This window comes from Triticum aestivum, chromosome 7D (assembly GCF_018294505.1).
Source record: "Triticum aestivum cultivar Chinese Spring chromosome 7D, IWGSC CS RefSeq v2.1, whole genome shotgun sequence".
Taxonomy (NCBI): domain Eukaryota; kingdom Viridiplantae; phylum Streptophyta; class Magnoliopsida; order Poales; family Poaceae; genus Triticum; species Triticum aestivum.
Genome location: NC_057814.1, coordinates 117,772,701 through 117,844,789, shown reverse-complemented (window position 1 = coordinate 117,844,789; position 72,089 = coordinate 117,772,701).

Genomic DNA, 72,089 nt, shown 5'->3' with positions numbered 1-72,089 from the left:
GTGAGTCACACTGTCTTGTACTACAAATTTTATTTTTTCTTACTAGCTAGCTAGATGTTAATAATTAAGTGTATAGGGTTTAGGGTAGTTGATTAGTGTTATGCACATGCCTGCTTAATTAAGACATGCAAATGTGTGCACATGTAGTTACCACTGGATCTTGTTAGCCATTAAAGTTGAAGAAGGAACAGTTGAATTACTAGACTCACTGCTTAAAAAAGAAAGTGACTTCACCATCTTGAAGGGGATAGTCGACAGGTAATTTCAATCATTATTAACTATATCTCGGCCTTGTTAGTTCGTCATTTCCTGATATCAACTATTTAATAACCCCTTTATTCATTTTCTTTGCCGGTGGGCAGGGCTTGGGCAAAGTTCATCAAGGTGACTCCAGGCAAATGGCGACAAAAGCTGTATTGGTTTCGACCCAAGGTAAGTAATTAAGTAGTACTATAGCTAGCTACCATCTCTTTAATTCCGGTTTCAATACCATTAATTAATTATCATGCTTGATTAATTATTATCTGATGAAATTCCATTCCCGTAAAGGCCCTGAAGCAGGCGCCGGGGACTGATCTGTGTGCATACTACGTTTGCGAGAACATTCGCATGATGGCGTCCGAAAGGAGCAAATCAGATAGACAGGAATGGGTACGTTTGCCAGAACACTATTCACAAATTTTACATGATTATCGATATCTAGTCACACAACTAATACACATGCATATTGATCTCCTTCTTAACAGTTCAAAAAAGTGCGGGACCAGCTCCTACCAACGGAGTGCATAAAAGCAATTCAAGAGGAAATATCGGGATTTTTGCTCGACCAGGTCGTGGGTCCCAAAGGAGAATACTATTACCCGCTACCGCCCCCATGAACCAGTCCCAATTGTCATCGTGCTCCGAAGGCACCAAGGCAACATGTAGGATAAATTTTATATATACCTAATTGTATATATATATATATATACATGTGTATGTGTGAATAATGGTGGTTGTGAGACATTCGATGATATATATATGCATAACATGTACAATATGCATAATGGTGGTTCTACGAGAAATTCTATTTTTATATATGCATATTGTTAAATACCAGCAAACGAAAAAGAATTAAATGGAAAACACAAAATTAAAGCAAAAATAAATAATAAAACAAAAAAACCCCAAACATTTTAGTACCGGTTGGTGTTACCAACTGGTACTAAAGGGCTCCCCGCCCTCGGCGCTGGCTCGTGCCACGTGGTGGCCCTTTAGCGGCGGTTCGTGCAGAACCGGTACTAAAGGGGGGGACCTTTAGTCCCGGTTACAGAACCGGCAGTAAAGGGCCTTCCGAACCTGTGCTATAGCCCGGTTCTGCACTAGTGTCACTTCTTTCGAGAGAAACTCCTTCTCTAGAAAGGATGCATTCTTAGCAACAAAGATCTTGCCTTCGGATCTGTGATAGAAGGTGTACCCAATAGTTTCTTTTGGGTATCCTATGAAGTCGCATTTCTCTGATTTGGGTTCGAGCTTATCAGGTTGAAGCTTTTTCACATAATCATAGCCCCAAACTTTTAAGAAACGACAGCTTAGGTTTCTTGCTAAACCACAGTTCATATGGTGTCGTCTCAATGGATTTAGATGATGCCCTATTTAACATGAATGCAGCTGTCTCTAATGCATAACCCCAAAACAATAATGGTAAATCGGTAAGAGACATCATAGATCGCACCATCTCTACCTAATATTAAAGGGAGGACTATTTCTCCAATTATTTTGGTTTACCGTGGGACCCAGATTATTTTTGTCCATTGTTGTTTTTGTTCGTCCCGATTTTTCCAGAAAAATCGCATAACGCACGGAGCCGAGCCGCAATGGGCCGGCCCATTAGCATATGCTGTGCCAACAGGTGATGCCAGTGAAAATAGTCGAAGTGAAAAAATAAAGCGCCACGAGGGATTGAACCAGGAGCTCACGCTGGACACACCAGAATGCTAGCCACTGGACTAAACAAGACATTGTGTTGAAATCACTGCGCGACATATTAAATTAGCAAACAGCTGTGGCAGGTACTAAGAGCAAAGAAAAATATATTTTTTGGAAAAAGTAAATATATTTTAGAAGGCGGATATTTTTGCAAATCTCTAAACAATATTTTTAGCTCGAACATTCAAAAAGAACAATTTTCCCCCTTTTATTTTTTCCTGAAACCTAAACATTTTCTAAAACGCCTTTTGTTCCCCCGCGAAGGAAAAACACCTTTCGTTCCCCGCGAAGGAAAAACGTCTCACGTGTCTCGCTTGGCCTCTGCCTGCGTTGTGGCCCAGTGAATCTTGCCCAAGGCAGGCTAGGCGATCAATGTTTGTGTCTAGGCGAAGGCTGTTTTGTTTTTTAAATAGTCTCAGCTTGGTTTCTTACAAATAATCCTTCCAGTTGATATACTTTTTGAGTTTTTAGGTATGAAGGACTTGGGAATCAATAAGCCAAAGGTAAGGAGCGATGTGACAAAAAAATAAAAGAGGGAAGTTTAGTTGAGATAACTGCATGTCAAACGACATGAGACTTGACAAAGGAATGAAATAACTCGGAGAGAGAAAGAAATAAAAAGGAATCTTCCATCGCGTCTTCATGTACGACTAGCCTCGCTTGGCAAGTGACACCCGTCATAATGCATGAGAGAACTCCAACTAAGGTTTCACAGTCTATTAAACACAAACTACTCAATTTATATGGTAACACAGACATATATTAGGGTACTGCTTTTCCCTATTATATTGGCCGGGTATAAAAACATCTTTGTTCAACGTTCTTGATATCGCTAGACACGAAGGGGACTAAACAATCCAGCTATTGGACCTGGCCAACCTTGGTTAGTGACAACTGGTACCACGACCGCCGGCGACGAGGACAATAAAGAGGATAAGGGAAAGCATGGGTCTGATGTCATATTGAAATGGAGGATGTGTACCTGAAGGTGAGGTATTAGTCATGTTTATTATGTTAGGGGCATAAGGGTGCAGACTTTCGCCATGTTCAGTGGGTAAGGCATGTGGGGGCTGTTTTCTCCCGTTGCAACGAACGGGCATATTTGCTAGTATCCAATAAAGTACAGTTACGATGTTCGACACACCATTACGCTGTGGTGTTCTAGGTGGCGTGAGTTGTGAAACTATTCCACATTGTTTCAAATGAAGACCAAACTCATAACTCAAATATTCATCTCCACGATCAGATCGTAGAAACTTTATTTTCTTGTTACGATGATTTTCCACTTCACTCTGAAATTCTTTGAACTTTTTCAAATGTTTCAGACTTATGTTTCATTAAGTAGATACACCCATATCTGCTCAAATCATCTGTGAAGGTCAGAAAATAATTATACCCACCGCGAGCCTCAACACTCATTGGACCGCATATATCAGTATGTATTATTTCCAATAAATCAGTTGCTCGCTCCATTGTTCCGGAGAACAGAGTTTTAGTCATCATGTGATTCATAATCATGTGATTCCAAAAGTTCATCAGCATGGAGTTTCTTCATGCGCTTTACACCAATATGACCTAAACGGCAGTGCCACAAATAAGTTGCACTATCTTTATCAACTTTGCATCTTTTGGCTTAAATATTATGAATATGTGTATCACTATGATCGAGATTCAATAAAAACCATTTATATTGAGTGTATGACCATAGAAGGTTTTATTCATGTAAATAGAACAACAATTATTCTTTGACTTAAATGAATAACTGTATTGCAATAAACATGATCCAATCATATTCTTGCTCAACGGAAACACCAAATAACATTTATTTTAGGTTCAACACTAATCCCGAAGGTAAAGGGAGTGTGTGATGGTGATCTCATCAACCTTGGAATCACTTCCAACACACATCATCACCTCGCCCTTAACTAGTGTAGCGCCCCGGACACACCTGTTGGTGGTCGATACTCCTGGCGGGATCTAGACTAGCCCCACATATCAATACTAGCCTTTTCTGCGCACTTTGTCATCACTCGTGCGCACCCGGGAGCAACTTCCTGGTTGGTCACCCATCCTGAAACTTCTCCTAGCTGAGCATGCTTAACTTTGGAGTTCTTTCCGAATGGGCTCCCGGAAAAGAAGGAATTCCTTATTGATATGAGTAGTCTATGATCCCTAATAAGCCAGGCTATCACATACACCCCCACTTAGAGGAACCGATGTCTTTGTCGGGCCACAGGAACGTTCCCTCTTGCCACATACTTCTGTGCATCCAGTCCGGTACATGTACCATGCCGTGTGCCACGACGGGTCACAAATGTCATGAACAACATGACCGCGCACCTGTCCGCAAACATCCATGTAACTGCGAGGGTCGGCTCTGATACCAACTTGTAACGCCCCGGACACACCCGCCGGTGGTCGTTACTCCTGGCGGGATCTAGACTAGCCCCACAGATCAATACCAGTCTTTTTTGTGCACTTTGTCCTCACTCGTGCGCACCCGGGAGAAACTTCCCGATCGGTCACCCATCCTAAAACTTCTCCAAGCTAAGCACGCTTAACTTTGAAGTTCTTTCCGAATGGGCTCCCGGAAAACCAGGAATTCCTTATTGATACGAGTAGTCTATCATCCCTAATAAACCAGGCTATCACAACTAGTCTCTGTTTATTTTGCAACTCCTATTTCGAGTTACTAATCATAGCAACTGAAATGGTATCAAATACCCTTACTATGAACACTAGTAAAGTACACATCAATAACATGTATATCAAATATACTTTTGTTCACTTTGCCATTCTTCTTATCCGCCAATTATTTGGGGTAGTTCCGCTTCCAGTAATTAATCCCTTGTAGTAGAAGCACTCAGTATCAGGCTTAAGTCTAGCTTTGGGTTTCTTCACGGGAGTGACAACTTGCTTGTCATTCTTATTGAAGTTACCTTTCTATCCCTTTGCCCTTTTCGTGAAACTAGTGGTCTTGTTAACCATCAACACTTGATGCTCTTTCTTGATTTCTACCTTCACCGATTTCAGCATCGCGAAGAGCTCGGGAATTACTTTCGTCATCCCTTGCATATTATAGTTCATCTCGAAGTTCTAGTAACTTGGTGATAGTCACTAGAGAACTTTGTAAATTACTATCTTATCTGGAAGATTAACTCCCATTTGATTCAAGCAATTGTAGTACCCAGATAATCTGATCACATGCTCATTGGTTGAGCTATTCTCCTCCATCTTGTAGGCAAAGTACTGTCAGAGGACTCATACCTGTCGACCCGGGCATGAATATGAAATACCAATTTCAACTCTTGGAACATCTTATATTCTCCGTGGCATTCAAAACATTTTTGAAGTCCCTGTTCTAAGCCGTAAAACATGGTGCACTAAACTATCAAGTAGTCATCATATCGAGCTTTGTCAAACGTTCATAACGTCTGCATCTGCTCCTGCAATAGGTTTGTCCCCTAGCGGTGCATCAAGGACATAATTCTTCTATGCAGCAATGAGGATAATCCTCAGATCACGAACCAAGTCCGCATCATTGCTACTATCATCTTTCAACTTATTTTCTCCAGGAACATATCAAAAATAAACAGGGAACTATATCGCGAGCTATTGATCTACAACATAGTTTGCTAATACTATCAAGACTAAGTTCATGATAAATTAAAGTTCAATTAATCATATTACTTCAGAACTCCCACTTAGATAGACATCCCTCTAATCATCTAAGTGATCACGTGATCCAAATCAACTAAACCATGTCCGATCATCACGTGAGATGGAGTAGTTTTCAATGGTGAACATATCTATGTTGATCATATCTACTATATGATTCACGTTCGACCTTTCGGCCTGAGTGTTCCGAGGCCATACACTACTGGAATCTGGCATTTTGTCGTCTGCCAGCTGACGGAAAAGAGGCTCTTTGCCGTCCGCTTCCACAAAGTGGACGGCAAAGAAAGTGCAGATGGCAAAAAGGCTATTTGCCGTCAGCTGCTTCTTTGTCGTCAGCCAGCTGACGGCAAAGAGCTAGACGGCAGACGACGAAGAGCCAGGTGGGCCCCATAGGGAACGGTGTGCCTAGGTTAGATTCTCCCGTCTGCTAGCGGACGGCAAAGAGGAGACTACTTTGTCGTCTGCTAGCAGACGACAATGTTACTCCTTTGCCGTCCGCTTGCGGACAACAAAGAGGAGACGTGGGCCAGCCCTAATGGTCGCCCTCTTTGCCGTCTGCTAGCAGACGGCAAAGAAGGCCCACTTAACGGGCCGAGCCATCTCCCCTCTCTCTCTTTCTATCCCTCCCTCCCGCGCGCCCGCCTCTCTCCTCTGTCGCCGCTGTCGCCGCCGCCGGCCAGTTCCCTCGGACCCAGCCCCCGCCGCCGGCCCGCCCCGCCGCCGTCTAGCCCTTCTCCCCCGCGAACAGGAGCCCCGCCGCGCCACGTCGCCCCGCCGCGCCCCGTCGCCGGAGAGGCCTGCGCCGGGCCGCCCCGGTGCCGGACCCCTCCCCGAGGCCCCTGCGCCGCCCCGCCCTGCTGTCGTCCTCCTCCCCGCCGCCCCGCCCCAGCGGCGGACCTCGCCGGAGCAAGAGGTAATTTTTTTTCTGTGTTTTTCCTATTTTTGTTCTCTATTTCCTGTTTTGTTTTAGGTTAGTGCCAGGTTTAATTAGGTGTAGTTCTGAGTTTTTAGGTTTAGGTTAGTGCTAGGTTTAGGTGCAGTTTTGAGTTTTTACGTTTAGGTTAGTGCTAGGTTTAGGTGTCGTTTTTTCCTGTTTTGTTTTAGGTTAGTGCTAGGTTTAAGAAGAGGAAAAAGGAGGAGAAGAAGAAGAAGAAGAAGAAGAAAAGGAAAAAAGAGAAAGAAGAAGAAGAAGAAGACACCCCGACACTACATCCACGTCCCACAAGTGACACCGATCTCCGGCGTCCAAAAGCAACTGTTCTCTGCGTCGATGGCGGTCGAACACATTGTGAATTCGCCAAGGTGTTCGGCCGTCATCGGCCACCAAAACTATTGTTGTGGGACGCCGGGCGCCGGCTTCACTTGTGGGACGTGGATCTAGTGTTCAACGCCGACCGCCTCATGTAACTTGCACCGATGGTAGTTGCTATTTATTTTACCTAGAAACGAGCGGGTTAGGGGGTTCCTCGGTGTCGATGGTACCCTAAATAGCAAGTATTGTCAGTGCAAGGTACATGTGGCCGTCGGTGTCGAATACTACATCCACGTCCCACAAGTGACACAGGGGTCCTGCGTCCAGCAGAAACAGTTCTCGGCGTCGATGGCGGTCGAACACCATGGCAAATTTGTCTGGCAGCCTCAGAGATGACGATTGAAAGCTAAGTGTTGAAACTTGAAACACCCAAACTAACTCAAGTCGGTTTGGTTGTTTGAAATTTCTAAACTTGGCTTTAATCCTCATCGCAGAGGCTGCCAGACAAATTCGCCAAGGTGTTCGACCGTCATCGGCCAACAGAACTATTGTTGCGGGACGCCGGGCGCCGGCTTTACTTGTGGGATGTGGATCTAGTGTTCAACGCCGACCGCCTCATGTAACTTGGCCCGATGGTAGTTGCTATTTAGTTTACCCGGGGATGAGCGGGTTAGGGGGTTCCTCGGTGTCGAGGGTACCCTGAACAGCAAGTATCGTCAGTGCGAGGTACATGTGGCTGTCGGTGTTGAACACTTGCCATGTTACTCATCTTTCGATTTAAATGTGCAGTTATTTCGTCGCTGCGAGGGTCCAGTGTTCGACGAGCTCCGCCCCTGCGTTCGTTGGTGAGCACAAATGACATCTCCTCCTCCCCCCTTCATTTGCTCTATTCCGGTCTTCATGCCGATGAAACTTACTAGCTATAGGTGTCAATCATCAGTATGCGTAACCACTATGCGTCTCCAGTTCGAAAGGGTTACATCTATAAATATGCATGCATTTGCATATTTATAATCGTGATTCTTTCGAATTGTCCAACGTTATCCATGGACAACCCGAGTATGTGTAGATTGGGTTCTTTTTCCCATATGCTCTGCTCCGGATCCGATGCAGAATTTCATCAGTGCCTCCCTGTTGTTCTCCGGGTACACATCCTCTCAGCTTATTGCCGAGACGTGTATCAGGAGGATAGCGGGGAGGTGCTGCCGAAATTTTGCGTCGGATCTGGAGCAGAGCATGGGAAAATGAACCCAATCTACACATACTCGGGTGGGATTAGGACCTATCTTTACCTATTAGCGTGTAGGTTGCATGGACGTAATAAACTGACAAACTCCATTAACTAATGGATATGGTTTGCTTAATTATGTATATATTTCTTGTGTCTCCAGTAGGAAGTCAATATGAGTGATCGTGCGTGCATGTACACCGGTTACACTAGTCAGAAAGTTTGGACCGAGGAATGGTTAACAAAAACCAAGGGGTTTGTTAGAGCCGCATTTGCAAATGGCCAGGAATCAAGCTGGTGCCCCTGTGCCCGGTGCGACAACTATAAAATGAGGGACGAGCTTGAAATGAGTAAAGACCTGCAGAAGTTTGGTTTTACGCCTGGTTACACGGTCTGGACATTACATGGTGAGTGTGCCCAACGTGCCAGAGCCGAGGTGGTTTGTCATCGCAACGACGAGCATGGTACCGGGACCGCATACATGGTGCAAGACTTTGACGATGCTCGGGACTCGGACGAGGAGATGGAGGAATCTGCAAAGGCCTTCACTGAAATGTTGGAGTCCTCAAAACGTCCTCTCCACGAGCACACTGAGCTTTGTCAGCTGGATGCCATCTGACAAATAATGGCTTTGAAGGCTCAATTCAACTTGGGCAGAGAATGCTACGACGTGATGATGACAGTATTCGGACGATTTCTACCCAAAGGCCATGAGCTACCTCCAAACCTGTACTAGTCAGACAAAATCCTCCGTGCTCTTAAGATGCCCTATGAGAAGATACATGCCTGTGAGAAAGGATGTGTCTTATTTAGGCTTCAGTATGAGGACTTGAACTATTGTCCCATTTGCAAGACTTCCAGGTATGTTGTGGTAGACAACGGTATGGGTGAGAAGACGCAGACCAAAATACCCGTTAATGTTCTTCCGTATATGCCAATCGTACCAAGACTTCAACGTCTTTTCATGGTCGAAGAGATGGCCAGACAGATGACATTTCACAAAACGGGCAAGAGAACCGAACTAGATGCAAATGGGAATGTGATGATGCTGCACACATCGGATGGTGAAGCGTGGAAGCGCTTCGATGCATTACATAAGGAAAGAACGGCAGATCCAAGGCATCCTCGAGTCGCCGTCAGCACGGATGGGTTCAATGTGTTTGGTCAGACGGCAGCCCAATACAGTTGTTGGCCCGTGTTTGTCATTCCACTCAATCTCCCCCCGGGCTGATTATGCAAAGAAAGAACATTTTCCCGATGTTGATGATTCCAGGGCCCAACTATCCGGGGAAGAATATGAATGTGTACATGCAGCCGCTTAAGGACGAATTGGAAGAAGCTTGGGATAATGGGTTCAAGACATACGACGCCTTTAGCAAAGAGAACTTCATAATGCGTGCCTGGTACATGTACTCGACGCATGACTTGCCGGCGTTGATACGTCTCCAACGTATCTATAATTTTTGATTGTTCCATGCTACGTTATATTCTGTTTTGGACATTAATGGGCTTTATTATACACTTATATATTATTTTTGGGACTAACCTATTAACCGGAGGCCCAGCCCAGAATTGCTTTTTTTGCCTATTTCAGAGTTTGGCAGAAAAAGAATATCAAACGCTGTCCAAACGGAATGAAACCTTCGGGAACGTGATTTTCGGAACGAACGTGATCTAGAGGACTTGGACCCTACGTCAAGAAAGCTACCAGGAAGGCACGAGGTAGGGGCGCGCCCTCCACCCTCGTGGGCCCCATGTTGCTCCACCGACGTACTTCTTCCTCCTATATATACCTACGTACCCCCAACCTACCAGATACGGAGCCAAAAACCTAATTCCACCACCGCAACTTTCTGTACCCATGAGATCCCATCTTGGGGCCTTTTCCGGAGCTCCGCCGGAGGGGGCATCGATCACGGAGGGCTTCTACATCAACACCATAGCCACTCCGATGATGTGTGAGTAGTTTACCTCAGACCTTTGGGTCCATAGTTATTAGCTAGATGGCTTCTTCTCTCTTTTTTGGATCTCAATACAATGTTCTCCCCCTCTCTCGTGGAGATCTATTCGATGTAATGTTCTTTTGCGGTGTGTTTGTTGAGACCGATGAATTGTTGGTTTATGATCAAGTTTATCTATGAACAATATTTGAATCTTCTCTGAATTCTTTTATGTATGATTGGCTTTGCAAGTCTCTTCAAATTATCAGTGTGGTTTGGCTTACTAGATTGATCTTTCTTGCAATGGGAGAAGTGCTTAGCTTTGGGTTCAATCTTGCGGTGTCCTTTCCCAGTGACAGTAGGGGTAGGAAGGCACGTATTGTATTGTTGCCATCAAGGATAACAAGATGGGGTTTATATCATATTGCATGAGTTTATCCCTCTACATCATGTCATCTTACTTAAAGTGTTAGTCTGTTCTTTTGAACTTAATACTCTAGATGCATGCTGGATAGCGGTCGATGTGTGGCGTAATAGTAGTAGATGCAGGCAGGAGTTAGTCTACTTGTCGCGGACATGATGCCTAGATACATGATCATACCTAGATATTCTCATAACTATGCTCAATTCTGTCAATTGCTCAACAGTAATTTGTTTACCCACCGTAATACTTATGCTCTTGAGAGAAGCCACTAGTGAAACCTATGGCCCCCAGGTCTATTTTCCATCATATTTAATCTCCCGACAACAAGTTATTTCTGGCGCCGTTTTTATTTTGCTTTCTTTACTTTGCATCTTTATCATAAAAATACCAAAAATATTATCTTATCATATCTATCAGATCTCACTCTCGTAAGTGACTGTGAAGGGATTGACAACCCCTTTATTGCGTTGGTTGCGAGGATTTATTTGCTTGTGTAGGTGCGAGGGACTCGTGCGTGGCCTCCTACTGGATTGATACCTTGGTTCTCAAAAACTGAGGGAAATACTTACGCTGCTTTACTGCATCACCCTTTCCTCTTCAAGGGAAAACCAACGCAGTGCTCAAGAGGTAGCAAGAAGGATTTTTGGCGCCGTTGCCGGGGAGTCTGCGCAAAAGTCAACATACCAAGTACCCATCACAAGCCCTTATCTCCCGCATTACATTATTTGCCATTTGCCTCTCGTTTTCCTCTCCCCCACTTCACCCTTGCCGTTTTATTCGCCCTCTCTTTTCCGTTCACCTCTTTTTCGCTTGCTTCTTGTTTGCTCGTGTGTTGGATTGCTTGTTTGTCACGACGGCTCAAGATGATACCAAATTGTGTGACTTTACCAATACCAACAACAATGATTTCCTTAGCACTCCGATTGCTCCTCTTACAGATAGTGAATCTTGTGAAATTCATGCTGCTTTGTTGAATCTTTTCATGAAAGATCAATTCGCCGGCCTTCCTAGTGAAGATGCCGCTACCCATCTAAATAGCTTCGTTGATTTGTGTGATATGCAAAAGAAGAATGATGTGGACAGTGATATTGTTAAATTGAAGCTATTTTGTTTTTCGCTTAGAGGTCGTGCTAAAGCTTGGTTTTCGTCTTTGCCTAAAAATAGTATTGACTCTTGGAATTAGTGCAAAGATGCTTTTATCTCTAAGTATTTTCCTCCCGCTACGATCATCTCTCTTAGAAACGATATTATGAATTTTAAGCAACTTGATCATGAACATGTTGCACAAGCTTGGGAGAGGATGAAATTAATGATACGTCATTGCCCTACACATGGTTTGAATTTGTGGATGATTATAAAAAAATTTTATGCCGGATTGAATTTTGCTTCTAGAAATCTTTTAGATTCGGCCGCGGGAGGCACTTTTATGGAAATCACTTTAGGAGAAGCTACTAAACTCCTAGATAAAATTATGGCTAATTATTCTCAATGGCACACTGAAAGATCCACTAATAAAAAAGTGCATGCTATAGAAGAAATTAATGTTTTATGTGGAAAGATGGATGAACTTATGAAATTATTTGCTAATAAAAGTGTTTCTTCTGATCCTAATGATATGCCTTTGTCTACTTTGATTGAGAATAATAATGAATCTATGGATGTGAATTTTGTTGGTAGGAATAATTTTGGTAACAATGCGTATAGAGGAAACTTTAATCCTAGGCCATATCCTAGTAATTCCACTAATAATTATGGTAATTCCTACAACAATTCTTATGGAAATTTTAATAAGATACCTTCTGAATTTGAGACTAGTGTTAAGGAGTTTATGAATTCGCAAAAGAATTTCAAAGTTTTGCTTGAAGAAAAATTGCTTAAAGTTGATGAATTGGCCAGGAACGTTGATATAATTTCTCTTGATGTTGATTCTTTGAAACTTAGATCTATTCCACCTAAGCATGATATCAATGAGTCTCTCAAGGCCATGAGAATTTCCATTGATGAGTGCAAAGAAAGAACCGCTAGGGTGCGTGATAAGAAAGATTGTTTTGTGAAAGCGTGTTCTTCTAGTTTCTATGAAAATAAAGACGAAGATCTAAAAGTTATTGATGTGTCCCCTATTAAATCTTTGTTTTGCAATATGAATCTTGATAATTATGGGACTGAATATGATCCACCTTTACCTAGAAGGCATTCAAATTTTTTGGAGTTTTTAGATATCTTGATGCAAAAATTGGTAAAAGTGGGATTGAAGAGATCAAAACTCTAGATATTAATGAACCCACTATCTTGGATTTCAAGGAATTTAATTATGATAATTGCTCTTTGATAGATTGTATTTCCTTTTTGCAATCCGTGCTAAAATCTCCACATGCTTATAGTCAACATAAAGCTTTTACTAAACATATCATTGATGCTTTGATGCAATCTTATGAAGAAAAACTTGTGTTGGAAGTTTCTATCCCTAGAAAACTTTATGATGAGTGGGAACCTACTATTAAAATTAAAATTAAAGATCATGAATGCTATGCTTTGTGTGATTTGGGTGCTAGTGTTTCCACGATCCCAAAGACTTTGTGTGATTTGCTAGGTTTCCGTGATTTTGATGATTGCTCTTTAAACTTGCACCTTGCGGATTCCACCATTAAGAAACCTATGGGAAGAATTAACGATGTTCTTATTGTTGCAAATAGGAATTATGTGCCCATAGATTTTATTGTTCTTGATATAGATTGCAATCCTTCATGTCCTATTATTCTTGGTAGACCTTTCCTTAGAACGATTGGTGCAATTATTGATATGAAGGAAGGAAATATTAGATTCCAATTTCCATTAAGGAAAGGCATGGAACACTTCCCTAGAAAGAAGATAAAAACCTTATGAATCTATTATGAGAGCCACTTATGGATTGCCTACCAAATATGGCAATACCAAGATCTATCCTTGCTATTATGCCTAGCTAGGGGCGCTAAACGATAGCGCTTGTTGGGAGGCAACCCAATTTTATTTTTAGTTTTTTTTTGCTTTTTGCTTCTTTTTAGGACTAAATATTTGATCTAGCCTCTGGTTAGATGTGTTTTTATGTTTTAGTTAGTGTTTTTGCCAAGTTTAACCTATAGGATCTTCTTGGATGATAGCTATTTGATCTTGCTGAAAATTCCAGAAACTTTCTGTTCACCAAAATATTGTTAAAAATCACCAGAACGTGATAAAATATTTATTCCAATTGCTTCTGATCAATAAACAAATTGTCTAGGTCTTCCTATTTTTTCTGAATTTTTGGAGTTCCAGAAGTTTGCGTTAGTTACATATTATTACAGACTGTTCTGTTTTTGACAGATTCTGTTTTTCGTGTGTTGTTTGCTTATTTTGATGAATCTATGGCTAGTAAAATAGTTTATAAACCATAGAGAAGTTGGAATACAGTAGATTTAACACCAATATAAATAAATAATTAGTTCATTACAGTACCTTTAAGTGGTGTTTTGTTTTCTTTCGCTAACGGAGCTCACGAGATTTTCTGCTGAGTTTTGTGTTGTGAAGTTTTCAAGTTTTGGGTAAAAGATTTGATGGATTATGGAACAAGGATTGGAAAGAGCGTAAGCATGGCGATGCCCATGGCACCCCAAGATAATCTAAGGACACCTAAAGGCCAAATCTTGGGGATGCCCCGGAAGGCATCCCCTCTTTCGTCTACTTCCATCGGTAACTTTACTTGGAGCTATATTTTTATTCACCACATGATATGTGTTTTGCATGGAGCGTCTTGTATTATTTGAGTCTTTGTTTGTTAGTATGCCACAATCATCCTTGCCGTACACACCTTTTGAGAGAGACACACATGATTCGGAAATTGTTAGAATACTCCACTACTAGGAAAAGGCCTGCTAGTGGCGCACCTGTTTTGCCTACTAATGGCGCACTACAGGTGCGCCACTAGCAGCACGCCATTAGATTTTATTACTAATGGCGCACCATGTAGTGCGCCATTAGTAGACCATACGGTGCGCCATTAGAATGCCTCCCAGGGGGCCATATTTAACCATGTCTTTGGCTTACTAATGGCACACTTGTTGCTGATGCGCCACTAGTGTGCATTTTGCAGTGCGCCACTAAAGTTCTGGGTGGTGCGCCACTAGTGTGCATATTAGGGATTTTTTTCTTTTCTGATATTTGCACAGGTTACAAAACATATTACTGCATAGAATATAGACAGCACAACATATAAACAACAAAGTAATCGAATACAATAGAAGATTAGTCTCCGAATACAATTCATCATATTAGTCTCCGATTTCAAAAGACCGAACAAAGTTAGAACATTACAAGTCTCGAAACCGCGAGTAGCGAGTTTGTCTTCACATTACAAGTCGATATCGATCATCTAAACTACCATCACATAGAAGAGAGCTGCGGTCATCACGATTAGCATCATCGCGATGAAACTGGTCTTCATCCGGTTCCTCCTCCGCTCCCTCCTCTCTCCCGCTAGATAGCGCGCGTATCTAGCTTCCGCTTCCGCCCTAGTGGTGTACCCTTTGTAACTGTTACCGCTGAAATGGTGAACCTGTCTCCGACACTCCTCCCAGTCGTCGTAGACTCCGGGAACCTTACCCTTGTACACGACATACGATGGCATCTCTATGCACTAGCCAAACAAAACGTTAGTAGCAATTCACAGACAATACATAAGCAATATATAAGTATGCAACAAAAGGATCGGAAGAGAAAAGAAACACATTAATAGCACGATTCATGGTCCTACTAATAAATAGCATCGATTACATATAAGTTGAACGACTGTCCAAACCAAAGAGACATACAAGTTCATTAAAGTTTAATATTACAACATGAGCCAATCGACATTTCAGAACTACATAGCATCACTACTTTCGACTCGACTCAGGGACCGGAGCGTGGATGAAGCCACCGTCTTTCGTGATGGTCATGAAATCGCGGGCGTTGTCAACCTGCATTTGTAGCGTTGTTTCTATCTCACTATTGGACGGTTGATGTTTGAGATAGAACTGCCCCGAGGTATGAAGGACATCTTGATGGATGATTTTCGCAAACTCCGACTGGATGCGAAAGAATTCTTGTCTGATGTCGACGTCCTGGATTGCCGACAAGCGTGCGGCCCAATCTTTGAGATTATTTGGTAGCAGAAGGTGATTATGGTCCCGTACAATCGCCCGCATGTGATGGAGGGCGTAGTAGGCATCCCTCTGACCGCCAGGCGGCTGCTTGACGCAGGGGAACGTCTTATTGTGGCTGAATATGTGCTTGCCGTACCTACGAACTGGCCTGCTGAAGGTGCCTCCAGATCTGGCGTAGCCGAGGAGAACATCATCAAGAACTTTCTTGATATTTGTGTAGTCTTTCTTCGACTGACGGTCCGGGTTGAAATACGTAGCCATGGAATATTTCGGGCTTAAGAGGATGAGTGTGCAATGTGTGTCACTGCACAAAACACGGAATGTTAGAAAAAAAAGAATGATCAAAATCTAAGAAATCATATGTTACGGGGCGGTGAGGGGATGACTTACTCGGTAAAGTAAGGCACGAGGAAGTTATCCTTATCTGGATTTTCCAGAATGACGCCTTCGAGGTATGAACTCGCGACTTGCCGGTCCCCAGCGCTGCCCAAGATCTTGGCACGCATTTAGAAGGGGTCGACTATCACGATGTCCGGAGTCTTGTCTCTAATGATCCGCATCTCCATACTCAGCGAAAATAGCCGAACGAAGGTGTAGTGCAGCGGATGAAGGTTAAACATAGCGAAGATGTCATCAAACCGCAGGATGATCGTACCCCCGATGGTGCTATCCACAAAGCCCTTTCCCTCTGGCACCTTGGCCATGAAAACCGGGTATGCCACATCATTCCCGGAGAGACGCCGCTTCTCCAAAGAAAGAACACTGTCATGCAGACTCCGCATAGCACCGGTTGCAGCATTGAGCAGATTAGTCTGTAGCATCGGCCTACCCGCCACATGCACCCTCCTCAAGATATCCTTAGGTGAAGGTGGCCCGTCCTGAGCACGGATCGTACTCGGTGGCGGCTGGCTCACATCGCCCTTGTTATTCTTTCGTTTCCGTCCCTTCTTCCTCATCTCCTGTAATGGGATCGAGTTCTGCTCAGAGACCACCTTCTTGAGTGTGTTGGGGCTGATAATATTCCGCACCTCAGCTATCTGAGGCTCGGTGAAGGCGGCAGCTGGAGGCGTCTCCTGAGAACTGAATGCCAGACGACACCTGTTGCAATTGGGTTTCTCCGCGGTACCAGCTAGATCGCGGTCGTCTTTTTCAGGGTTGGGTTCTTGAGAAGGAGGCCCGAAGAATTCGTAACCGTACCCATGTTCGGCAAAGTACTTATCGACGTTGGTAAATGTACCGTCATCGTTGTCGTCGTCGTCCGGATCCTGTGCCATATGCATGTCCGGATCCTGTGCCATAGGGATGTCCGGCATGTACGGTAGCGTTGCGGCAGTCTTGCCATGGCTTGGCGCCGGCATGACTGGCGGTGTTGTCTGTGGGGTTGTGTCCCCCGCCCCCAAACGAATCTGGCTCTTCGGCCAAAGCAGGGGCCAGCTTACGCAGGCGCTGAGGGTCATCACATCATCTTCGTTGGCCCCAGCGGGTTGAATCGGAGGTAACAACTCGTCGCAGCCTGGCAGCACCCGAACCGGTTCAACCCTATACACGATGGGTGGCATCGGATTACCGTGGAACACGGGGTTGCCCGGTTGAACGATTCTGCCCTTGGCGACATCAATCAACTCGCTGCCCATGAAGTGTAGGAGAGTGCATGGAACGTTGGTGGTGCCTTGCGAAAACATGTAGGGCGTTAGGGATGTCCAGTCAAAGGCAAGGAGATGAAGTCATCAGCCGAGAGGCTTAGTTACCGTGATGGCGTCGAGCTCGGCTAATGTCGTGGCACCGCCAACGGCGGGCGTGCAACTGACGGAGGGGCCGCTTGCTGTCGAGGTGCCGGCCGGCGTACACCCGGGTGCATTAAGCTCCAATGCCCGTGCCGGCGCCGGAGACACCAATATCGCCTCCGCCGGAGACACCAATGGCACCGCCTGCGCGTTGTGCGAGTTGCTGGCCCTGAAGCTGGGAACCGGGGGCGGCCCCTGTTGGCCGCCCGCAATCCACGCCTGCAGCCCCTGAATCAAGCTAGGCACAATGGCGGTGAGCGTCGTTCCCAGTTGTTGTTGCACTTGCTCTTGGACAATCTCCAGAATCCGCGCCACTTGTGCCTTGAGTTCTTGAACCTCGCGCGACTGGCTTTCCGAGCTGGTCTTTTTCTCCTTTCGCCCACCAGCGTTATAGTATGACGACCATTTTGTGGACAAGCCTTTGGTGGCCACACGACCAGCTGACGACGGCTTACTGAGCTTATCCTTGTTTTTCATTATGTTCAATGCCCTATTTAGAGTGCTGTCCCAAGCTAGGGAGCTCTGAGACGACCCCGCGCTACTGCTTTCAGTCTCCTACGGAAGGAATGTGAACCATTTAGAAATTTGGCTTCATTAATTAGAATGCAACCATATGGAGCTAATTACGCGGGGGTGTATTCCTTACCAGAACACGCTCAAGCGCCTTGGTCTTCGAATCCGTGGTAAGCTCCTTTGTTACCGGGTCCTCCTTGTACCGGGCCCTGACAAAGCTCCTGGTCTGCTTCTCACGGTATTTCTCGAAGCGGGCGGTAGGCCTTGCTCGGCACGCTCCGCGTCGTCCTTGTCCCATATAGGTTCAGCCACTCTGTAACCGCTGGGACCGAGTTTGTGGACCCGTAAGTTCAAGTCCCGCATCTCTTTCCCCCACTGACTTGATTCCTCGGATGCGCCGCTCTCGCACTTGATCTTGAACTCCTTGTAGTCATCTTCGCTGATCGAAGGATTTTTTGCCTTGATCTTCTCATAACTATCACCTTTGTTAATCATTCTCTTCACCGCGCTTCTCCAAGTAGACAGGCCCGTGCTCATCTTCGTGAGGGCGGCACTGTTCACTTTATTCCCTGAGAGGCGTGTGTTTGCAAAGTCAGCGGGGAACTTGTATCGTTCGTGCAGCTTCGTGAAGAGGAGGTTGCGCAAATTCCCTCGGTCCTTATGCCTTAGGTTCTCAGTGTTGATCGAGACGGTGCTCCGGAGAATGCACCCGAGGTGAACCGAGTACCCCTTGATTGTTCTCGCAGTTCACTTCAGTAAATTCCTCCTTCACGGTGCCGAGCACGTTCGGGCGCCGGTCCTTCCGTTGCCTCTTCGGTTGGCTGCCATCTGTGCATGCGCTGCCATCATCAGTGGTGTCATCCCCGACGCCACTAGGGGTTGTGTAGTTAGGATCGGTGTCTTTCGCGGCATCCTCATAGCAGTGAGGTTCTTCCTCCATCTCCTGGGATAGCTCCCAGAATGCCTTGCCGCCCGAACCACCGGCCTCATCATTGTGGGCCATGTTTCGCTCTAAATAGGAAAAAAGTTTGGTCAAAAAGTTGGTTATTGTCAAGGAACAAGATCATGGTCTCCTCATTTAGGGTTTGTCGACACCGAGGCATCCTAAAAGCTAAGCTTTTGTCATTTAGGGTTTGTCGACGCCGAGGCACCCTAAAAGCCTAAGCTTTCATCATTTAGGTTTTTATCGACACCGAGGCACCCTAAAAGCCAAGGTTTTATAATTTAGGGTTTTTCGACACTGAGGCACCCTAAATGCTAAGTTAAGTTTTCATCATTTAGGGTTTATCGATGCCGAGGCACCCTAGGTTGACTGATATATATGGGTATCTTCTAATAATATACCCTATCAAGAAAAGGGAAGGAGAATTCTAAGTTGGGCCTAATCACTTGGCTCTATTGCCACCTATGGTTTAATGCAGCAAGAATAAAGGGGCAGTTGATCCTACTTAATTAAGTACTAGATACCCCGGCCCATGCATTAGTCGCAACTACCCCATATGTCCTATTTTTAGCAAAGTCATGCTAAAATTCACGAAAAATTTCAGCATGACCTTTGCTGAAAATAGGACATATGGAGTACCCGAATTTCCCGGAACGGAAGTTAATCGACATTCCGACAAACTCAAGGGCCTCTCGGGGTACCTGCAAAATCATCACGACACGATGGTCGGAGACAAAACCCAGCAAACTAGCACCACAATGTGCCTCTACTTTCATATGGATGAAAAGGCCACAGACCATATGGTCCTCTGCTTTCATATGGACAAAAAGCAGCTCAACTTATGTGAGCTTCCATTCCATATCTAATAGCAGCAAGTTGACCTATTATATATCCCACATTGTAGCACCTACATACTGGAGCAATGTAACTGAAAAACAATATCCCTAGAATGAACAAACAAACAGATTACACTCCATGGGCATTAGCTATACACGAACTAAATCAAAAAGGAATCGGCAAGATCCCAAAGAATCAACTTGATCTTTTGAAAAAAAATAACAGTATGCAAATCCCACTAATCAACAAGAATACTTTTTTCTTTCTAGAGAAGAGGGTTATCTTTATTACTGGAACGGATGAGCATGGTAAAAAAAATAGCACTTCAGCAGATCCTAGTGGTAGAAACCCCAAGGAGCACTGTTATACCATTGCCAAATTCAAACAAGATACCATATGTGATGGTACATGTTACAGCAGGAGACATCACCATTTTACCATTTTATAACAAATTTAATAAACCTAGAACTATTTTTTCTATTCCAACTCAGTTCATTGGCAGGCCAATGAAGCGATGGAATGAGTAAAAATCAGCCTGGCCTATTATACATCCCACATTGACAGTAGCACATAAGACTGGAGCAATGTAGTAGTCGACAAAAACATCCCCGTAGAATGAATAATATATCACAATCTGGGCATTAGCTAGGCAAGAACTAAATTTGAAAGGCACCAACAAGATCCCAGAGAATCAACATAAAACTTTTCAAAAAGAATAACAGGTTCTAAATTCTACTAACCAACAAGACACCTTTTCGATAAGTTGAACTGTCCAAAACATGAACAGAAATCTGCAGTGCATCTACTGTCCAAAACAAAACAAATCTGGATTAGTAACTTGTATGGATGCATCACTTCATGTAGCATGGAATGGTTAGTGGAGAAGGCTATATGGCCACACACATGTTTGTTTGTCACTAATTTTGACAGCACCAACTAAGATCGCCCGCCTACAGCAGCTAACGGACGCATTCATTTTGTTTTTCTTTTTTTGCAGGAAAGCCTAACGACCACATATTGGTGTCCACTGTGACAGGTCAATGTTTGTCAAGTGGCGACATATATACAATAACTGATCGAATCCCTGCAATCAGTTTCACCAGTATGACATGCACATGAGCAGATGCACTCTAGATAGGACTTGTCTGAAGAAAGGTTTCAGTTTTCTCACGTCTACTATTGCAGCGGAGCAACCAATTTGGACATCAAATTCATAGGAAGGAAATGAAACAGAGGGGGAGAGAGAGGAAGAGAGGGGAATGATACCATTGACGAGGTAAATGGCGCCGGCACTAGGGTTGCAACAGCGGGAGCACGGCGTCCCGGGAAGAGGCACGCTGTGGTCTGCGCGTGAGGTGACCATGTTAGGGATACTGAAGTAGACGGCGGGCAAATCGAAACGAATGGAGAAGAGGTTGGTGAGCGCGCCTGGGCAGGGCCAGGGCGCGGCCAGGGGCCGAGGGGAGCACGGCCACGGGGGGCGGCAACCAGGAGCTGGGGCGGGGTGGTGCGACAGTCTACGGCGACGAAATCGAAGGGGGGAAGGGGAACTGGTGCAGCTCACCGAGAGGAAGACGATGGCGAGCTCGTGCGGGGCCGGGGTTGACGAGGTGACGCGGATCGACGGTGAGGCCGCGGTGGCCGGAGGTGGAAGAAGACCTCGATCCGCGGCGAGCTCCTGGACTCCTTGGTGGGGTGCGGGGACGAGGGTGGTCGCGGGGACGATGCAGTGACGGCGACGACCTAGTCGGGTGAAGCAGCGCGAGGGGAGGGGAAGTGGGAAGGTGCGAGGGCGGCGGCGGCGGCGGTTTGCACAGGGCGCGGGGGCGGCGGTGGCGCAGTACGGGTCGGGTCGGGGCGGGGCAGTGGGCGGGCAAGAGATAGAAAGGGGACTGGGGATTTTAGTGGGGGAAGGGTTAGCAATGGCGCACCCCCGAGTGGTGCGCCATTAGAAAATTTTTTGATAGCAGTGGCGCATCTACACGCGGTGCGCCATTAGAAATATTTTTTTTGTATAGCAATGGCGCATCCCAGAGAGGTGCGCCATTAGTAAACTTTTTTTTGAATAGCAATGGCACACCCCAGAGAGGTGCGCCATTAGTAATCTTTTTTTGTATAGCAATGGCGCTCGGGGGGAGGGAGGGGAACCGAGCGAGGAGATAGGGAAGGGTGCGGGGGGTCGTCGGCGGCGGTGGAGCGGGGAGGGTGCGGGGGGTCGGCGGTGGCGGTGGAGCGGGGGAGGGTACGGGGGGTCGTCGGCGGCGGTGGAGCGGGGGAGGGTGCGGGGGGGGGGGGGGCGGGGGCTCGGCGGCGGTGGAGCGGGCTGGGGAGGGTGCGGGGGGTCGGCGGAGGCGGTGGAGCGGGGGAGGGTGGGGGGGTGCTCGGCGGCGAGGGGGATCTCGCGAGGGGGATAGCGATCGAGATGGAGGGGGATCAAGATCGAGTGTTCTCATGAATATTCAATATTTTTTCATATTGAATATGAAAAAATATCATCAAATTTGGAAAAATATTCATGAATTCAAAAAGTGCCCATGAAATTAAAAAATATTCATGAGTTCAAAAAATATTAACAAATTCAATACTTTTTGTGAGTTACAAATTCAATACCGTAATAAACATAAATAAATATTCATGAGGACACTAGAACAGAAGAAATATCATTTCAATATGTTGAAATACAATCGAGAAATGAAGGCTACAATTTAAATACAATCGATCTTAGCTAGCTATCCGTTCACAATGTTCTTGCCCTTATTTTTCGTAAATGGAGTTCTTCTCTTGAACGGACGTCCTTTAGCTAGGGTGGTCCTGCTTCTTCTTGTGGTGTATGCTGGTACTTCATTGTCCTCGTCATGTTCCTTCTTCGGGTCGCCGTACTTGTCGAAGTCTTGCTCATTGGCGACTCCATCCATTCCGATGATCTTCCTTTTGCCTCTCCTCACGACAACACGACTGGGCTTTGACGGGTCGGTAATGAAGAAGCATTTGTCAACTTGGGAAGCTAGTACCCATGGCTCATTTTTCGCGGTGACGTTTGCGCCCGCGGTCTTGGATTTGGCTTCGGGTATAACAATGGTGGTGAAATACCGGTCTTCTTTTAGGATGCTCTTGGCCCATCTGACACGGAACATCGGGACCTTCTCTCCAGCGTAGCTCAGCTCCCAGATCTTCTCGATCCTTCTGTAGTATCTGTCCTTGTCGTTACCGGTGTAGGATTCCATCGTTACCCCGGAGTTCTGATAACCATCGCTCTTCATGTCCTTTCCCTCGGTGTAGAATGTGTAGCCGTTGATATCGTACGCCTCATACGTCATCAGGTTGTGCTCGGCGCCCTGTGAAAAGGCGAATATGAGTTGTTCTTCCGCGGAAGAATCCTCATGTAAAGGGTACGACAGAAGCTTCTGCTTGAACCAACGCGTGAAACATGAGTTGTGCTCTTTGATTATATATCCGTCCTTCCTCTGTTGGCCTCGGCCATTGTACGTCTCTTCAATAAAGGTTTTGTGCTCTACCACCCAAGGATCGACCACGTCTATGTGTTGTAGCGTGACTAGGTTTCCTCTTTCAAAGTCGGCGAGTCGGCCCTCGAAGTCAACATGCATTTTGCGGCGACCCTCACGGTGACCCCATCCAGCGAGCCTGCCGAGGTGCCTGTTGACGGGCAGACCAATGGGGTTCTCGATGCCTAGATAATTCGTGCAGTAGGAGATGCACTCTTCGGTCAGAAAGCCCCTGGCTATGCTTCCCTCTAGACGTGACATGTTGCGAACGTATCCTTTGATGACACCATTCATCCTTTCGAACGGCATCATGATGTGCAGGAACGTCGGGCCGAGTTGGATGATATCCTCCATGATATGGACCAGCAGATGCACCATAACATCGAAGAATGCGGGCGGGAAGTACATCTCAAGCTCGCATAGTATCACCATGATCTCTTCCTGTAGCCTTCTGAGTTGCCTCACGCCAACCGACTTCCGAGAGATGACGTCGAAAAAGTTGCATAGGCCAAATAGCGTTTCACGGACGTGCGCGTCCATGATCCCACGGATTGCAACTGGAAGTATCTGCGTCATCAGCACGTGACAGTCGTGAGACTTCATCAGGCTGAACTTCTGCTTCGCTGAGTCTAGGTATCTGCTTATCTTCCCCGCGTAACCGTAAGGAAGTTTTACTCCTACGAGGCAGGTGAAAAACTGATCGATCTACTCCTGACTTACAGTGAAGCACGCGGGAGGGAAGTCATATCCGGTCTTCATGGCCTTTTTGCCTTTGCGATGACTTTCCGTGTCCTGCTTCGCCTCATCATCATCATTAGCGTGAAGCTCCTCCCTAATGCCCATTGATTTCAAGCCCGCCCTTGCTTTCGGCCCATCTTTGGTCCTCTCTGGCATGTTGAGCAGGGTACCAAGCAGACTCTCGCACACGTTCTTCGTGATATGCATGACCTCAAGGCTGTGAGGTGAGGAGGTGATATGCATGACCCCTTACTTACCTATCAAAAAAAGGTAATTTAACCACTTAATTTGGATGAATCTATGGTGCAAATGAGGTGAGGAGGAGGAGGCAGCCGAGACAAGCTTGGAGGAGGAGGTGGAGAGAATGAAGTGGGGAAAGTGAGTGTGTAGGTGGCTGTCCAAAATATCTAGCTGGTACCAGGTTACTAATGGCAGACCACCAACAAATTCGCCATTAGTAACCCTGGTTACTAATGGTGCACCAGCTGGCGGTGCGCCATTAGTAGTTTTGCAAAAAAAAAACAAAAAATGATAGTAGTGGCGCACGGGGTGACAGGACTAGTAATGGCGCACTGTGCCCTGGTGCGCCATTAGTATTTTTGGAAAAAAGAAAAAAATTGGTTAGTAGTGGCGCACGGGGTGACCGGTGCGCCATTACTTGTTAAAACTAGTAATGGCGCACTGTGCCCTGGTGCGCCATTACTAGTTTTGGAAAAAAAGGAAAAATTGTTAGTAGTGACGCACCATGGCTGTGGTGCGCCATTAGTGCCTATAACACTAATGGCGCACCAACACACGGTGCGCCATTGCTATATAGTAGTGGCGCACCGCATGTCTGGTGCGCCATGAGTGTCCATATTATCTATAGCCCTTTTCCTAGTAGTGCTCTATGTGCTTCACTTATATCTTTTGAGTTATATAGGTTTTGCTCTACTGCTTCACTTATATCTTTTAGAGCACGGTGGTGGATTTGTTTTATAGAAACTATTGTTCTCTCATGCTTCACTTAGATTATTTTGAGAGTCCTACAAAACAACATGGTAATCTGCTTTAATTATGATAGGCATTCAAGATTAGTAAAAATTTCTTATGAGTGTGTTGAATACTATGAGAAGTTAGATGCTTGATAATTTTTTTGAGATATGGAGATTATGATATTAGAGTCATGCTAGTTGAGTAGTTGTGAATTTGACAAATACTTGTGTTAAAGTTTGTGATTCCCGTAGCATGCACGTATGGTGAACCGTGATGTTATGAAGTCGAAGCATGATTTATTTATTGATTGTCTTCCTTATGAGTGGCGGTCGGGGATGAGCGATGGTCTTTTCCTACCAATCTATCCCCCTAGGAGCATGCACGTAATACTTTGCTTTGATAACTTGTAGATTTTTGCAATAAGTATATGAGTTCTTTATGAATAATGTTGAGTCCATGGATTATACACACTTTTCTTCCTTCCACCATTGCTAGCCTCTCTAATACAGCGCACTTTTCGCCGGTATCATACACCCACCATATACCTTACTCAAAACAGCCACCATACCTACCTATCATGGCATTTCCATAGCCATTCCGAGATATATTGCCATGCAACTTACCACCATTTCGTTTACTATGACACACTCCATTATTGTCATATTGCTTCGCATGATCATGTAGTTGACATCGTATTTGTGGCAAAGCCACCATTCATAATTCTTTCATACATGTCACTCTTGATTCATTGCATATCCCGGTACACTGCCGGAGGCATTCACATAGAGTCATATTTTGTTCTAAGTATTGAGTTGTAATTGTTAAGTTGTAAGTAAATAAAAATGTGATGCTCATCATTTTTTAGAGCATTGTCCCAAGTGAGGAAAGGATGTGTAACATCCCAAATTTTCAATTTGGTATGCTATACATAGATCATCATTGCATATCATATTTTATTTCATTTTTGAAAAATCCTCGATAAATCCTAAGCAACTTAAGGACCCTCAGAGAGAGTTGGGGATTTTCTCAAATTTTCATATTTGATTTTCATCAAATAATAAAACGAGGATTTTGGTTTTAATTATTTTCTCTCCAGAAAAATATTTCATTAAACAAAATATATGAGAGGAGAAAATATGACTTCTCCAAAACAATTAAAATACTGGAGGAAAAATGTTAAAATCATTTATTGGATTTTATTCGGATTTTATTTGCAATTTTTATTGCATTAAAAATATTGCATGTTTTCAACTTATTTATTTTGTGTTAAAAAAATGTTCACCCTATTCTAGATTTTCTAACTAGACGGGGAAAATTTATTTCATATATTTCTGACTTCTATTTATTTTTGTACGAATTTTTCCGCGGAACGTATTTAAAAAAAACGCGCGCGCCCGCCGGGCCGAGCCCAGCCGCGCCAGGCCGCCGGCCCACCCCGCGCGCTCTCCTTCCTCCGCACGGGAGCGCCGCCGCGCCGTGTCCTCCATGGACACGGGAGTCCGAGCCGCCGCCGGAGCTTGCCCCCTCCTCCAAGCCGAGCTCCCCCCCTTTATATACCCGCGCCCCCCCTCTTCTCTCTCTCACCCCGCCGCCGCCTGCCTTGCCCACCGCCGCCGCCCGCACGGGAGCCGCCGCCGCCGCCGTTGCCGCCGCCCCCTCGCCGCCCCTCGCCCTCCCCGAGCTCCCCGCCGCCCTCGCCACCCCGCCGGAGCCCCCCCGACGAGGTACTGCCTCGCCTCGATGCCGTTCGGTTTGCCGGTTTTGTTAAAAAAAACCTTCGTTTAAAAAAAAACCCTATATCGGTTTTTTTTCGGATTTTATTATTTTGCGAGCGTTCACCGAACCGTTCGTTTTAACGAACGCGTTCGTCGGTTTTTCTCTGTTAACGAACGTCCGTTCTTTAACCGTTCGTCCGTTCTTCTTTTTCGTCGGAGTTTTCCGCTATTTTTCTCAGATTCGATTTCTGATCGAATTTTCGTTTCTGTTTAACTTCTCGCTCGTTTATCGGAATCGGGCGATTCAAGCGCCTAGAGTTTCGTCTCGAAATTCTCTTTCCGTTTAACCTACTCAAACAAGTTTTTGCTACAGTAAAATTTGACCTAGATCCAGATTAGTAAACGAAGCTTGTTTCTTTCGCACTTTGACTTTCGTTGCTTCTTTCGAGTTGATTCTTTTTGCAAACCGGAGTTCTTAAGTTGAACTTTCTGGTTGGATCTTTCATTCGAGTTTTACCTGTGCATTAGATGAGTACTGATTGTATGCTTGTTTGTTTGCGATAGAGTACCCGGAGTGTGCCGCTTGTTACTTCGAATCGCTAGGTTTTGCGGATCATCAGCAAGGCAAGTAACACTTTGATCATACTTTCCATACCCAGTTTTTATTGCATTAGATCTATTCCTCAAACACTTGCATGATTAGGATCTAATTAAATTGTGGGTATTGGGAAGTAGTTGAGGTAGTACCTATTACCTGTTTTATTTATCAAACCCTTGGGAGTTACTTCTACGTTTGCTATTATATTGCCATGCTATGCTCGTAGACGTGGATTGGGTTTGAGAGATTTCCATGACAGATGTGAGATTGTTAATTAATGGTTTACTTAAGGTGGCAACTAAAACTCACATCTGGGTGGATTGAGGTACCTGGGTATTCCAGGATTGCCTGTTTTTCTTTAGGACCGCCACCCAGGTTCAAAGGGATCATGAGATTATTCATGCTAGAAACTTCCGTGTGCAGCCGCAAGCTATTATGGGCTCTAGCATAGTTGACTAAGTTGTGTGAACTCTTACAGTGGTAGACTAGCAGATGTAGGGGAAAGTAGGTGTAACTGTCTACCCATACGTAAGGTGCAAACACTTCTGAAAGACTGTGTCTCGGTCATCCGTTACTCAAACACCATGTAGTGCGAGTAATCCAACGGAGGAGATCGAGTCTTGTGGGGAAAAGTGCACAAACCTCTGCAGAGTGTACAAACTAATCATGGTTAGCCGTGTCCCCGGTTATGGACAACTTGAGTATCTAGTATTTGGATTATCATGTGAATCTCAACACCATGTTACTTCTAATTAATGTTGTTGGGTTATTGATGACATTTAATTGGGATTGAGATGCTGTCAACCATCTCAATGTTTCACAACCACCATGATAGTTAAATAAAATTTATTCCTTTGAAGTAGGATAAAATTGGCTTTTCACAAAACTGTAACCATAGAGCTTTCCACCAGCCATATATGCATGTAGTATAGCATTATTATTGTTCATTATTCTCTATGTGTTACATTGCTAGCATATTCTATGTGCTGACCCGTTTTCGGGCTGCAACGTTTCATGTTGCAGACTTTTCAGACGACGAGTAAGGTGCCTTAGGTCGTGGTCTTATACTCAGTGATGCCGCTGGAGTTGATGGACTCACTTATCTTCCAAGTCTTCCGCTGTTATCGTTATTAGATGGCCTTAAGCCATGTTTATCATACTTATTCTCTTTGGAGATATTCGATGTAATAAGTGTGTGATTGCTACTCTGTTATAAATCCTCCATTTGTACTGTGCGTGTCAGCATTACTGATCCAGGGATGACACTGGTGCACAGCAGCACAGACTATTTGAGGTCTGGTCGCTACAAAGTTGGTATCAGAGCACACGCTGACTGTAGGACACGACCACTAAGCTTAAGCCCTAGAAAGCTTCTCTCTTCTCATTTCTGACCCCTCTCCACTTTCTACTCCTTTAGGAATGGCGAATGCAAGGAGCAAGTTCATGCAACCAGATGAAGACACGCCGTTTGGTCGACACTTGAAGGAAGTCACCAAGTACTTGAACATAGGAATACCAAGCATCACCGGAACCTACAACGCCACATTTCCTGAAGAGGAGAGCTGGAAGATTCAAGTTCACATTCCAGGAAGGACGTTTGTGCCAGTTACTGAACCCATAAGATTGGTTTTCGAAGCACCAACTTGGAGTTTAGGGAAGAGCATGGCCGCACACATCGCCATGGGACGCATTGGAGAAGTCTATCACCAGGAGCTTAAGGATACAATTTATCAAATTTGTGGACGCCGAGACGCGCAATGGGAGATGATCAGAACCAAGAAGGATGGATCAATTGCAGCTTTCATCCAGGAGCAAAACCAACATATTCGTCGCCAGGAGAACCAGATGTGCACGGATAAGGAAGAACTGAAGAAGGCATTAACCAAGATCAAGGAGCGCCAAGAAGAACTCAAAGCTACACGCGAAGATTATTTGGAGGAAATCAACGCACTAGTAGGGAAGAATGACGACCTGGAGAAAAAGATTGGAGTATTCATGGGAAATCCAGTGCCCAAAGCAGAAGCCGACGAATGCACTTGTCCGGATAACTACATCATCATCGACGACACCGACTCGGAACCAAGTGAAGATGACTGGGTTGACGAAGCCGGAGCAGACATCATGGAGTCTTCAACGGATTAGAATTTTATTAGACCACCATATCAGTAGTAGTTTTCCCCCATTTAATAGTATAGTTCAAGCACTTTGTAACGCTAGTTAGATCGATTGTTTTGCCTTGTTTGAATTGATTGAGTGATATTGATTGTATCTGTCTCATGAGCATATGGGTAGTGTTTTCTCTCTAGACCTCATTCTATTCTTAACTCTCATCTTTTCTAAACCTATCAGATGCCTTCGAGACGCGACACCGGATTTGTTTTCCCGCCAGAGATCACCCAGTTGATTCAGCAACAGAATGCCCTGATGCAAGTGTTAGTGCGGAACCAAGGCAACAACAACAACAACCCACCGCCACCACCACCTGTTGATCACTTAGCCCGTTTCTTAAGGCTAAACCCGCCGGTGTTTTCCAGTAGCACCGAGCCGATTGTTGCAGATGATTGGCTCCGCAAAGTTGGAAGGGAGTTGACCACTGCAGGATGCACAGATGCGGAAAGAGTGCGTTTTGCCGCACATCAGCTAGATGGACCCGCAGCATCATGGTGGGAGAATTATACAGCCACGCACCCTATTGACACTGTCACATGGGACCAGTTTCAGCAAGCTTTCCGTACAGCTCATGTCTCAGCAGGAGCTATGGCTATGAATAAGCGTGAGTTTCGCAACCTACGCCAAGGAGGACGCACCGTAGGCCAGTATGTTGAGGATTTCAGTAAGTTAGCACGTTATGCACCAGATGACGTTGCTACAGATGCAGCCAAGCAGGAGAAGTTTTTGGAAGGACTGAATGATGAACTGAGTATGCAGTTGATGGTAGCAACTTTCAACAACTACCAGGAGCTGGTAGATAGAGCTCTCATGATTGAAGGAAAGCAACAGCAGATTGAAAACCGTAAGAGGAAGTATGGACAAGGGAAGTATAATTCCGGAGTTCAGCAGATGCCACGATTTACCCCGAAGCCGGGAGGACAGTTTCAGCATACCCATGGAGGAGGTAGTTGGCACAACCATAATGGCTCTAAAAATGGTAATGGGAATGGAGGAAGCAACGGACAGAACCGCACCAACCCATCTACCCCAGCCAAGAGGGACCTGAGCCAAGTCACTTGCTTTAAGTGCCAGAAGAATGGACATTATGCCAATGAATGTCCTGAAGCCCAAAATGGAAATGGCAATGGAAGCTCTGGGAAGAGGCTGAACCCGTTCAACAAAGGACATGTGAACCACGTGAGCGTGGAGGAGGTTGAAGCTCAGCCTGATGCAGTAATAGGTAAGTTTTTGGTTAAGTCATTTACTGCAACCGTTCTTTTCGATACTGGTGCATCGCATTCATACATATCAAGGGGATTTGTGAATAAGTTTAAGCTGTCCACCAAAGTTCTCAGAACCCCTATGTTAGTAACCTCGCCAGGAGCCGAGTATATGGCAACCCAAGGATGTTTTCAGATACCATTGGCCATTGGTAGGCATGTTTTCCCCTCAGACCTCATTGTTTTGGAATCGCAAGGTTTGGATGTGATTTTGGGAATGGATTGGCTATCCTTGTATGGAGGAAACATCGATTGTGCCAGCAAGACGATTTTGCTTACCACCCCAGAAGGAAAAAGGACCAAGTATGTATCCCGGCATATGCCGAAGAGGACTCAAGCAAATTCCTTATCAGGATTTGTATAGGAGGAAGTACAAGTGGTGAAGGATTATCCGGATGTATTTCCAGAAGAGTTGCCAGGCATGCCACCAGATAGAGACATTGAGTTCTTGATTGAACTTTTTCCAGGCACAGGGCCAATATCTAAGAGACCGTACAGGATGCCCGCAAAAGATTTGGAGGAAATTAAGAAGCAGATCAAGGAGTTACTGGATAAAGGCTATATTCGCCCAAGTTCGTCACCTTGGGGATCACCAGTACTTCTAGTGGAAAAGAAAGATGGATCGCTGAGGATGGTTGTTGATTACCGAGGATTGAATGAAGTAACCATCAAAAACAATTACCCACTGCCGATGATCAATGATTTGTTTGACCGCCTACAAGGAGCTAAAGTATTTTCCAAGATCGATCTACGATCAGGATACCATCAGTTAAAGATTCGAGAGCAGGATATACCCAAGACGGCATTTACCACCAGATATGGATTGTATGAGTATACCGTTATGTCATTTGGTCTGACTAACGCACCTGCCTATTTCATGAACCTGATGAACAAAGTGTTTATGGAATTTTTGGATATGTTCGTCGTGGTGTTCATTGATGATATTTTAATCTTTTCCAAGGATGAGGAAGAGCATGAGGAGCATTTACGATTGGTACTTGAGAAGCTCAGAGAACATCAGTTGTATGCCAAGTTCAGCAAATGTGAATTTTGGCTGAAGGAAGTTGGATTCCTTGGACATGTTATTTCTGGAGAAGGAATAGCAGTGGACCCTGCCAAGGTTGACACGGTGACAAGTTGGGAATCACCCACGACAGTTGGAGAAATCCGGAGTTTTCTTGGACTTGCAGGATACTACCGGAGATTCATCGAGAATTTCTCGAAGATTGCTAAGCCCATGACTGAGCTATTGAAGAAGGACACCAAGTTCAATTGGACTAAGGAATGTGAAGCTAGTTTCCAAGAGTTGAAGGAACGATTGGTTACATCACCAGTGTTGATTCTACCAGATCAACGCAAGGATTATGAAGTTTATTGCGACGCTTCTCGTCGAGGACTTGGTGCAGTGCTTATGCAGGAAGGAAGAGTTGTGTCATATGCTTCACGACAACTTAAACCCCATGAGAAGAATTATGCTACGCATGACTTGAAGTTAGCAGCCGTGGTGCATGCATTGAAGACATGGAGACATTTTCTCATCGGAAACCATTGTGAGGTGTATACGGATCACGAGAGTTTGAAGTATATTTTCACGCAGAAGGAGTTAAATCTCAGACAGAGGAGATGGTTGGAGCTCATTAAGGATTATGATATGAGATTGCATTATCACCCTGGAAAGGCTAACGTAGTAGCAGACGCGTTGAGCCGCAAGAGTCATGTCAACACCCTCATGACAGGAGAGTTACCTCAGGAGTTAGCCGAGGACCTTCGTGAGCTATGTTTGGAGATAGTCCCCAGAGGCTATTTAGCGACACTGGAGATTCAGTCTACCTTGATGGAAAGGATCAGAGAAGCTCAGAAGACAGACAAGGAGATTGAAGAGATAAAGGAGAAGATGAGCAAAGGTAAAGCCAAGGGATTTCGTGAGGATGAGCATGATACCTTATGGTTTGAGGACCGCGTATATGTGCCAAATGATCCGGAGATCAGGAAGTTGATTTTGCAAGAAGCCCATGATTCACCGTACTCGATTCACTCAGGGAACACCAAGATGTATTTGGATTTGAAGAATACTTTCTGGTGGACCGGAATGAAGAAGGATATTGCAGAATATGTAGCAGTTTGTGATGTATGTCAGAGAGTGAAGGCAGAGCATCAGAAGCCAGCAGGATTGCTACAACCATTGCCGATACCCGAATGGAAGTGGGATAAGATAGGCATGGATTTTATCACAGGATTACCCAGGACTCGTTCAGGCTATGACTCAATATGGGTTGTAGTCGACCGTTTGACGAAAGTGGCTCATTTCATTCCAGTGAAGACCACTTACACCAGTGCTAAGTTGGCAAAGATATACATGACCAGGATCGTATGTTTGCATGGAGTTCCGAGGACCATTGTATCAGACGGAGGAACCCAATTTACCTCGAAGTTTTGGAAGCAGTTACATGAAACATTGGGAACCAGGCTGGAATTTAGTACAGCTTTTCACCCACAGACAGATGGACAGATCGAGAGAGTCAACCAGATTTTGGAGGACATGTTGAGAGCTTGTGCACTAGATTATGGATCTAGTTGGGACGACAACCTGCCATATGCGGAGTTTTCGTATAACAACAGTTATCAAACCAGTTTGAAGATGAACCCTTTCGAAGCCTTGTACGGAAGGAGGTGTAGAACACCGTTGTTATGGGACGAAGTTGGAGACCGTCAGTTGTTTGGACCAGATCTGATTGAGGAGTCTGAACAGAAAGTGAGGTTGATTCGCGATAGGCTCAAGGTAGCCCAGTCCAGGCAGAAGAGTTATGCTGTTTCTAAACGAAAAGAGACAGTTTACGAAGTCGGAGACCGAGTGTATCTTCGAGTATCACCACTTCGAGGAGTGAAGCGCTTTGGAGTTAAGGGAAAGTTAGCGCCCCGTCTTATCGGACCATACAGAGTTGTGGAACGTATGGGAGAGGTTGCCTACAAGCTGGAATTGCCCGAAGGATTGTCTGGAGTTCATGATGTATTTCACGTTTCTCAGTTGAAGAAGTGCCACGCAGAGATGGCTGAGATACCACTGAGAGATACTGTGCCACTGGAAGCAATTCAGCTGGAAAGTGATTTGACCTATGAGGAGAAACCAGTTAAGATTCTTGAGTATGCCAGCCGAGTTACCCGCAGTAAGATTATCAAGTTTTGCAAAGTCCAGTGGAGCCACCACACGGAGGATGAAGCCACCTGGGAGCGAGAGGAAGATCTACGGAAGGACCACTCTCACCTGTTTTCTAGCCAACCCGAATCTCGAGGGCGAGATTCATCTTAAGGGGGGTAGGTTTGTAACATCCCAAATTTTTAATTTGGTATGTTTTACATAGATCATCATTGCATATCATATTTTATTTCATTTTTGACAAATCCTCGATAAATCCTAAGCAACTCAAGGACCCTCGGAGAGAGTTGGGGATTTTCTCAAATTTTCATATTTGATTTTCATCAAATAATAAAACGAGGATTTTGGTTTTAATTATTTTCTCTCCGAAAAAATATTTCATTAAACAAAATATATGAGAGGAGAAAATATGACTTCTCCAAAACAATTAAAATACTGGAGGAAAAATGTTAAAATCATTTCTTGGATTTTATTTGCAATTTTTATTGCATTAAAAATATTGCATGTTTTCAAATTATTTATTTTGTGTTAAAAAAATGTTCACCCTATTCTAGATTTTCTAACCAGACGGGGAAAATTTATTTTATACTTTTCTGACCTTTATTTATTTTTCTACAAATTTTTCCGCGGAACGTATTTAAAAAAAAAGAACGCGCGCGCCCGCCGGGCCGAGCCCAGCCGCGCCAGGCCGCCGGCCCACCCCGCGCCCTCTCCTTCCTCCGCACGGGAGCGCCGCTGCGCCGTGTCCTCCATGGACACGGGAGTCCGAGCCGCCGCCGGAGCTTGCCCCCTCCTCCAAGCCGAGCTCCCCCCTTTATATACCCGCGCCCCCCTCTTCTCTCTCTCACCCCGCCGCCGCCTGCCTTGCCCGCCGCCGCCGCCGTTGCCGCCGCCCCCTCACCCTCCCCGAGCACCCCGCCGCCCTCGCCGCCCCGCCGGAGCCGCCCCGACGAGGTACTGCCTCGCCTCGATGCCGTTCGGTTTGCCGGTTTTGTTAAAAAAACCCTTCGTTTTAAAAAAAAAACCCTAGATCGGTTTTTTTTCGGTTTTATTATTTTGCGAGCGTTCACCGAACCGTTCGTCGGTTTTTCTCTGTTAACGAACGTCCGTTCTTTAACCTTTCGTCCGTTTTTCTTTTTCGTCGGAGTTTTCCGCTATTTTTCTCAGATTCGATTTCTGATCGAATCTTCGTTTCTGTTTAACTTCTCGCTCGTTTATCGGAATCAGGCGATTCAAGCGCCTAGAGTTTCGTCTCGAAATTCTCTTTCCGTTTAACCTACTCAAACAAGTTTTTGCTACAGTAAAATTTGACCTAGATCCAGATTAGTAAACGAAGCTTGTTTCTTTCGCACTTTGACTTTCGTTGCTTCTTTCGAGTTGATTCTTTTTGCAAACCGGAGTTCTTAAGTTGAACTTTCTGGTTGGATATTTCATTCGAGTTTTACCTGTGCATTAGATGAGTACTGATTGTATGCTTGTTTGTTTGCGATAGAGTACCCGGAGTGTGCCGCTTGTTACTTCGAATCGCTAGGTTTTGCGGATCATCAACAAGGCAAGTAACACTTTGATCATACTTTTCCATACCCAGTTTTTATTGCATTAGATCTATTCCTCAAACACTTGCATGATTAGGATCTAATTAAATTGTGGGTATTGGGAAGTAGTTGAGGTAGTACCTATTACCTGTTTTATTTATCAAACCCTTGGGAGTTACTTCTACGTTTGCTATTATATTGCCATGCTATGCTCGTAGACGTGGATTGGGTTTGAGAGATTTCCATGACAGATGTGAGATTGTTAATTAATGGTTTACTTAAGGTGGCAACTAAAACTCACATCTGGGTGGATTGAGGTACCTGGGTATTCCAGGATTGCCTGTTTTTCTTTTGGACAGCCAACCAGGTTCAAAGGGATCATGAGATTATTCATGCTGGAAACTTCCGTGTGCAGCCGCAAGCTATTATGGGCTCTAGCAAGTTGACTAAGTTGTGTGAACTCTTACAGTGGTAGACTAGCAGATGTAGGGGAAAGTAGGTGTAACTGTCTACCCATACGTAAGGTGCAAACACTTTTGAAAGACTGTGTCTCGGTCATCCGTTACTCAAACACCATGTAGTGCGAGTAATCCAACGGAGGAAATCGAGTCTTGTGGGGAAAAGTGCACAAACCTCTGCAGAGTGTACAAACTAATCATGGTTAGCCGTGTCCCCGGTTATGGACAACTTGAGTATCTAGTATTTGGATTATCATGTGAATCTCAACACCATGTTACTTCTAATTAATTTTGTTGGGTTATTGATGACATTTAATTGGGATTGAGATGCTGTCAACCATCTCAATGTTTCACAACCACCATGATAGTTAAATAAAATTTATTCCTTTGAAGTAGGATAAAATTGGCTTTTCGCAAAACTGTAACCATAGAGCTTTCCACCAGCCATATATGCATGTAGTATAGCATTATTATTGTTCATTATTCTCTATGTGTTACATTGCCAGCATATTCTATGTGCTGACCCGTTTTCGGGCTGCAACGTTTCATGTTGCAGACTTTTCAGACGACGAGTATGGTGCCTTAGGTCGTGGTCTTATACTCAGTGATGCCGCTAGAGTTGATGGACTCACTTATCTTCCAAGTCTTCCGCTGTTATTGTTATTAGATGGCCTTAAGCCATGTTTATCATACTTATTCTCTTTGGAGATATTCGATGTAATAAGTGTGTGATTGATACTCTGTTATAAATCCTCCATTTGTACTGCGCGTGTCAGCATTACTGATCCAGGGTTGACACTGGTGCACAGCAGCAAAGACTATTTGAGGTCTGGTCACTACAGGATGATAGAGACTATGATTCCCCCACAAGTCGGGATGAGACTCCGGACTACAAAAAAGAGGCCATAAAAAAGAGAGAAAAGGCCCAAATAAATAAAATGCAAGAAAAAGAGAGAAGGGACAATGTTACTATCCTTTTACCACACTTGTGCTTCAAAGTAGCACCATGATCTTCATGATAGAGAGTCTCCTATGATATCACTTTCATATACTAGTGGGAAATTTTCATTATAGAACTTGGCTTGTATATTCCAATGACGGGCTTCCTCAAAATGCCCTAGGTCTTCGTGAGCAAGCGAGTTGGATGCACACCCACTTAGTTCCTTTTGTTGAGCTTTCATATAGTTATAGCTCTAGTGCATCCGTTGCATGGCAATCCCTACTCACTCACATTCATATCTATTAATGGGCATCTCCATAGCCCGTTGATACGCCTAGTTGATGTGAGACTATCTTCTCCTTTTTTGTTTTCTCCACAACCACCATTCTATTCCACATATATATAGTGCTATGTCCATGGCTCACGCTCATGTATTGCGTGAAGATTGAAAAAGTTTGAGAACATCAAAAGTATGAAACAATTGCTTGGCTTGTCATCGGGGTTGTGAATGATTTAAATACTTTGTGTGGTGAAGGTAGAGCATACACTACGGGAAACAGGAGATTTGCCGTCAGTATTGTCTTTGCCGTCAGCATTTTGTCGGGGCAGACGGCAAAGAAAGGGTTTGCCGTCATGAACAAACGGCAAAGAAAAACTAACGGCAAAATATACTTTGCCGTCTACGAAAAAATAAATAGACGGCAAAGAGCTCACTTTGCCATCTGCAAAACGAACTACAAACGACAAAGATCTTTGCCGTCTGCCTTTTTTGTTACAGACGGTAAAATATGACTTTGCCGTCTGTACTAATAAACGCAGACGGCAAAGAGCATAATTTGCCGTCTGTAATAAAAAACGCAGACGGCGAAGATCTTTGCCGTCTGTAGTTTGTTTTGCAGACGACAAAGCAAAGAAGCACATCTCGCGGATCCATCCCACGGATCGATGACATGGCACGATCCGCGGTGCGGTGCGGTGCCTCTCTTTCCATCCACCATGCCCGACCCCACCCACCCATCCCACCACAGAACCTTATCCCCACGTCCCCACCGACCCACCCATCGAACCAACAACTCACCCACTCCGACATGAGCACTGCATCACCGCCGCCATCTCTCCCCCTCGATCTCGTCTTCTCTGCTATGAGCACTGCATCGCCGCCGCCGCCCGGTCGACCCCGCCTCCCCATCTGCGACCTCACGCCGCCTGGCCCTGCCTCGCCGCCGCCGCCGCCCTGTCGGCCCGGCCTCCTCATTCGCAACCCGGCGCCGCCTGGCCCTGCCTCGCCGCCGCCGCCGCCCGGTCGGCCACGCATCCCCATCCGTGACCCTGTGCCACCTGGCCCCGCCTCCCCATCCGCGACGCCCGGCTTCGCGCGCCGCCGGCCTCTGAGCACCCGCACCCGCCCGCCTCCACCTCCGCTCCTCTCCTTCGCCCCCGCCTTCGCACGCCGCGGGCCTCCGCCTCCTCTGCTCTCCTCTGCTGGCGGCGGGGCTTGGGGCACAGAGTTGGCAGGGTCAAGTGGATCCAGCGCCCGGATGAGAGTGGCGAGCTCCGGCGCGGCGGCGGACGGTTTGAGCTCCTCGGACATCGATGTGTTCCTATGCATGGTGAAAGGAAGGAGAAGGGAGAGAGGCGCAGCTGCTGCTCCAGCGTGGCGTGGGCCGGTGGGCGTATAGATCCAACTCCTGTATTGTACCGTAGTGTAATCTGTTCATGTGTAATCCCTTCATCTTGTTAAACAGAGTAGTTTTGTTTTGTCTTGTGAAATCCATTCGTTCGTGTTTGATTCTTAGAACAGCAGTGTTTAGAACAGTAGTGTTGATGGATACTGTGGAGTTCTCTGTCCATTTGTTCCTGGTTGCCTCCACACTTGTTTGTATGTTATATTTTTTAAATAAATAAATTTCTTTGCCGTTTGTGATGTTTGAGGATGACGGCAAAGCTGGATTCTGGCTGACGGCAAAGCACTGACGCCGTCCGTCAAGGCCACGTGTCTGTTAGGTCGTTTTTTTTGCCGTCTGGTTTGTAACACTGACGGCAAACACAATTGCCTGACGACAAAGTCTTTGCCATCAACCAGAAAAAATAGCAGACGGCAAAGTATTCTTTGCCGATTTATCTTTGCCGTCTGACTTTGCCGTCTACTTACTGACGGCAAACTCTTTGCCGTCTGGATTTACGTCTTTGCCGTCTGTGATCCACAGACGGCAAATTACCTGTTTCTTGTAGTGATAGCGAGACTATATGATTTTGTAGGGATAACTTTCTTTGGCCATGTTATTTTGGGAAGACATAATTGCTTAGTTAGTATGCTTGAAGTATTATTATTTTTATGTCAATATTAAACTTTTGTCTTGAATCTTTCGGATCTGAATATTCATACCACAATTAAGAGAATTACATTGAAATAATGCCAACTAGCATTCCACATAAAAAATTCTATTTTTATCATTTACCTACACGAGGACGAGCAGGAATTAAGCTTGGGGATGCTTGATACATCTCCAACGTATCTATAATTTTTGATTGTTCCATGCTATATTATATTCTGTTTTGGGTATTAATGGGCTTTATTATACAGTTTTATATTATTTTTGAGACTAACCTATTAACCGGAGCCCCAGCCCAGAATTGTTGTTTTTTGCCTATTTCAGAGTTTCGCAGAAGAAGAATATCAAACGGAGTCCAAACGGAATGAAACCTTCGGCAACGTGATTTTCGGAACGAACGTGATCCATAGGACTTGGACCCTACGTCAAGAAAGCTACAAGGAAGGCACGAGGTAGGGGGCGCGCCCTCCACCCTAATGGGCCCCATGTTGCTCCACCGACGTACTTCTTCCTCCTATATATACCTACGTACCCCCAAACTACCAGATACGGAGCCAAAAACCTAGTTCCACCGCCGCAACCTTCTGTACCCATGAGATCCCATCTTGGGGCCTTTTCCGGAGCTCCGCCGGAGGGGGCATCGATCACGGAGGGCTTCTACATGAACACCATAGCCTCTCCGATGATGTGTGAGTAGTTTACCTCAGACCTTCGGGTCCATAGTTATTAGCTAGATGGCTTCTTCTCTCTTTTTGGATCTCAATACAATGTTCTCCCCCTCTCTTGTGGAGATCTATTCGATGTAATCTTCTTTTGCGGTGTGTTTGTTGAGACCGATGAATTACGGGTTTATGATCAAGTTTATCTATGAACAATATTTGAATCTTCTCTGAATTCTTTTATGTATGATTGGTTATCTTTGCAAGTCTCTTCGAATTATCAGTTTGGTTTGGCCTACTAGATTGATCTTTCTTGCAATGGGAGAAGTGCTTAGCTTTGGGTTCAATCTTGCGGTGTCCTTTCCCAGTGACAGTAGGGGCAGCAAGGCACGTATTGTATTGTTGCCATCAAGGATAACAAGATGGGGTTTATATCATATTGCATGAGTTTATCCCTCTGCATCATGTCATCTTACTTAAAGTGTTACTCTGTTCTTTTGAACTTAATACTCTAGCTCCATGCTGGATAGCGGTCGATGTGTGGAGTAATAGTAGTAGATGCAGGCAGGAGTCGGTCTACTTGTCGCGGACGTGATGCCTATATACATGATCATACCTAGATATTCTCATAACTATGCTCAATTCTGTCAATTGCTCAACAGTAATTTGTTTACCCACCGTAATACTTATGCTCTCGAGAGAAGCCACTAGTGAAACCTATGGCCCCCGGGTCTATTTTCCATCATATCTAATCTCCCGACAACAAGTCATTTCTGGCGCCGTTTTTATTTTGCTTTCTTTACTTTGCATCTTTATCATAAAAATACCAAAAATATTATCTTATCATATCTATCAGATCTCACTCTCATAAGTGACCGTGAAGGCATTGACAACCCCTTTATTGCGTTGGTTGCGAGGATTTATTTGTTTGTGTAGGTGCGAGGGACTCGTGCGTGGCCTCCTACTGGATTGATACCTTGGTTCTCAAAAACTGAGGGAAATACTTATGCTGCTTTACTGCGTCACCCTTTTCTCTTCATGGGAAAACCAACGCAGTGCTCAAGAGGTAGCAGGCGTATGCGCTATTCGTTGGCTGGCGTGTGCATGGAAAGTTCCCATGCCCCACATGCAAGGGAGCTCTCGAGTTTCGTTGGCTGACGGCAGGGAACAAGTATAGTTGCTTCGACTTGCATAGACCGTTTCTACATCCTCGCCATAAGTTCAGGAAAGAGAAGAAGAACTTCATCAAAGGTAGAGTTGTCAAACACTTTGCACCACCTGCATTGACAAGCGAACAGACCCTAGATCAGTTAAACGCTCTCGAGCCAGATCCAGAGCGTCCAGGGTATTTCAAGGGGTATAATAAGGAACACGTCTGGACTCACAAGACATGCTTCTGGGATCTACCTTACTTCAAAGACCTCCTTTGCCCACATAACATCGACTTGATGCACACTGAAAAGAATATCGCCGAAGCCATTTTTGGTACATTGTTCGGCATAGAGGGGAAATCAAAGGATAATACTAAGGCTAGAGTCGATCAAGTGGAGCTATGTGATAGACCGTTACAAAACATGAAAGAACCGAAAGGAAAGGGGAACTGGACGAAGCGAAAGGCATGGTTCAATCTTGGAAGGCCAGCAATGAAGGAAATTATTTTGTGGGTGAAAATGCAGTTGATGTTCCCCGATGGGTATGCAGCAAATCTAAAGAGGGGAGCAAGTCTTGAAAAATTGAAAATATTTGGTCTAAAAAGTCATGATTGGCAATATGGATTGAGCGGATAATGCCGGTGATGTTGCGTGGCTTCATCCCTGAGGATGAATGGCTACTACTGGCAGAGCTGAGCTATTTCTTCTGTGTTCTTTGTGCGAAAGAACTATCGCCTGGCCTCCTAGAAGAAATGGAACAGTTGGCGCCGGAGTTGATCTGCAAGTTAGAGATAATCTTTCCGCCAAGCTTCTTTAATCCAATGCAACACTCAATTTTGCATCTCCCGACCGAGGCACGATTGGGGGGGCCCATGGAAAATCATTGGTGCTACTCAACGGAGAGGATGCGGAAGACGCTTCGAGCAAAATGTAAAAATAAACGTTGAATAGAAGCATCGATGGCCGACGTATTCATCACTGAGGAGGCGGCAAACTTCGTGACAGCACACTACGAAGCCAAAAATAGTCATTTGCATAATCCGAATCCTCGGTACAATGCTGACGACCCTAAAAAGGGTCAATCCAACCTCAGCCTATTCAAAGGGAATCTCACACCAGCCAGTGGTTCGAAACTAGTATCGTTGGATGTTGAAGAATGGCGGACCATTTTGCTGTATCTCTTCAACAACCTAACAGAAGTGCGGCCGTACATCGAGTAAGATCTCGGTACATTGTTTCACAACTTCTAATTCCTTTGAACTGTTCTTATTCCTGGATATTTGATGAAGTCGATACGTCGCCATATTGTCGTATGGAGCAGTGATCCAAAAGGATTCCGTCGAAGAGTATGAGCTTCTGGCAAAGCAAGGAGCCGAATATCCCGGTTTCATCTCTTGGTTCGAAAAAAGGTAATTTCCAGTAGACCCTTTCATTTCTTTGGCTAATTTGTGACTAATGCAACAATCCTTTCGTATTAAACTTGTAGGCTAATTCAGAGATTATGGATGCCGAATTGAGACAAGTAGCTAATGGTTTTGACTATAAGGTCCGTTCATTTGACAAATACGACATCAACGGGTACCGCTTTCGTACCTATGGCAAAGAGCTATCTATGGCCGACCGAAGGTCTACAAATTGTTGTGTCTCTGCTATCGATGAAGGAGGTATCGAGTATTATGGAAGAGTTGAAGCAATTTATGAACTTCAATTCTATGGTGAAAACCCACCAAACGTCGTAGTCTTCAGATGTTATTGGCTCGAGCCGAGGGAGACTAGCAGGACTCATGAACATATACGGCTAGTCGAAATCAAACAAAGCACCCATTTGGATGTTCCCGATGTCTATTACGGCTCAACAGGCAACCCAAGATTTCTATCTACCGTGGGCCTGCCAAAGTGATCGAAATCTCAGTGGTTGGGATGTAGTTTATGAAGTGCCGCCATGTGTTAGACCACCTCCCCCCAATGAAGAGGATTATGAACCTCACATTAACCAAGACACATATGACGAAGGAGAATTCTTCCAAGAAACACGTCTTTCCAAAAAATGTTTCAAGAACCACTCTACTCCACCCCAGAACATTGAACTACACAACGATAGTGAATCCGACTTCACCCCTGAGCCGGAACAAGAAGAGCCGGAGCAAGAAGAAGTTACTGCTGCAGATGACCTGTCAATGCTTGAATGATTACGTAAAGGAGGCCTTCCACATGTTGATGCATTTATTGATGATGATGATGATGATGAGCACGTCACTGATAGTGATGATGATGATGCATTTAATGATCCCGGAGCATATATAGATGATTCAGAGTAATATTAGTAATGTGAGGTATTCAATTTTTCCTACACCTCCGTGATAACGGTATTTTTCTTCTTATTTAGCCCGTTTGGTCAATTTTTGACATAATTTAGCCTATTTAGTCCACAAATGACATAATAAGATGAAGAAAATCAAGGAAGAGGAAGGAAAGAAGGAATAGGAAGAAAAGAAGAAGAAGAAGTTCTTCTTCTTCTTCTTTTCTTATTCTTCTTCTTCTTCTTCTTCTTCTTCTTGTTCTTGTTCTTCTTTTCCTCCTTCTAGCTAGTCTTCTTCTTCTTCTTCTTCTTCTTCTTCTTCTAACTTTCATCTTTCCCAATTTGCAGATTTGCTTTACATGAGGAAGCTTGGATTCATGGAGTGTACTATTCTTCTGGTGCTTCCTTGTTGTTCATGAAAACTTGTTTGGATATGTATGTCTATATGGATTTGTTGTTGGAAACTTGTTTCTGGTTATGTATATATGGATATTTTGGACTTTGTTGAACTATGTTGTTGGATATATATGTTGGATTTGATGAAATATGTTGTTGGACATGCTGTTGGATATGTTGGATATGTATGCATGTATATCTGTGTTTGAAACCATGTCTAATTAATTGGATTTAAATAAAACTAGGGGATATATAGCCTCTTTGCCGTCTGCTAGCGGACGGCAAAGAGCTTTGTCGTCTGCTAGCAGACGGCAAAGAGGACACGTGGCAGTCACCTGTGCAAACTGGGAACACTGGCTGCCTATTTGGTCATTTTGCCGTCTGCTAGCAGACAACAAAGTGACGAAATAGGCCTGGCAAACAGGGTCATCTATGCCATCTGCTGGCAGACGGTATAGCTGGCCATGTGCCAGCTTCCCAGTGCTGGCCTAGCTAAGCTCTTTGCCGTCTGTCAGCGGACGGCAAAGAGCGCCATTAACCCCCTAACGGCTCTCACGGCACACCACTGCCGTCCGTTCTCTTTGCCGTCTGCTGGCCTCGGATGGCAGACGGCACAATCCTTTGCCATCCGTTTCTATAAAGCAGGCGGCAAAGAAGGCCTTTGCTGGCACGTGTTCAGACGGACAGTTTGCCGTCCGCTGGCTAACGGGAAAGGAGTTTGTCGTCCGGGATCTCTGCCTTTGCCGTTTGCCATGGCATAGGGCAAAGAAGCTGATTCCAGTAGTGATATCTGCATATGCTAGGCTCGTCAAGTTTAACCCTAGTATTCTGCGTGTGCAAAACTGGCTTGCACCCGTTGTATGTGAACGACGAACTGTCGCAACGGTGCATACTCAGGGAGAACACTTATACCTTGAAATTTAGTGAGAGATCAGCTTATAATGCTACCGCCGTACTAAGCAAAATAAGATGCATAAAGGATAAATATCACATGCAATCAATATAAGTGATATGATATGGCCATCATCATCTTGTGCCTTTGATCTCCATCTCCAAAGCACCGTCATGATCACCATCATGACCGGCTTGACACATTCATCTCCATCGAAGCATCGTTGTTGTCTCGCCAACTATTGCTTCGACGACTATCGCTACCGCTTAGTGATAAAGTAAAGCAATTACATGGCGCTTGCATTTCATACAATAAAGCGACAACGATAAGGCTCCTGCGAGTTGCCGATAACTTTTACAAAACATGATAATCTCATTCAACAGTTTATATATCATCATGTCTTGACCATATCACATCACAACAAGCCCCGCAAAAACAAGTTAGACGTCCTCTACTTTGTTGTTGCAAGTTTTATGTGGCTGCTACGGGCTTAGCAAGAACCGTTCTTACCTACGCATCAAAAACCACAACGATTTTTCATCAAGTGTGCTGTTTTAACCTTCAACAAGGACCGGGCGTAGTCACACTTGATTCAACTAAAGTTGGAGAAACAGACACCCACTAGCCACCTGTGTACGAAGCACGTCGGTAGAACTAGTCTCATGAACACAGTCATGTAATGTCGGTATGGGCTGCTTCATCCAACAATACCACCAAATCAAAGTATGACATGATGGTAAGCAGTATGACTATTATCGCCCACAACTCTTTGTGTTCTACTCGTGCATATAACATCTACGCATAGACCTGGCCTGATACCGCTGTTGGGGAACGCAGAAATTTCAAAAAAATTCCTACGATCACGCAAGATCTATCTAGGAGAAGCATAACAACGAGTAGGGAGAGTGTGTCCACGTACCCTCGTAGACCGAAAGCGGAAGCACTAAGTAACGCGGTTGATGTAGTCGAACGCCTTCGCGATCCAACCGATCAAGTACCGAACGCACGGCACCTCCGCGATCTGCACACGTACAGCTCGGTGACGTCCCTCGAACTCTTGATCCAGCTGAGGCCGAGGGAGAGTTTCGTCAGCATGACAGCATGATGACGGTGATGATGAAGTTACCGGCGCAGGGCTTCGCCTAAGCACTACAACGATATGACCGAGGTGTGTAACTATGGAGGGGGGCACCGCACACGGCTAAGACAAATCTTGAGTTCCTTTGGGGTGCTCCCCTCCCCCGTATATAAAGGAGGGAGGGAGGAGGCGGCCGGCCTAGGGGGCGCGCCAAGCATAGGGAGTCCTACTAGGACTCCCAAGTCCTAGTAGGATTCCATTTCCTATTCGGAGTAGGAGAGAAGGAAAGAGAGGGAGAGGGAGAAGGAAGGGGGGTTGTGCCCCCACCCCTTGTCCAATTCGGTTTGGGCAGGGGGGAGGCACGCGCCACCTCTTGGCCCTTCTCCCCTCTCTCCACTAAAGCCCAATAAGGCCCATTACTTCTCCCGGTGAATTCCCGTAACTCCCCGGTACTCCGAAAAATACCCGAATCACTCGGAACCTTTCCGATTTCCGAATATAGCCTTCCAATATATGAATCTTTACCTCTCAACCAGTTCGAGACTCCTCGTCATGTCCGTGATCTCATCCGGGACTCCGAACAAACTTCGGTCATCAAATCACATAACTCATAATACAAATCGTCGAACGTTAAGCGTGCCGACCCTACGGTTCGAGAACTATGTAGACATGACCGAGACACATCTCCGCTCAATAACCAATAGCGGAACTTTGATGCTCATATTGGCTCCTACATTTTCTATGGAGATCTTTATCGGTCAAACCGCATAATAACATACATTGTTCCCTTTGTCATCGGTATGTTACTTGCCCGAGATTCGATCGTCGGTATCATCATACCTAGTTCAATCTTGTTACCGGCAAGTCTCTTTACTCGTTCCGTAATGCATCATCCCGCAACTAACTCATTAATCACAATGATTGCCAGGCTTATAGTGATGTGCATTACCGAGAGGGCCCAAAGATACCTCTCCGATACACGAAGTGACAAATCCTAATCTTGATCTATGCCAACCCAAAAAACACCTTCGGAGACACCTGTAGAGCATCTTTATAATCACCCAGTTACGTTGTGACGTTTGATAACACACAAGGTGTTCCTCCGGTATTCGGGAGTTGCATAATCTCATAGTTAGAGGAACATGTATAAGTCATGAAGAAAGCAATAGCAATAGAACTAAACGATCATTATGCGAAGCTAACGGATGGGTCTTGTCCATCACATCATTCTCTAATGATGTGATCTCATTCATCAAATGACAACACATGTCTATGCCTAGGAAACTTAACCATCTTCGATGAACGAGCTAGTCAAGTAGAGGCATACTAGGGACACTCTGTTTGTCTATGTATTCACACATGTACTAAGTTTCCGGTTAATACAATTCTAGCATGAATAATAAACATTCATCATGATATAGGGAAATATAAATAACATCTTTATTATTGCCTCTAGAGCATATTTCCTTCAGACACGCATAAAGTGTTATGACCCAGATGCTTTGAAACTTCGCTTATTTCCTTTCTCTTTGGGAGGAAAAGCTAAAGAATGGCTTTTATCTTTGCCCAAAGGCGGTATTGATTACTTCTTGGGCTGCTTGTTGTAGTAAATTTTTATCTAAGTTTTGTCCACCTGCAAAAGTTATGCAATTACATTCTCAGATTATAGGTTTCAAGCAAGAGGAATGTGAGCCACTAGCGCTTGCGTGAGATAGAATGAAAGAAGCTATAAGAAATTGCCCCAATTAGGGAATGGACACTACTAGGAAAAGGCCTGCTAGTGACGCACCTGTTTTGCCTACTAATGGCGCACTACAGGTGCGCCACTAGCACCACGCCATTAGATTTTATTACTAATGGCGCACCACAGGTGCGCCATTAGTATACCAGATACTAATGGCGCACCATGTAGTGCGCCATTAGTAGACCATACGGTGCGCCATTAGAATGCCTCCCAGGGGGCCATATTTAACCATGTCTCTGGCTTACTAATGGCGCACTTGTTGCTGGTGCGCCACTAGTGTGCATTTTGCAGTGCGCCACTAAAGTTCTGGGTGGTGCGCCACTAGTATGAATATTAGGGATTTTTTTTCTTTTCTGATATTTGCACAGGTTACAAAACATATTACTGCATAGAATATAGACAGCACAACATATAAACAACAAAGTAATCGAATACAATAGAAGATTAGTCTCCGAATACAATTCATCATATTAGTCTCCGATTTCAAAAGACCGAATAAAGTTAGAACATTACAAGTCTCGAAACCGCGAGTAGCGAGTTTGTCTTCACATTACAAGTCGATATCGATCATCTAAACTACCATCACATAGAAGAGAGCTGCGGTCATCACGATTAGCATCATCGCGATGAAATTGGTCTTCATCCGGTTTCTCCTCTGCTCCCTCCTCTCTCCCGCTAGATAGCACGCGTATCTAGCTTCCGCCTCCGCCCTAGTGGTGTACCCTTTGCAACTGTTACCGCTGAAATGGTGAACCTGTCTCCGACAGTCCTCCCAGTCGTAGACTCCGGGAACCTTACCCTTGTACACGACATACGATGGCATCTCTATGCACTAGCCAAACAAAAAGTTAGTAGCAATTCACATACAATACATAAGCAATATATAAGTATGCAACAAAAAGATCGGAAGAGAAAAGCAACACATTAGTAGCACGATCAATGGTCCTACTAATAAATACCATCGATTACATATAAGTTGAATGACTGTCCAAACCAAAGAGACATACACGTTCATTAAAGTTTAATATTACAACATGAGCCAATCGACATTTCAGAACTACATAGCATCACTACTTTCGACTCGACTCAGGGACCGGAGCGTGGATGAAGCCGCCGTCTTTCGTGATGGTCATGAAATCGCGGGCGTTGTCAGCCTGCATTTGTAGCATTGTTTCTATCTCACTGTTGGACGGTTGATGTCTGAGATAGAACTGCCCCGAGGTACGAAGGACATCTTGGTGGATGCAAAAGAATTCTTGTCTGATGTCCGCGTCCTGGATTGCCGACAAGCGTGCGGCCCACTCTTTGAGATTACTTGGTAGCAGAAGGTGATTATGGTCCCATACGATCGCCCACATGTGATGGAGGGCGTAGTAGGCATCCTTCTGACCGCCAGACGGCTGCTTGACGCAGGAGAACGTCGTATTGTGGCTGAAGATGTGCTTGCCGTACCTATGAACTGGCCTGCTGAAGGTGCCTCCAGATCTGGCGTAGCCGGGGACAACATCATCAAGAACTTTCTTGATATTTGTGTAGTCTTTCTTCGACTGACGGTCCGGGTCGAAATATATGGCCATGGAATATTTCGGGCTTAAGAGGATGAGTGTGCAATGTGTGTCACTGCACAAAACACGGAATGTTAGAAAAAAAATGATCGAAATCTAAGAAATCATATGTTACGGTGCGAGGGGATGACTTACTCGGGAAAGTAAGGCACGAGGAAGTTATCCTTATCAGGGTTTGCCAGAATGAGGCCTTCGAGGTATGAACTCGCGACTTGCCGGTCCCCAGCGCTGCCCATGATCTTGGCACACATGTAGAAGGGGTCAACTATCACGATGTCCGAGGTCTTGTCTCTAATGATCCGCATCTCCATACTCAGCGAAAATAGCTGAACGAAGGTGTAGTGCAGCGGATGAAGGTTAAACATAGCGAAGATGTCATCAAACCGCAGGACGATCGTACCCCCGATGGCGCTATCCACAAAGCCCTTGCCCTCTGGCACCTTAGCCACGAAAACCGGGTATGCCAGATCATTCTCGGAGAGACGCTGCTTCTCCAAAGAAAGAACACTGTCATGCAGACTCCGCATAGCACCGGTTGCACCATTGAGCAGATTAGTCGGTAGCATCGGCCTACCCGCCACATGCACCCTCCTCGAGATATCCTTAGGTGAAGGTGGCCCGTCCTGAGCACGGATCGTACTCGGTGCCGGCTGGCTCGCACCGCCCTTGTTATTCTTTCGTTTCCGTCCCTTCTTCCTCATCTCCTGTAATGGGATAGAGTTCTGCTCAGAGACCGCCTTCTTGAGTGTGTTGGGGCTGATAATATTCCGCACCTTGGCTATCTGAGGCTCGGTGAAGGCGGCAGCTGGAGGTTTCTCCTGAGAACTGACCGCCAGACGACGCCTGTTGCAATTGGGTTTCTCCGCGGTACCAGCTCGATCGCGGTCGTCTTTTTCAGGGTTGGGTTCTTGAGAAGGAGGCCCGAAGAATTCGTCACCGTACCCATGTTCGGCAAAGTACTTATCAACGTTGGTAAATGTACCGTCGTCGTTGTCGTCGTCGTCCGGATCATGTGCCATATGCATGTCCGGATCATGTGCCATAGGGATGTCTTGCATGTCCGGTAGCGTTGCGGCGGTCTTGCGATGGCTTGGCGCCGGCACGACTGGCGGTGTTGTCTGTGGGGTGGTGTCCCCCGCCCCCAAACGAATCTGGCTCTTCGGCAAAAGCAGGGGCCAGCTTACGCAGGCGCTGAGGGTCATCACATCATCTTTGTCGGCCCCAACGGGTCGAATCGGAGGTAAAAAGTCATCGCAGCCTGGCAGCACCCGAACCAATTCAAGCCTATACACAGTGGGTGGCATCGGATTAGCGTGGAACACGGGGTTGCCCGGTTGAACAATTTTGCTCTTGGCGACATCGATCAACTCACCGCCCATGAAGTGTAGGAGAGTTCATGGAACGTCGGCGGCGCCCTGCGAAAACATGTAGGGCGTCAGGGTTTCCCAATCAAAGGCAAGGAGATGAAGCCATCAACCGAGAGGCTTAGTTACCGTGATGGCGTCAAGCTCGGCTAATGTCGAGGCACCGCCAACGGTGGGCGTGCAACTGACGGAGGGGCCGCTTGCTGCCGAGGTGCCGGCCGGCGTACACCCGGGCGCATTAAGCTCCAATGCCTGTGCCGGCGCCGGAGACACCAATACCGCCTCCGCCGGAGACACCAATGGCGCCGCCTGCGCGTTGTGCGAGTTGCTGGCCGTGAAGCTGGGAACCGGGGGCGGCCCCAGTTGGCCGCCCGCAATCCTCGCCTGCAGCCCCTCAATCAAGCTAGGCACAATGGCGGTGAGCGTCGTTCCCAGTTGTTGTTGCACTTGCTCTTGGACAATCTCCGGAATCCGCGCCACTTGTGCCTTGAGTTCTTGAACCTCGCGCGACTGGCTTTCCGATCTGGTCTTTTTCTCCTTTCGCCCACCAGCGTTATAGTATGACGACCATTTTGTGGACAAGCCTTTGCCGGCCACACGACCAGCTGACGACGGCTTACTGAGCTTATCCTTGTTTTTAATTATGTTCAACGCCCTATTTAGAGTGCTGTCCCAAGCCGGGGAGCTCTGAGACGACCCCGGGCTACTGCTTTCAGTCTCCAGCGGCAGGAATGTGAACCATTTAGAAATTTGGCTTCATTAACTAGAATGCAACCATATATGTAGCTAATTACGCGGGGGTGTATTCCTTACCAGAACTTTCTCAAGCGCCTTGGTCTTCGGATCCGTGGTAAGCTCCTTTGTTACCGGGTCCTCCTTGTACCGGGCCCTGACATAGTTCCTGGTCTGCTTCTCATGATATTTCTCGAAGCGGGGCGGTAGGCCTTGCTCGGCACGCTCCGCGTCCTCCTTGTCCCATATCCGCCACTCTGTAACCGCCGGACCAAGTTTGTGGACCCCTAAGTTCAAGTCCCGCATCTCTTTCCCCCACTAACTTGATTCCTCGTATGTGCCGCTCTCGCACTTGATCTTGAACTCCTTGTAGTCATCTTCGCTGAACGAAGGATTTTTTGCCTTGATCTTCTCATAACTATCACCTTTGTTAATCATTCTCTTCACCGCGCTTCTCCAAGTAGACATGGCCGTGCTCATCTTCGTGAGGGCGGCACTATTCACTTTATTCCTGAGAGGCGTGTGTTTGCAAAGTCAGCGGGGAACTTGTATCCTTCGTGCAGCTTCATGAAGAGGAGGTTGCGCAAATTCCCTCGGTCCTTATGCCTTAGGTTCTCAGTGTTGATCGAGACGGTGCTCCGGAGAATGCACCCGAGCTGAACCGAGTACCCCTTGACTAATTCTTTGGGCCCCGTTGGATCCCCGTCGCAGTTCACTTCAGTAAATTCCTCCTTGACGGTGCCGAGCACGTTCGGGCGCTGGTCCTTCCGTTGCCTCTTCGGTTGGCTGCCATCTGTGCGTGCGCTGCCATCATCAGTGGTGGCATCCTGGGCGGCACCATCAGTGGTGTCATCCCCGACGCCACTAGGGGTTGTGTAGTCAGGATCGATGTCTTCTGCGGCGTCCTCATAGCGGTGAGGTTCTTCCTCCATCTCCTGGGACAGCTCCCAGAATGCCTTGCCACCCGAACCGCCAGCCTCATCGTTGTGGGCCATGTTTCGCTCTAAATAGGAAAAAAGTTTGGTCAAAAAGTTGGTTATTGTCAAGGAACAAGATCATGGTCTCATCATTTAGGGTTTGTCGACACCGAGGCATCCTAAAAGCTAAGCTTTTATCATTTAGGGTTTGTCGACGCCGAGGCACCCTAAAAGCCTAAGCTTTCATCATTTAGGTTTTTATCGACACCGAGGCACCCTAAAAGCCAAGGTTTTATAATTTAGGGTTTGTCAACGCTGAGGCACCCTAAATGCTAAGTTAAGTTTTCATCGTTTAGGGTTTATCGATGCTGAGGCACCCTAGGTTGACTGATATATATGGGTATCTTCTAATAATATACCCTATCAAGAAAACGGAAGGAGAATTCTAAGTTTGGCCTAATCACTTGGCTCTATTGCCACCTATGGTTTAATGCAGCAAGAATAAAGGGGCAGTTGAGGCACTACATAGTTCAAGTGTAGAGGCACTACATAGTTCAACACACGACTCATACTAAAATCCATACTGCAACACCTGAAAAGAATTCTGCACACTGCTGATTCTATGAGCAGTTTCACATAATGTGCTTATAATTTATATACTCATATCCACTCACCTACATCAGAAAGTTGAAAAACAAAAGACCGCTTCAGGACAATTCGCCAAAAATAACATAAAAAACTGGAGAGCAGAGCTCCAACGCCCGACGCTCACCCCATCACGAAGACCAAAGTTTAATAAGAAAACAACAAGACTCGAGAATCCAATCCAATGTTATTACACGTTCTTCCAGGTGAATAAATTTAAATTTGTTATCACAGCGTCCCCAAACTCTGGGCAACTCCCAATTCTCGAGTCAATGGTGGTGACGGCCGAGCGTAATGCCAGCCAAAACATGTCAACCATAAACAGAAATCAGCTGGCCCTCTGATGGAGCATGCACAGAAGCCACACGAAGGATAACTGAACAGCCCCCTGAAAGAAAATCAGATTACTACTTGAACTTGATTTACTTATATCTAACTCACCGACATCAGTAAGCTGGAAATCCAAAACCCGGTTCATTTATCAAAGCAACAGCATCAGCAAACAAATGCTTTGTGATTTAATACATGGGTAACTCGTTATCAAAAAGTACTAAGCACTAACAAGTAATTATATAACAGAAAACTTGGCGCGTGTCACTTAGCTTGGGCAAGCAACATACCTCGTCCTCTTGGTTAGTCCAAACAAGCTGTATGCTGAGCCTCAACTCACCACCTGCACATTTTACAACATCCATGAAATGAAAAACTAAACATAATTGTCAACCAACAAAAGCAAAACACAAAAAGGACTTCAAATTTTAGCACGATCAGGAAGAAAAACAGGGTTTTCAACTACTATATTCAGTTTCATGGCATCAGTTGAACAGTTGAAAAAGAACAAGCTTCATTTAAATTTCTTGCTGCGAACAAACATAACTAATGTCAGTACTCGAAAAATAGAGTGACCACACAGGGAACAAACAAACTATTCACTTTTTATTTCTTCAGAGTTTGACCAGACAGAGAACAACCAGACTACATTCAGTATGAAACATGACTACTCCAAAAAATAGAGTTTCAGAATTAAAACTCTATGCTTTTTCTTTCTTCAGATTTTGACACTGACAATGAACAAACAAACTGACAAAAATCACATCCTTCCTATCATTCACTTTTCACATCCTACACTTGTCACATCTCAAAACTCTAATGATCACCTGCTACTTTGAACACCTGCTCATGGCATGATTGCCCGACCCAACGTCTGCAAGAAAACACAGGCTACTTTGAGCACCTGCTCATGGCGTCCCCGAGCGTAGTGGAGGCGCAGTCGCGGTGCGGTGAGCGCGCCTGGGCGCGGCCAGGGCGCGGCCAGGGGCCGAGGGGAGCACGGCCACGGGGGGCGGCAACCAGAAGCTGGGGCGCGGTGGTGCGACAGTCTACGGAGACGCAATCGAAGGGGGGAAAAGGGGAACCGGTGCAGCTCACCGAGAGGAAGACGATGGCTTGCTCGTGCGGGGCCGGGGTTGACGAGGTGACGCGGATCGACGGTGAGCCCGTGGTGGCCGGAGGTGGAAGAAGATCTCGATCCTCGGTGAGCTCCTGGACTCCTTGGTGGGGAGCGGGGACGACGGTGGTCGCGGGGATGATGCGGTGACGGCGACGACCTAGTCGGGTGAAGCAGCGTGAGGGGAGGGGAAGTGGGAAGGTGCGGGGGCGGCGGCGGCGGCGGTTTGCACAGGGCGTGGGGGCTGCGGCGGCGCAGTACGGGTCGGGTCGGGGCGGGGCAGTGGGCGGGTGAGAGATAGAAAGGGGACTGGGGATTTTAGTGGGGGGAAGGGTTAGCAATGGCGCACCCCCGAGCGGTGCGCCATTACAAAAAAATTTGATAGCAATGGTGCATCCACACGCGGTGCGCAATTAGTAATCTATTTTTGTATAGCAATGGCGCATCCCAGAGAGGTGCGCCATTAGTAGTATTTTTTTCGAATAGTAATGGCGCACCCCAGAGAGGTGCGCCATTAGTAATCTTTTTTATAGTAATGGCGCTCGGGGGGGGGGGAGGGAGGGGGAACCGAGCGAGGAGACAGGGGAGGGTGCGGGGGGTCGTCGCCGGCGGTGGAGCGGGGAGGGTGCGGGGGGTCGGCGGCGGCGGTAGAGCGGGGGAGGGTGGGGGGGGGGGTCGTCGGCGGCGGTGGAGCGGGGGAGGGTGCGGGGGGTGCTCAGCGGCGGTGGAGCGGGCCGGGGTGGGTGTGGGGGTCGGCGGCGGCGGTGGAGCGGGGGAGGGTGCGGTGGGTGCTCGGCGGCGGTGGAGCAGGGGAGGGTGCGGGGGGTCGACGACGGCGGTGGAGCGGGGGAGGGTGGGGGGTGCTCGGCGGCGAGGGGGATCTGGCAGGGGGGATAGCGATCGAGATGGAGGGGGATCGAGATCGAGTGTCCTCATGAATATTCAATATTTTTTCATATTGAATTTGAAAAAATATCATCAAATTTGAAAAAATATTCATGAATTCAAAAAGTGCCCATGAAATTTAAAAATATTCATGAGTTCAAAAAATATTAACAAATTCAATACTTTTTGTGAGTTAGAAATTCAATACCATAATAAACATAAATAAATATTCATGAGGACACTAGAACAGAAGAAATATCATTTCAATATGTCGAAATACAATTGAGAAATGGAGGCTACAATTTAAATACAATCGATCTTAGCTAGCTATCTGTTCACAATCTTCTTGCCCTTATTTTTCGTAAATGGAGTTCTTCTCTTGAACGGACGTCCTTTAGGTAGGGTGGTCCTGCTTCTTCTTGTGGTGTATGCTGGTACTTCATCGTCGTCGTCATGTTCCATCTTCGGGTCGCCGTACTTGTCGAAGTCTTGCTCATTGGCGACTGCATCCATTCCGATGATCTTCCTTTTGCCTCTCCTCACGACAACACGACTTGGCTTTGACGGGTCGGTAATGAAGAAGCATTGGTCCACTTGGGAAGCCAGTACCCATGGCTCAGTTTTCGCGGTGACGTTTGCGCCCGCGGTCTTGGATTTGGCTTCGGGTATAACCATGGTGGTGAAATACCGGTCTTCTTTTAGGACGCTCTTGGCCCATCTGACATGGAACATCGGGACCTTCTCTCCAGCGTAGCTCAACTCCCAGATCTCCTCGATCCTTCCGTAGTATCTGTCCTTGTCGTTACCGGTGTAGGATACCATCATTACCCCGGAGTTCTGATAACCATCGCTCTTCATGTCCTTTCCCTCGGTGTAGAATGTGTAGCCGTTGCTATCGTACGCCTCATACGTCATCAGGTTGTGCTCGGCTCCCTGTGACAAGGCGAATATGAGTTGTTCTTCCGCGGAAGAATCCTCATGTAAAGGGTACGACAAAAGCTTCTGCTTGAACCAACGCGTGAAACATGAGTTGTGCTCTTTGATTATATCTCCGTTCGTCCTCTGTTGGCCTCGGTCATTGTACGTCTTCTCAATAAAGGTTTTGTGCTCTACCACCCAAGGATCGACCACGTCTATGTGTTGTAGCGCGACTAGGTTTGCTCTTTCAAAGTCGGCGAGTCGGCCCTCGAAGTCGACATGCATTTCGCGGCGACCCTCACGGTGACCCCATCCAGCGAGCCTGCCGAGGTGCCTGTTGACGGGCAGACCAACGGGGTTCTCGATGCCTAGATAATTCGTGCAGTAGGAGATGCACTCTTCGGTCAGAAAGCCCCTGGCTATGCTTCCCTCTGGACGTGACATGTTGCGAACGTATCCTTTGATGACACCATTCATCCTTTCGAACGGCATCATGCTGTGCAGGAACGTCGGCCCGAGTTGGATGATATCCTCCACGATATGGACCAGCAGATGCACCATAACGTCGAAGAATGCGGGCGGGAAGTACATCTCAAGCTCGCATAGTATCACCACGATCTCTTCCTGTAGCCTTCTGAGTTGCCTCATGCCAACCGACTTCCGAGAGATGACGTCGAAAAAGTTGCATAGGCCAAATAGCGTTTCACGGATGTGCGCGTCCATGATCCCACGGATTGCAACTGGAAGTATCTGCGTCATCAGCACGTGACAGTCGTGAGACTTCATCCGGCTGAACTTCTGCTTCGCTGAGTCTAGGTATCTGCTTATCTTCCCCGCGTAACCGTAAGGAAGTTTTACTCCTACGAGGTAGGTGAAAAACTGATCGATCTCCTCCTGACTTAGAGTGAAGCACGTGGGAGGGAAGTCATTTCCGGTCTTCTTGGCCTTTTTGCCTTTGCGATGACTTTCCGTGTCCTGCTTCGCCTCATCATCATCATCATTAGCGTGAAGCTCCTCCCTAATGCCCATTGATTTCAAGTCCGCCCTTGCTTTCGGCCCATCTTTGGTCCTCTCTAGCATTTTGAGCAGGGTACCAAGCAGACTCTCGCACACATTCTTCGTGATATGGATGACATCAAGGCTGTGAGGCACACGGTGGATCTTCCAGTACGGCAAGTCCTAGAAAACAGACCTCGTTTTCCATACCTTCAGCAGTGGCTCTTGCGCCTTTCGCTTCTTTCCCGGCTCTGGCTCCTTTTGCTTCTTTCCCGGCAGTGGGCAATCTTTCAAATTTTTCAACAGCTCGTCTATTTCCTCGCCGCTCCTCGTACGTGGGCGTCTCCGGGTTTCGGTTTCACCATCGAACAGATCCTTGCATTTCCTCCATGAGTCATCGTCGCGAAGCCACCTTCGATGTCCCATGAACACGGTTTTCGAAGACCCGGGATCTCTATCTAGCTGGCAATAAGTTGTATCATCCATGCACGTGACGCATCCAGAAAATCCGTGGACCACCTGCCCTGCGACATATCCGTAACCGAGATAGTCGTGCACCGTCGTGAGCAGTGCGGCTCTCATAGGGAAATATTCTTTCTCTGCGGCATCCCACGTATTGGCTGGCGTTTTCCACAGCGTGTCTAGCTCCTCTTTCAGCAGCCCCAGATACAGATTGATGTCATTCCCTGGTTGTTTCGGCCCTTCAATTAGCATACTCATGTGAATGTACTTCCTCTTCATGCACAACCAGGGGGGAAGGTTGTACATCCACACAAACACAGGCCAGGTGCTATGTGTGCTTCTCTGGCTGCCAAACGGATTGACTCCATCGGTGCTCGCGCCCAGCACGATGTTCCTTGGATCGTTCCCAAATTCTGGGTGTTCGAAGTTCAACGCTTGCCACTGGCTCCCATCCTTAGGGTGACTCAGCATCTTGTCTTTTTTATTTATCTCCGGATCATTTGCGTCATCTTCTCGCTTCTTCTCCTCCCTATCCGCGTGCCAACGCAAGAGCTTTGCTACCTTAGGGTCCGCGAAATACCGCTGCAGACGAGGAGTGATCGGAAAGTACCACACCACTTTTCGAGGAGCTTTCTTCCTCTTCTTGTATCGAGTGACGCCGCACACCAGACATATGGTAGACTCCGCGTGCTCGTCCCGATAAATGATGCAATTGTTCATGCACACATGGTATTTCACGTGCGGTAAATCCAGAGGACACACGATTTTCTTCGCCTCCTCGAAACTGGTCGGGCACTTGTTCCCCTTGGGAAGACGTTCGTGCCAGAATGACATGTTCTCGTCGAAGCATGCGTCGGTCATTTTGTGTTTTACCTTCATCTCCAGAGCCATGAGCGTTACTTTCAGGCGGGTATCCTCGGGCCTGCATCCTTCATACAATGGAGTAACCGCGTCTATCTCCAGTTGATCCAGCTTGGCTTTCTCTCGGGCGGCAGCTCTTGCGTTATCCGTCTGCTTGAGAAGCAGCTCTTGAATATGAGGGTCCTGCACCCAGCCCATCGATGGTCCATCATCGTCTGCTCCGGCATCTTCATCTTCATGATCATGCCCTTCGTCTGCTCTGGCATCTTCCTCATCATCATGTCCGGCATCTTCTACATGATGACTGTGTACTGCATCTACTTCGTGATCATGTCCTGGAGATTCTTCGTCTTCTCGCCCGCCCTCGCCGCGGTTGTCTTGCTGCCCTTCCTCATTTCTTGCCGGCCGGCCCCCATGGACGACTTCATAATCATCTTCATCACCTTGCCACCGATAGCCATCCATGAAACCACGCAAGAGCAGGTGGTCCCGCACCTGTACGGAATCCGGGTCCATAAGGCTCCTCAGCTTGCATCTTCGACACGGACATCTTATCTCCGTCTCGTTCTTTTGAAGCATCTCGGCCTTCGCGGAGCTCAAAAACCTATTCACGATGCCTTCGGTCATCGTGCGGACCATGGTCGCCTGCGGGGTAGAGCAAAACGATATTTTAGAACCAAGAAAAATTTTGGCATGACTTTGCCTAAAAATTGGACCAAAAAGAATGCATAGTGCCAAAATTCTCGCCGAAACGGAAATGAATCAAGATTCCGGCAAAATATTGGCAACTATCGCATTTCAAATACCGGTACCTGCAAACACAAACATATATGCAACACCACAAACATACATAGATCTAGCTAGGCCATAAAAAGTGCATGTGCACGTTGTTGGAGGGAGAAAAAAGTAGATCTACAACATAAAGAAAGCTTTCCCCTTACTTACCTATCAAAAAAAGGTAATTTAACCACTTAATTTGGATGAATCTATGGTGCAAATGAGGTGAGGAGGAGGAGGCAGCCGAGACAAGTTTGGAGGAGGAGGTGGAGAGAATGAAGTGGGGAAAGTGACTGTGTAGGTGGCTGTCCAAAATATCTAGCTGGTCCCAGGTTACTAATGGCGCACCACCAACAAATGCCCCATTAGTAACCCTGGTTACTAATGGCGCACCAGCTGGCGGTGCGCCATTAGTAGTTTTGCAAAAAAAAAATTGATAGTAGTGGCGCACGGGGTGACTGGTGCGCCATTACTAGTTAAAACTAGTAATGGCGCACTGTGCCACGGTGCGCCATTACTATTTTTGAAAAAAAAACAAATTTTGTTAGTAGTGGCGCACCATGTTTGTGGTGCGCCATTAGTGTCTATCACACTAATGGCGCACCAGCACACGGTGGGCCATTAGTATTTTTGGAAAAAAGAAAAAAATTGTTAGCAGTGGCGCACCAGCACACGGTGCGCCACTGCTATATAGGAGTGGCGCACCGCATGTCTGGTGCGCCATTAGTGTCCATATTATCTATAGCCCTTTTCCTAGTAGTGGGAGGAGTGGTTAATCCTTCATACATTTTATAATGGCTTGAATCACATGTCAAAAACTATGCTTGATACAGCTGCAAGAGGAACAATCATGGTAAAGCCCATAGAAGATGTCAAGAAGATACTAAATGATATGCAAGAGAACCATTCCCAATGGATGTTGAGAGAACCACCACCAAGATGGTGAATGTCATAGAAGAGAATAGCTTAGAGTCAACAACCAAGCTAGAAGAACTTATCTCTTTGACGAAAGGTAAAGAAGAGGTAAATGTCAATGCCATCACTGATGAAGATACAAGTGATGTGAATTTTATTGTTCGTAATAGCTATAATCCCAATTGGAAAAAATAATAGTTATGCTCCTAACCTTCCTTACCCTAACAATGGAGGAGTGTCAAATAATTTTAATGGAGCTACTGATGGCAATAGAAATATTCTTCAAGAAACTCTTAAAAGTTTTATTGCTAGCCAGACTGGGCAGAATGAAAACTTCAAGAATATCTTGAAGAATCATGATAACTTACCCGGTCAATTGCCCGGTAAGGTTGTTGGACTAACAAATGATGTGCAGATACTTGAAGCCAGATCCAAGAATACGAAGGCACAAGTGGCAAAGATAGCAGAGAGCCAAACCTTGATTTTGGCCAAGTTTGCGGGTAAACGGACCCTAACCCGGTTGAAGAAGTTAAAATGGTAACAAGCAACGAAGGAGAAAGGTGAGGTACTTGACACAAGTCATGTGCTAGAGTACAATTATACCGTTGCATATTTTGTCAAGATGATATCCATGAAGTATCCACTAACAGAGGTAACTAACGATGATGCATATAATATCTTTGTTGAACTAGTTGCAGCCAAGGCACGTGAACTTGATGATGAAAGAAAAAAGTTATTCAGTAAGTTACCAACTAAGCAAGAGGATGCTTTTAAACCTACTATAGAGATTGAGATAGGACTTAACACTACTGCTGAAAAGCCTAGCTATGGCGTACCAAAAACAGCCTTGCTGGCGTAGACACACGACACCACCAATATGTAGCCATTGCTAAAAAGTAGTGGTGGTGTTGGAGCACACACCAGTAGTATCCTACTTGTTGCTGGCATGTCACATGTCCAACGCCAGCAGTAAGTTTATCTCAACTATTACGTGCCTCCTTGGCCAACGCCAGAAAATGTTTTTTTGGTAATAAAAAATTTGCTCATTAACACTAGCTACTTACTTAATAGATACTCATTAACACATTATACCCATCAACACTAGCTACTTACTTAATAGATACTGATACGTCCACTTTGCATCATGTTTTCCTACTGTTATTTATAATATTTTTATGCATAATAATGCTTAATGGAGTAATTCTAATGCCTTTTCTCTCATAATATGCAAGGTTTACACAAAGAAGGAGAATGCCGGCAGCTAGAATTCTGGACCTGAAAAAGCTACGTCAGAGTTACCTATTCTGCACATCTCCAAATGAGCTGAAAATTTACAGGGAATTGTTTTGCAATATGAAAAATACTGGAGCAAATAACTACCGGAGGGGGCCACCCTGGTGAGCACAAGACACCAGGGCGCACCCTAGTGGGTTGTGCCCTCCTCGGATGACCTCCGGTGCCCATATTTTGGTATATAGGTCATTTTGACCTAGAAAAAAATCAGAGGGGGACTTTCAGGACGAAGCGCCGCCGTCTCGAGACGGAACTTGGGCAGGAGCACTTTTTCCCTCCGGCAAAGAGATTCCACCGGGGAAACTTCCCTCGCGGAGGGGGAAATCATCGTCATCATCATCGCCAACAACCCTCTCATCTTTGGGAGGGCAATCTCCATCAGCATCTTCGACCACACCATCTCCTCTCAAACCCTAGTTCATCTCTTGTGTTAAATCTTTGTACGGGAACCTCGGAATGGTACTTGTGGGTGACTTGTAGTGTTGATTACATCTTGTATTTGATTACTATATGGTTTATTTGGTGGAAGATTATATGTTCAGATCTTGAGCATGATTATCGTTTGAGTAGTTACTTTTGTTCTTGAGGGCACAGGAGAAGTCATGTTGCAAGTAATCATGTGAACTTGATATGTGTTTGATATTTTGATGATATGTATGTTGTGATTCCCTTAGTGGTGTCATGTGAACGTCGACTACATGACACTTCACCATATTTGGGCCTAAGGGAATGCATTGTGGAGTAGTTATTAGATGATGTGTTGGTAGAGTGACATAAGCTTAAACTCTAGTTTATGCGCTACTTCGTAAGGGACCGATTTGGATCCAAAAGTTTAATGCTATGGTTAGATTTTATCTCAATACTTTTCTCGTAATTGCGGATGCTTGCGAGGGGGTTAATCATAACTAGGAGGTTTGTTCAAGTAAGAACAACACCTAAGCACCGGTCCACCCACATATCAAATTATCAAAGTAGCGAACACGAATCAAACCAACATGATGAAAGTGACTAGATGAAATTCCTGTGTACCATCAAGAACGCTTTGCTTCTCATAAGAGACCATTTTGGCATGTCCTTTGCCACAAAAGTATTGGGCTACCTTTCTGCAATTTATTTACCATTATGGTTACTTTCTCATTACAAATTATCTTGCTATCAAACTACCTGTTACCGACAATTTCAGTGCTTGCCGAAAATACCTTGCTGAAAACCACTTGTCATTTCCTCCTGCTCCTTGTTGGGTTCGACACTCTTACTTGTAGAAAGGACTATGATTGACCCCCTATACTTGTGGGTCATCAAGACTATTTTCTGGCACCGTTGCCGAGGAGTGAAGCACTCTTGGTAAGTGGAAATAGGTAAGAAAAAAATTATTACTACGTGCTGAAATTTATTGCTAATTGTTACTATGGAGAATCATCCATTGGGGGGTTTGTTCGGGGTATCTTCACCTCGACCGAAACAACAATTAGTTGCCCCTCAACCTACTGCACCTACTGAAAATATTGGTTACGAAATTCCTTCGGGATGATAGAACAACTGCTAGCTAATCCTTATGAAGGAGATGGAACTGAACATCCTGGTATGCACTTCATATATGTGGATGAAATTTGTGGATTATTAAAGCTTGCAGGTTTATCCTGAGATGAAGCTAAGAAGAAGGTTTTACCTTTATCTATGAAGGGAAAAGCATTGACATGGTATAGGCTATGCGATGATAATGGATCTTGGAACTGGAATCGTTTGAAATTGGAATTTCACCAAAATTTTATCCTATGCATCTACTTCATCGTGATCGGAATTATATATATAATTTTTGGCCTCATGAAGGAGAAAGTATTACTCTAGCTTGGGGGAGGCTTAAGTCAATGTTATATTCATGCCCCAATCATGAGCTCTTGAGAGAAATTATTATTCAGAATTTTTATGCTCGGCTTTCTTGTGATGATCAATTCATGCTCGATACTTCTTGTACTGGTTCTTTTATGAGGAAGACTATTGAATTTAGGTGGAATCTTTTAGAAATAATTAAACGCAACTCTGAAGATTGGGAACTCGAAAAAGGTAAAGAGTCAGGTGATGTCTGCTAGACTACGTCGGTATTTCCCCAAAGAGGAAGGGGTGATGCAGCACAGCGACGGTAGGTATTTCCCTTAGTGATGAGACCAAGGTTATCGAACCAGTAGGAGAACCAAGCAACACTATGTAAACAGCTCCGGCACACAAATAACAAATACTCGCAACCCGACGTGTTAAAGGGGTTGTCAATCCTTTCGGGTAACAGCGCCAGAAATTGGCAAACGGACATGAGATAAAATAAAAGCAAAGGAAAATAGATAGCAAAGCCAATAATTTGATAGATGGATCTCGCGGGAACGCGAGATAAAATAAATTGTAGCAAGGTATTTTTGTATTTTTGGTTTAATAGATCTGAAAATAAAAGCAAAGGAAAATAGATCGCAAAAGCAAATATAATAAAGAAGAGACCAGGGGGCCGTAGATTTCACTAGTGGCTTCTCTTGAGAAAAATAACATACGATGGGTAAACAAATTACCGTTGGGCAATTGATAGAACTTCAAATAATCATAACGATATCCAGGCAATAATCATTATATATGCATCACGTCCAAGATTAGTGGACCGACTCCTGCCTACATCTACTACTATTACTCCACACATCGACCGCTATCCAGCATGCATCTAGTGTATTAAGTTCATGGAGAAACGGAGTAATGCAATAAGAACGATGACATGATGTAGACAAGATCTATTTATGTAGAAATAGACCCCATCTTGTTATCCTTAATAGCAATGATACATACGTGTCGGTTCCCCTTCTGTCACTGGGATCAAGCACCGTAAGATCGAACCCATTACAAAGCACTTCTTCCCATTTCCAGACCAATAGATCAAGTTGGCCAAACACAACCCAAATATCACAGAAGAAATACGAGGCTATAAGCGATCATGCATATAAGAGATCAAAGAAGACTCAAATAACTTTCATGGATAAAAAGATAGATCTGATCATAAACTCAAAGTTCATTCGATCCCAACAAACACACCGCAAAACGAGTTACATCATATGGATCTCCAAGAGACCATTGTATTGAGAATCAAACGAGAGAGAGGAAGCCATCTAGCTACTAACTACGGACCCGTAGGTCTACGGAGAACTACTCACGCATCATCGGAGAGGCACCAATGGACATGCTGAAACCCTCCGTGAGCGTGTCTAGATTGGATCTGGTGGTTCTGGAACTTGCGGCGGCTGGAATTGATTTTCGTCGACTCCCCTACGGTTTCTGGAATATTGGGGTATTTATAGAGCAAAGAGACAGTTCGGGAGGCACCCGAGGTGGGCACAACCAACCAGGGCGCGCCGTGGCCTCCAGGCACTCCCTGGTGGGTTGTGCTCCCCTCGGAGCACCCCTAGGTGCTTCACCGGCCCACTGGATGTCTTCTGGTCCATAAAAAATCCACAAAAAGTTTCGCTGCGTTTGGACTCCGTTTGGTATTGATTTCCTGCGATGTAAAAAACATGCAAAAAACGACAACTGGCACTTGGCACTATGTCAATATGTTAGTACCAAAAAATGATATAAAATTACTATAAAATGATTATAAAACATCCAAGAATGATAATATAACAACATGGAAACAATCAAAAATTATAGATACGTTGGAGATGTATCAACATCCCCAAGCTTAATTCCAGCTCGTCCTCGAGTAGGTAAATGAAAAAAATAAATTTATGTGGAATGCTTCCTAACATGTCATCTCATATTCTTTTCTTTGTAGCATGGACATTTGGACTTTATATGGTTCAAAGCAATATTCTAGTTTTGGCATGATAACTTAAATACTCAAGCATATCAACAAGCAACCATGTCTTTCAAAATATCAACGCTAAAATAAGTTCCCTAGCCCATCATGCTCAATCATTGATCCATTCATGAAACACACTTGCATATTAGCTACACCCAATGCTCAAGTATGATCATAGTGCCCCTTAGTTGGTGCTTTATAAAAGAAGATGGAGACTCGAATTAAAAACAAAAATTGCATAAAGTCAAAGAAAGTCCCTTCACAGAGGGAAGTAGGGATTTGTAGAGGTGCCGGAGCTCAAAGCGAAAAACATAGAGATAAAAACATTTTGGGAGGCATGCTTTTCCTGTCAACGAGAACGATCGAGAAGTTCCCAATATTTTCCATGCTAGATATAACATAGGCGGCTCCCAAACAGAAATTAAAGTTTATTCCTTTTTCAGCCATACTTTCACTTTCCATGGCTAGCCGGATCCACGGGTGCCTTCCATACCAACACTTTCCAAGGAATTTATTATTTGACAACATAAAGTAAATTCATTTTTCATTTCAGTACTGGGCATCCCTAATACATTTTCCTTACTCTCGTGCAATGACAAGTGAATAAACGCTCATCGTGAGAATAACATATCTAGCATGGAAATATATTAGCCACCCCCAACCGCTTCATGAGCGGTACGAGCACACAAAAGAGAAGTTTATTTTGAAAATTAGAGATGGCACATACAAATTTTCTTAGAAAGGCAAAAGAATACCGCATATAGGTAGGTATCGTGGACTCATGTGGAAAAACTGGTTTCAAGGATTTTGGATGCACAAGTAGTGATCATATTTAATGCAAAATGAGGGCTGGTAAAATATTGAGAAGCGACCAACCAAGAAACGAATAATCTCATAAGCGAGCATTGAGCATAATTAACACCGAATAATGCATCACAAGTAGGATGTAGTTTCATTGCATAACTATTGACTTTCGTGCTTGCATAGGGAATCACAAACCTTAAACACCAATATTCTTACTAAAGCATAATTATTCATCAACATGACTCGCATATCACCTCCTCATATCTCAAAACTATTGCAAGGAATCAAGTTTATTCTGTCCAATGATCTTCATGAAAGTTTTTATTATATCCTTCTTGGATATCTATCACTTTGGAACTAATTTTCATGTGTTGCTTTTGCTAAGCTGAAACAAATATAAGTGAAGATCATGAACATAATATTTCTTTCCCTCAAATTAATTTAAGTGAAGTAAGAGAGAATTTCTTAAAAAAATTACTAACTCTCAAATAAATCTAAGTGATGCAAGAGAGTAGTTCTTCAAAAATACTAAAGCACACCGTGCTCAAATAGATATAAGTGAAGCACTAGAACAATTCCATAGCTCATAAAGATTTAAGTGAAGCATAGAGAGCAATTTTAACAAGTCATGGCATAAATTTGGCTCCGTCAAATAGGTGTGTCTAGCAAGGATTCAAGACTTAAAATAAAAATCAAAACAAGCAAAGACTCATATCATACAATACGCTCCAAGCAAAACTCATAGTATGTGACGAATAAAAATATAGCTTCGAGTAAAATGCTGATGGTCGTTAGAAAAAAGAGGGGATGCCAATCGGGGCATCCCCAAGCTTAGATGATTCCTTCTCTTTGGATAATAGCTTGGGATGCCATGGGCATCCTCAAGCTTAGGCTCTTCTTACTCCTTATTCCTTCATCCATCGTAACATCACCCAAAACTTGAAAACTTCAATCACACAAAACTCAACAAAACCTTCGTGAGATCCGTTAGTATAAGAAAATAAATCACTACTATAAGTACTATTGCAAACCCATTCATATTTTATTCTTGCATTATATCTACTGTATTCCAACTTTTCTATGGCAAAAACTCATCAAAGAAAACCATAGAATCATCAAAACAAGCACACAACGCAAAGAAAACAGAACAATCTATAGCAATCTGGATATTTCGAATACTTCCGTAACTCCAAAAATTCCGAAAAATTAGGACAACATAGGCAATTTGTATATCAATCTTGTGTAAAAAATTCAGAAGTTTATCATGCTTCTGTGAGTTTTAACAATTCTGTGACTGGCGCACAAAGTTTCTGTTTTTCAATAAGATCAAGTCAACTATCACCCAAGAAGATCTTGAAGGCTTTGCTTGGCACAAACACTAATTAAAACACAAAAAACACAATCATAACAGTAGCATAATTGTGCAAACACTCAAGAACAGAAATAAAAAGGCAAAAATAAATTTTATTCATTGGGTTGCCTCCCAACAAGCGCTATTATGCCCCTAGCTAGGCATAAAGCAAGGATCTAAGTTTTGTCATCTTTGTTTCTAGATCCATAAGATGCCCTCATGATTGATCATAAGGTGGCCTAATTCTTGTTCTAGGGAAGTGTTCCATACCCTTCCTTAGTGGAAATTGAAACTTAATATTGCCTTCTTTCATATCAATCACGGCACCAATAATGCGTAAAAACGGTCTACCAAGAATAATTGGACAAGATGGATTGCAATCAATATCTAGAACAATAAATCTATGGGCACATAATTCCTATTTGCAAGAAGAAGAACATCATTCATTCTTCCCATAGGCTTTTTCATAGTAGAATCCGCCAAGTGCAAATTCAAAGAACATTCTTAAATATCTGTAAGACCAAGCACATCACATAAAGATTTCAGAATTGTAGAAACACAAGCACCCAAGTCACATAAAGCAAAACACTCATAATTTTTAATCTTGACTTTGATAGTAGGTTCCCACTCATCATGTAATTTTCTAGGAATTGAAACTTCTAATTCGAACTTTTCTCCAAAAGCTTTCATCATAGCATCAACAATATGTTTAGTAAAAGCTTTATTTTGTTCATAAGCATGGGGTGAATTCATCATGGATTGCAACAAAGAAATACAATCAATCAAAGAGCAACTATAATGATTAAAGTCTTTGTACTCCAAAAGAGGGGGCACATCACTAGTTAAAGTTTTGACCTTTTCAAACCCACTTTTATCAATTTTCTCAACAAGATTTTCACCCTCTAAATTATTGGGACGCCTTCTAGCTAAAGTTGACTCTTCTCAAGTCCCTTAATCATCAATCTTAATTTTACTAAACAAGGAATCAATAGAAGAAACACCAATCATTTTAAGATCTTCATCATTTTTGCCTTCTAACGAGATTGGTTTAGCGGCCATTTGATTTACTAAGGTAGCTTGTGCATCGGATATTTTTCCTAGCAAACTTTCAGCAAAGGCATACTTAGATTGGAGATTGCAAACTTCTCTACTAATATCATCAAGTTGTTTTGTTATAGCATCTAGCACAATTGAGTGCTCCTTAAGTTCTTCGGTAAAATACTTATTATGCTCAAATTTTGTAGTCATATATTCCTTATTACTTTTCTCGGTAAGGAACATCATAATATTTTCTTTGAGGCATCGTGACTACACAAACAAGAACACACGCAAAAATGGATCTGACAAGAAAACGGCAAACGGAAAAGAGGGCGAGTAAAACGACAAATTTTTGTGAAGTGGGGGAGAGGAAAACGAGAGGCAACTGGCAAATAATGTAAATTTTTGCAAGGAGATGAGATTTGTGATTAGGAACCTGGTAGATGTTGATGATGTCTCCCCAGCAATGGTGTCAGAAGTTCCTTTTGATGTCTGCTGGACTACGTCTATATTTCCCCAAAGAGGAAAGGATGATGCATCACAGCGACGGTAGCTAATTACCTCAGTGATCAGACCAAGGTTATCGAACCAGTAGGAGAACCAAGCAACACTATGTAAACAACACCTGCACACAAATAGAAAATACTCGCAACCCGACGTGTTAAAGGGGTTGTCAATCCCTTTCGGGTAACGGCGCCAGAAATTGGCAAACAGACGTGAGAGAGTTGTAATAATTTGATAGATGGATCTCGCAGGAACGCACGATAAAATAAATTGTAGCAAGGTATTTTTGTATTTTTGGTTTAATTGATCTGAAAATAAAAGCAAAGGAAAATAGATCGCCAAGGCAAATATAATAAAGAAGAGACTCGGGGGCAGTAGATTTCACTGGTGGCTTCTCTCGAGAAAACTAACATACGGTGGGTAAACAAATTACTGTTGGGCAATTGATAGAACTTCAAATAGTCATAACGATATCCAGGCAATGATCATTATATATCCATCACGTCCAAGATTAGTAGACCGACTCCTGCCTGCATCTACTACTATTACTCCACACATCGACCGCTATCCAACATGTATCTAGTGTATTAAGTTCATAGAGAAACGGAGTATCGCAATAAGAACGATGGCATGATGTAGACAAGATCTATTTATGTAGAAATAGTCACCATCTTGTTATCCTTAATAGCAACGATGCATACGTGTCGGTTCCCCTTCTGTCACTGGGATCAAGCACCGTAAGATCGAACCCATTACAAAGCACTTCTTCCCATTGCAAGACAAATATATCAAGTTGGCCAAACAAAACCCAACTATCGGAGAAGAAATACGAGGCTATAAGCGATCAGGCATATAAGATATCAAAGAAGACTCAAATAACTTTCATGGATAAAAAGATAGATCTGATCATAAACTCAAAGTTCATCCAATCCCATCAAACACACCGCAAAAAGAGTTACATCATATGGATCTCCAAGAGACCATTGGATTGAGAATCAAACGAGAGAGAGGAAGTCATCTAGCTACTAACTACGGGCCCGTAGGTCTACAGAGAACTGCTCACGCATCATCGGAGAGGCACCAATGGACATGATGAAACCCTCCGTGAGGGTGTCTAGATTGGATCTGGTGGTTCTGGAACTTGCAGCGGCTGGAATTGATTTTCGTCGACTCCCCTAGGGTTTCTAGAATATTGGGGTATTTATAGAGCAAAGAGGCGGTTCGGGAGGCACCCGAGGTGGGCACAACCCACCAGGGCGGGCCCTGGTGGGTTGTGCTCCCCTCGGAGCACCCCCAGGCGCTTCTTCGCCCACTAGATGTCGTCTAGTCCATAAAAAATCCACAAAAAGTTTCGCTGTGTTTGGACTCGGCTTGGTATTGATTTCCTGCGATGTAAAAAACATGCAGAAAACAACAACTGGCACTGGGCACTATGTTAATAGGTTAGTACCAAAATGATATAAAATGACTATAAAATGATTATAAAACATCCAATAATGATAATATAACAACATGGAACAAACAAAAATTATAGATACGTTGGAGACGTATCATCAGGTATTAAGCTTCAGTTTGATCATGTTAAATCTTTTACGAATACCGATGCTTTTCACAAGTTCGGCACTAAATATGGACTTGACTCAGAGATAGTAGCCTCCTTTTGTGAATCTTTTGCTACTCATGTTGATCTCCCTAAGGAGAAGTGGTTTAAATATCACCCCCCCTATTAAAGAAGAAATTAAAGAACCAATTATAGTTAAAGATGAAACTATTATTCACAATGTTGATCCAGTTGTGCCTACTGCTTATATTGAAAAACCACCTTTGCTTGTTAGGATAAAGGAACATGCTAAGGTTTCAACTGTACTTCGCAAAAGTAATATTAGAGCACATAAACCTACTGAACAAATTAAAGTGGAACCTAGTGTTGCTATGGTTAAAGATCTCTTGGCAGAAAATATTGATGGGCATGTTATTTACTTCTATGATGCTGCTGCTAGAATTGCTAAACCCGATGAAAAAGATAAACATAGACCTGTTGTTGGCATGCATGTTGTCTCAGTTAAAATACGAGATCATTGTTATCATGGTTTATCTGACTTAGGTGCTAGCGTGAGTGCTATGCCTTTTACCTTATATCAAGAAATTATGAACGACATATCACCAACTGAAATAGAAGACATAGATGTTACTATTAAACTTGCTAATAGAGACACCATCACACCACTTGGGATTGTTAGAGATGTTGAAGTCTTGTGTGGGAAAATAAAATATCCTACTGATTTTTTAATTCTTGGTTCCCCACAAGATGACTTTTGTCCCATTATCTTTGGTAGGCCTTTCTTGAACACTGTCAATGTTACTATAGATTGTCATAAACAAACTGTCAGTGTTAGCTTTGGTGATGAGTCTCATGAATTTAATTTCTCCAAGTTTAGTCGACAACCTCATAAGAAAGAATTGCCTAATAACGATGAAATAATTGGTCTTGCCTCTATTGATGTGCCTCCTACTGACCAACTAGAACAATATTTGTTAGACCATCAAAATAATATGCATATTCATGAAATAAATAAAATATATAAAATTTTCTTTGAACAAAGACCCCTACTAAAACACAATTTCCCTATTGAAACTCTAGGAGGTCCTTCTCCACCTAAAGGTGATCCTGTGCTTGAATTAAAACAATTGCCTGACACTTTGAAATATGCTTATCTTGATGAGAAAAAGACATATCCTGTTATTATTAGTGCTAAACTTTCAGAACATGAAGAAGAAAGATTATTTAAAATTCTGAAGAAGCACTGTATTGCTATTGGTTATAATCTTGATGATCTTAACGACATTAGTCCCACTCTCTGTCAGCACAAGATTAATATGGAACCTGATGCTAAACCCGTTGTTGATCATCAACGACGTTTGAATCCTAAGATGAAAGAAGTAGTGAGAACTGAAGTACTAAAGCTTCTGGAAGTAGGTATAATCTATCCCATAGCTGATAGTAGATGAGTAAGTCTCGTTCATTGTGTCCCTAAGAAGGAAGGTATTAATGTTGTTCCTAATGATAAAAATGAACTTATTCCACAAAGAATTGTTACTGGCTATAGAATGGGAATTGATTTTAGAAATTAAATAAAGCAACTAGAAAGGATCATCACCCTTTGCCTTTTATCTATCGAATGTTGGAAAGATTATCTAAGCACACACACTTTTGCTTTCTTGATGGATATTCTGGTTTTTGTCAAATACATGTTTCACAACCTGATCAAGAGAAAACCACCTTTACTTGTCCTTTTGGAACTTATGCTTATAGACGCATACCTTTTGGTTTATGCAATGCACCGTCTACCTTTCAAAGATGTATGACTGCTATATTCTCTGATTTTTGTGAAAAGATTGTTGAGGTTTTCATGGATGATTTTTCTGTTTACGGAACTTCTTTTGATGATTGCTTGAGCAACCTT